The 69,765-nt window shown below is 40.3% G+C and overlaps 1 long non-coding RNA gene and 1 pseudogene across 2 annotated transcripts; one reads left to right on the top strand and one right to left on the bottom strand.

Moving 5' to 3' along the window:
• Nucleotides 1-13,274: 13,274 nt before the first annotated feature.
• LOC307115310 (small ribosomal subunit protein eS1-like) lies at nucleotides 13,275-15,909 on the bottom strand (annotated as a pseudogene). The gene has a single exon. The product of its transcript is annotated as a small ribosomal subunit protein eS1-like (transcript).
• Nucleotides 15,910-28,881: 12,972 nt separating this feature from the next.
• On the top strand, nucleotides 28,882-59,718 carry LOC307108761. The gene is made up of 3 exons (XR_013814340.1): nucleotides 28,882-29,105; nucleotides 33,819-33,890; nucleotides 59,137-59,718. It is a non-coding gene; the product is annotated as an uncharacterized lncRNA (long non-coding RNA).
• The last annotated feature ends 10,047 nt before the right edge of the window (nucleotides 59,719-69,765 follow it).

Here is a 69,765-nt window from a genome sequence, read left to right as displayed (position 1 = left end):
AAGAAAGAACACTTCCTGAGATCTTGAGAAAAGCAACCTATTTTTAGTTATTTTCTCATTCTAACATACTTTTATCTCAGAAAGGCTTTTATTCCATTATAATCACTGACATTGTTTTAAGGGAACTTTCCAATGACCTTGGCCTGAGTGTTTGTTCTCGGTCATAGAAAGGAGGAGAGACTGGCAAGCCCCTTAGTGGCAGGGATGCTCTAGAAGAGTTGGGGTGGAGAGAGAGCAAGGATGTGCGTTACTGTGTAGAGGGATAGCAAGTGGTAAGTAAAGTTGGCTTTTAAACAATATGATTTGATTAGAGAAATGGAAATTGGTGAAGATGGCCTTGGAAATACAATAAATGTGATTGGAAAGCCGGAAGTGGAGGTTGTCAGCACTTAATGACGCACTTCACTTTGTAATGTGCTGCTTTACATAAAGGTTATGAAATGGAATCGTTGATACTTTACATTAGGAGAAAATGAGGGATTTTCCTGGCCCAGGAGAACAGTACTAGAAACAAATCAAGAGTGGGTTTGATTTATTTGTTTGTTTGCTGAGCCCCTAGGACACTTCGTTACTCTAATGGAGGGGAGATGTTGGATTTGTCTTCTCATCATTGTGAAACGATTTTTTTCAAGAGAAAAAGTCTAAAACCGTATCTCCTAAATGTTGTCAACCCTGGTTTTGTGGTTGTCTTCTATGTGCCAATTTTTGGGAGAGCACAGGATGAGAAAAAGAAACTCTTTAATCAGAAGAACGCAGCATCTGCTGGAATGAAAAAGAGTTGCTCCACCGTCAGTGGAATCCTTAAGTGATCCTGGCTGGGCTGGCTTCTGGAGCGAAGAGCTTTGATGCTTTTGCTTTTGTAGAAAAGCTGGCGTCGCTTTCAAAGTCCCTGCTGCACGCTCTCAAGAACATTCTTACCGTGTGACGGTGGGAAGAGGAGGGGCACTGGGTTCATGATGTTGACCTGGAGGTCTGACTCACCAAGGAAGAGTATCTTCACCAAACTTTTATGTAAAAGAGTTACACATAGACATATATTTGGAATACTTTGAATCATCTATCTTTGGCCTAACACTTTAATTAGGAATAGGAACTTATGCAGTAAGACATTCTTGAAGTAACTGGAATTCAGATTTTGGCTAAGTGGTTAGAGCCAAGATGGCAAATACTGAGCATGTATACCACCATTTGCCTCACCAATGCATGTGACAGACATCTCTAATCCCATCAGTGCACAGACTCTGAGTCCAGATGTGACCTCATTATCTTTCTTAAACCAGCCCTTTAGAGTAGCTGCTACTGAATTGATCAGCATTACACTGGAGATAAAACCTGTTTGCCTACCACACCCTCTACCGCCCCTCCCGCCCCCCCGCAATGGATTATAGTGTGAATTGAAAAATGGTCTGAACATTTTTGAGTAGGCGACCATTCTGGGTCCTCTCTTCTAACCAGAGAACAGAGGAGAATGGTCTCCATTACCATCACCCCTAAGATTGATTTCACCTTCAAGGACATGCTTGAGGAAGAGGAGGGCAAGGTGGCATAAGATAAATGCCAAATGAGTGTTTTGTAGAATAAATAGTAATTTAAGAGAGAGGGAAAGTGAGGATCTTAAATCATCTGGGACTGAAATCTGAGAACTCTCTTGTTCATTTTTCTTTCAGTAGGTGACCAACTTATTGGATGTGCTCACATTGTTTATCTCTGTAGAAGGTGAAAAAAAAAAAAAACCTTCCTAGGGAAGTCTAGGAGATGAAAAATATGAGAAGGCAAAAATCTCAAAGTAATTGAGTCTGAGAAGGAGCAGGGCATGCCAATAATGGACAGCGGTTATTTCCACTATTCTTGGTGGCTGGCTAAGTTGGACTGACCCACTTTCTAGAAGAGTTAAGGTGGAGGCACAGTTAAAGAACCGAAATACTGGAGTTGGAGATGTGGGGAGGTGAGAGCTATGAGGGAATAAGTAAATGGATATTTTAGTGATTTTTTTTTTCTCTTGCACTGCAGTTAATCCTGGGATGTGGTGGGAATGACAGAGAAGGTTTGCTTTAATTATGAAGGGTCCAGAGTACATTTAAAAATAGGTATTCTTGACATAATGTGTATGAGAAATTTATACGGAAAGTATTTTGCTCAAGAAGTTTCCTAATATACATCATCTTTTGAAATGACCAATTAGAACCCTGCATTAGTTGGTAGATTTCTGTATTTTACTTTCTAATATTTATAATAAAGTTTGAGTTTTGTATTTTTTATTAATGTTTCTCACATTTTTAGTGTGATGCTCATCTATTAAGAAATTGATGTGGTTAAAAAGAAAAATGTTTAAGGGATTAAGATATTTATAGGTTTGAGTATTGTTTTATGTTAGGCCATATAAGGTATTCCACTCAGCGTTTAAAAGATATTCATTACATGTGACAAAGTGACTTTTTTTAAGAGGAAAAGGGCATATGAAATTATATGGAGTATAAATTCTGCCCTCTACCCCGAAACTCATTTCTTAAATGCTTGCTGGCTCAAGCTCTCAAAATGAAATAGATGGGGATTGTGTTTTTTCCTTCATGTTTTCTTGAAATCATTCCTTGCTTTTTTTTTGAGGATCCTTTTGATTAGACTAGAGATACCAGAGAATAAACAATTGGAAGCATGTCTTTCCCCACTGGGCCAAGTTACTCTAGAAATCCCAGGAAATGCTGCAAATGAGAATAGTTCCTAATTTGTGAAATAGAAAAACTGTGAGAGCTACCTCATTTGCATTACCCTAGAGCTATAGTATGACTAGTAATGAGAGAGGGTTCCTTTGTATATTGGTAACCAAATGTACGATCTTAGGAGGCTCCAAACAGAATGCTCAGAGAACATGAGGGATTTTATATAAAGTATATAAAAACAAACACATTTTTGTTGAAATAGAACCACCTACCAAAGCAAACTACTGTATTTGTAGAAATTGATGCTCCTTCAAATTCATGATTCAACCTTTATTTATTCATCCACCAAATATTTATTGTGATGACATTTTGTGCCCCCACAGTGATAAATCATGAGACTACAAGGTGCGTGAACACAGAAGCCATGGTCAAGAACAGATAGTTGCATTTTAAAATGAGTGCTGCTAATAAACATGGATTTTAAGATTTTTTTCCTTTATTAATTAAAATATTACAAATGTATCCTTACTCCCCATTGTCCCCCCATCCCCCCACTCATGCCCTCACCCCCTGGTGTCTGTGTCCATGGGTTAGGCTTATATGCATGCATACAAGTCCTTTGGTTGATCTCTCCCCCTTAGCCTTGCCCTCCCCTGCCTTCCCTCTGAGGTTTGAGCATCTGATCGATGCTTCTCTGTCTCTAGATCTATTTTTGTTCATCGGTTTTAAGATTATTTATTTATTTATTTATTTATTTATTTATTTATTTATTTATTTATTTATTTTAGCACAGAGAGGAGACAGTTCCTAATTCCACTGTAAGTGTAGGGAAAGCTTCACCGGAGAAGTTATGCTTGGGCCTGGAGGGTGAACAGGAGTTTGCCAGGAGGGTAGAAAGGTGAAGGCCTCCCAGGCAGAAGAGAATTCTGTGTGCGAGTATAAAACTGGAAAAGTCCTCAAGGTTCATCCATTCTACTTTTCCTACTATCCAAACCTACCTAGACAGAAGTATGTCATATATCTTTCTAAAAATAAAAATCTCTAGAAAGGAAGTCATTGAGTTCGACCCACGTTTTCTGGTGAGGAATTTAGCAGTGACATTTCAAGTCATGATAGTTAAACTGCCAAATAATATTTTGCAGTTAGCATTTCTCCTAATTCAACAACCTTTTTACCTTATGTAACTCCTCCAGCCTTGAGGACCCTCTCAGTTTTTGTGGATTCCTGGCAGCCCAGAGTTCTCATAGACATTAGCTGCACATACATCTGGAAGAGGAATAATCTTTGGGGGACCACATAGCCAATTTCAGGCCCTATTTAGGAACATAGCTGGAAACTCTGGACTCTGAGGGAAGTCTGAAATGCTCTTTCTAGTGGAGAGAGCTGGGGGAGAGAGGTGAAATGTCTGGGGGCTGTTATTTTTTTAATCTAAAGAATTTTTAATAGTCAACGACTTATTTCTCTGTTCCTCTCTCTCTGTTTTAAGGAGCCAGCTATAAATGAAAAAATATACACTGAGTGGCCAGATTATTATGAACTCTGAATGTATAATAATCTGGCCACTCAGTGTGTGTGTGTGTGTGTGTGTATATGTATGTGTGTGTGTGTGTGTGTATATATATATATATATATATATATATATACACACACACACACACACATACATATATATATATGTGTGTGTGTGTGTGTGTGTGTGTGTGTGTGTGTGTGTATATATATATATATATATATATATATATATATATATATATATTGGAGGCCCGGTGCATGACTTCATGCATGGGTGGGGTCAGGCCAGCCTGGCCAGGGGGAGGGGACATGGGTGGTTGGCTGGCCTGCCTGCTGGTTGAACTCCTGGTCGAGGGGACAATTTGCATATTAGCCTTTTATTATATAGGATATACACTGAGTGGCCAGATTATTATGCGTTCAGAGATCATAATAATCTGGCCACTCAGTGTATATATTGGAAGACCTAAAATGCTTGGCCCTTCACATAATGTTCTGTAATTGTGACAATCTTAATTTTGTGTGATTTGAAGATACAGTCTTACCCACCCTGGCTTCACCACTTAAGTGCGGGATTCGTTTGATGATGTGCCTTAGTTTTATTTTTTTATAAAATGGGAAACATAATATCTACTTTACCCTTCTTGTGAGAATTAGACATAATGTATGTAATTAAAATGCCTGTCACACAGTAGTTGCTAAGTAAAATGTAGCCAGTGTCAGTAATAAAAACACTCTTTGAAACCCCGGGTTTGCCATGTCTTTATTCACCCCACAACTACTTTTAAAAGATGCTAAGCAGTAAAATAAAAACAGTGCTTTTATTTTTAATATTTAAAATTTAAGGGTTTTTTTTGGATAAATTGTTGCAAAATCTCAAAACGTGTATATGTGAAAAAGGGAGTTATAGGTGAACATGTGTTGCCCTTCACATCTGATTAATGAACTGATAAACTTGTGTTTTCTGAAGTGGGCTGTTGACATTTCACATGGTGTAAACATGATCCACTTAGGTTAGAGAGTACTAGGCCTATTTTAAAAATATTTTTTATCTTTTTACAGCTTTTATTTGTCGTATATGTAATACATACAGTTTGCCAGTAGCAGTAATGCATAAAATATATAAATAAGTATATGTATGCTGGAGATATAAACACTTTTTCAAAACTTAAATGTCAAGACCATAGAGTTTGGAAATTGTTGATGTAAATGGCTACATCTATTATAACATGAATAATGCTCTCTTTGAGTATATTTACCTTATTGAAATTTCATCTTATTAAATGTTTGAACATGGGCTTGAGGTTTAGCAAGATTAAAAAAATAAAGAGCATGTTTAGATATGTATGGAACATCTTATTTTGATTCTTATTCTACATCTCTTTGCTAATAATTTCTATCCAGTGCAGTAGTTTTAAAATTTTCTTGGATTTGCTTTCTAGTTCCTAATATAAGGACTTAATACAAGTTGGAAAATAAAAGATAGCAGAACAGAACTCACCTGTCTCAGTAGGTTTCTGAAGTTTGTATTGTCAACCTTTTCATATTTTTGGTCAGGGACTTCTGAACCATGTCATGAAGAATCCATTATTTGCAGAATCCATTATTTGTGCCTACAGTGTTCTTGGCTACGATTATTAGTGTCCTGTCTTTTAAGAGCATGTCTCTGCAGAGGTTGATTTCTCTTGCACTGACAGGTAAATTGTATTCTGGGGGGGCGGGGGGAGTAAAATCAGAGATTTTTGTTCTGATACACTTTGTTTCCAGAAACTTTGGCAACAAAGGGATAAATACCAACTACAGCAAGTGTCTAGAAAGTGGCTTCTTCCTTTTCTTCTCCCCCTCCTTTTCCTCTTCACTGATGCTGATGCAACTTCTAAGAGCCAGATTTGACTGTTTTTTCTCTAGGCACAGGGTTAAGTGTGGTCCAAGGAGCTTCCTTTAGATAACCCACACATTGCACTCCGCATCTTCAGGACCAGCTGGCGCTCATCAAACTGTACAGCATAGTACACCCACGGAAACAATTATTTGCCCTAGTTAACTTTGCTACATGTTACTTTTAAAAAATTGTTTAAAGTATTACATATGTCTCCTTTTCCCCCCATCAACTCCCACCCCACAGGACAAGCCCCCACCGCCCCAGTGTTTGTGTCCATTGGGTATGCTAATATGCATGCATACAAGTTCTTTGGTTGATCTCTTACACCACCACCCCCCCTACCCCTCCCCTGCCTTACCTCTGAGGCTTGACAGTCTGTTCCACATTTGTCTCTGGATCTATTTTTGTTCATTAGTTTATGTTGATCATTATATCCCACATATGAGTGAGATCATGTGATATTTATCTTTCTCCGACTGGCTTATTTCGCTTAGCATAATGCTCTCCAGTTCCATCCATGCTGTTGCAAATGGTAAGAATTCCTTCTTTTTTACTGCAACGTAGTATTCCATTGTGTAGATGTACCACAGTTTTCTAATCCACTCATCTGCTGATGGGCACATAGGCTGTTTCCAAATCTTAGCTACTGTAAATTGTGCTGCTATGAACATAGGGGTGCATATGTCCTTTCTGATGGATGTTTCTGATTTCTTAGGATATATTCCTAGAAGTGGGATTACTGGGTCAAATGGCAGTTCCATTTTTAACTTTTTGAGGAAACTCCATACTGTCCTCCACAGTCTGCATTCCCACCAGCAGTGAAGGAGAGTTCCTTTTCCCCCAAATAATCACCAACACTTGTCATTTGGTGATTTGTTGATGATAGCCATTCTGACAGGTATGAGATGGTATCTCGTTGTTTTGATTTGCATCTCTCGGATGATTTGTGACTTTCAGCATGTTTTCATGTGTCTCTTGGCCTACTGTATGTCCTCTTTCAAAAAGTGTCTATATAGATCCTTTGCCAATTTTTGACTGGATTTTTTTATCTTCCTTTTGTTAAGTTGTATGAGTTCCCTGTAAATTTTGGAGATTAATACCTTATCAGAGATAACATTGGCAAATACGTTCTCCCACGCAGTGGGCTTTCTTGTTGTTTTGTTGATGGTTTCTTTTGCTGTGCAGAAGCTTTTTATTTTGATGTAGTCCCATTTGTTTATTTTCTCCTTAGTTTCCATTGCACTAGGAGCTGTATTGGTGAAGATATTGCTACGACATATGTCTGATATTACTACACATTACTTTTATTTAATATGAAATCTTCATTCACAGCCTGCATCCATTTTTATCATTTCCTTACTCTCCTTATGGAGAACTAATACATGTACCAACACCTGCATATTTATATCCCTCTATTAGACTTGTTTTGCTGTCATCTCAATGCCTGGTCTGGTTTATAGTGTGTGTTTTTGTTTTTAGGGTTGTTTTTGTTTTGCCTAGGGTAAGTTGAGAGTCCAGACGGGAAATTTTCAATGATTTCTGCTGGAGTTTTCTGGAGTTGCTAACAATGCCCTTGTTTGTCATCGAGTCAAGATGCAAACTGACTTTGACAAAGACTATTGGGAATTCAGCTTGTCTTCGTTTTTCATAAAGAAATTATTATCTTTCGATCTTTATTCCAAAAGTGTCTTATGACTGGGACAGCTTAGTTTTTCATAGCTCCTGAAGTAAAATCAAATTTGGCTTTTCTATGTATAACTGTAGAATTCTTCATTTTATGACAAAGCCATGAAATGGTCTTAATTCTTCCCTTTAAGGCTTGTAATATATCTAAGAGATGGACAAATGGGCAAAAAATTTTTTTTTAAATCAATTTTTATTTGGTTGCAAGTGTAAAAGGCAAAATCTGCCTGGCTCAAATCTGCATTCACTATACGTCTGTAGCTGCTAGTTCTAATAAAAACAGCTGAAGCAATGGAAAATTGAGGTGGAAGAGGGCTCTCTGATGTGTGATTGGATCTTTTGAAATTAAAGAAATTCTCAAGACATTTTATTTCTAAAGGCTTTTCAAAGTAGTGCTCCATTCATACGAATTTAGATACATAATCAGATTTTGTAACAACCCTCTGTGTGTGTCCTTGCTCCATTAAAAATCCGTACTAACAAGCCTCTTTATGTGGGCTGTCTAATGAATAACTCCCCATTCACAGCCTGCATTCAGCCTACATGGGAAGTCTGTGGCCCCTTTTCAAGGCCTGCCTTATATGAGCCATGCTTCATACTCATTCTTTCTGTGTTTTGCTTTGAAATCAGTCACCATATATATTTTTCCTCTGACCATTTACTAGATTGAAAGTGCTTAGGTTTATTTAGACTCTGTTATTGAGGACCTACTGTGTGCACACAATGCTTTGACTCCAAACCAAATGAGGTAGTAGCTGGCTCTTAAGGATGACAGTTAATGTTCAAGAAGCCTATGACTTCTCCTTAAGTTAAAGTAAAATCAAATTTGGCTTTTCTATGTATAACTGTTCTATTTTGTGTACATATACACGAAGGTATCATGGAGTTAGTTTTGCCATTAATGAGACAACTTGGTAATAGTTATGTGCTACCACTAAAGTACTATTCAAGAAACGTTGAAATTACTGTTCTAAAAAGAGATAAAGTATCTATAGATAAATAATATCACTTCATATTTGAAGAAATATGTGGGTAAAAGGCCTCAGGATGCTCAAGTCAGCCTATGTGTGAGAGTTTAGGGATAATTGCTCTAGATCTGTTCAAACCTTTAGGAAACTGATCGTGTCAGAAATGAAAGGAGCAGTGCAATCAATGTAGAAGCTGAGGGGAAAAACATCTAAGTTGGTCCAGTAACACCTCTGTTTTTTAAAATTACCACCTGGTTCAGTTTTAAAAATAGCGTTTCAATTTCAGACTTCCAACTTTATCCCAAAGGTCTCAGTACCATGGGATATATATATATATGTAGATGCACAGTGTGTGTTAACAGTACTTTTGTAACCTATCTCGGGATTTTTTTTTAATGACTTGTTATTTCTGTGAAGTCACACAAAAAACGTGACTGCCGAAATATGCAAGAATTAGAGCAAGGTGATGAATCTGGAGCACCTTATAAAAGCCTGACCTTATGCTTTAATTCATTTAACTCCCACACAGTCTTTTTCTCTCAAAAGTTTGATTGAGCTGTAGTTGGTTTTTGTTGATTGGGATAATTATGTCAGAACGATTTTAAAATCTCTTTGCACGCACTGTTTAGCTTGGGCACTTACTGTAATCACTTAGAGCGAGAGTCCTACCCAGAATTCTCAGGGGCGGGCGGTGGGAGAAAGCCTCCAGGGAAAGAACAAAGTGGACTTCGGGAAGCAGTCATCTGTTCTGCACGCAGTTCAGCTGTCCAGCCCTGCTCAGGCCGTCCCTGAGTGGCTGCACTACTGGAAGGAGCGGGTGAGCCTGAAAGCAAGCAGCGGAATATGCAGTGGGAAGAACACAGGCCTTGAGATTGGACGGAATCTGGATTTGAATTCTGGGCTGAGCACAGTGTCTGGTGCAATCGTTACTGATTTTTCTCCCAGATTAGTTACGATGAAGAAGCAGACATTATTCACCTTTGGCATATAATTAAGGATGTTTGCATCATTCATTTTTATTCCTTTTTCATTTTTGTATGGTTAATAATGCCTTGGCATGTCACTCAGTTTAAAAACAATTTCGGGCATTTTTCTTCTGCTACGAAGAATAAGTTATTTTCTTAAGATATATATGTAAATATATCTTGTTAATCTTTATCCCAGGATAATTTTTCCATTAATTTTTAGAGTGAGAGGAAGGAAGGGGGTGAGAGGAAGAGGGGAGAGATAAACATCAGTTTGAGTGAGAGACACACATTGATTGGTTGCCTCCTTCACAGGGACTGAGAATTGAACCCGAGACCCTTCAGTGCGTTGGCCAAGCTCTAACCACTGAGCATGCCAGCCAGGACAAGATATTTTTTATTCTTGGTATTGTTCAATGGCTGATGTCAAGTTTGAATCGAGTTTCCAAGAAGAGTGTCAAGCAGTTGTGTATTTGTTCCTAGCTGAATTCCAAAGTGAGTTTCCCCTCATATATATACCATGTTCATTTTAGTGGTGAAGACAATTCATAAAAGCAATGCATAATCAAACCTGCCTATCAAGGATAAAACAATCCCTAAGCCACTGATTTAAATATCTTTGAGAACAAACAAATAACAAAGAAAAAAATGGCCCATCCATGACTAAGTATCTGCATACTTTATAATATTGTAAAATTAATGGAATAATTTATGAACATTACAATATTTCTAAATTGCTTCCAAGCCTAGACCTATAGGTTAGTTGCAACAGGTAAGACCTATAGGTTAGTTGCAACATTTTCTGATGTGTAGTGATAATTAAATGCATAGCCTCTTGGAATCAGATGCTATAGTGTAGATAAACAAATTAAACTGAAAATTAGTTTAGAAGCTAAGAGTTGAGGTGGAAATGAGGCTGACCTTGGTTTCCGACAACATGACCGTAAAATTAGGTATAATAAAGCTTTAGTCTTGAGTCTCTTTTTGGTATTAAATCTGTTTCAGATTTGGCATCATTCTAGGGTAAGACCTTCCAACCTCTCCCAGTCCTAAGTCATTGAATGTTGTGTGAACATTGCTATGTTTCATAGTTATATCAATTTATGAATTCATTTTTAGAAGTATAAAAACAATTGCTAATTTAATACTGAGATCATGGTAAGTAACTTTCCTAAGTTACTTTTTATTACTCTATTGGGGTGGGGGGTCTGTTTTCTGTGTGACCCCCCTAATCTACTTAAAATGTGATGACACAGCAGTTTTGTGAGTTTGTATCCTGAAATTGCTTATTTAGAGAGCAGCAGATTCCTCTAAGAAATACTTACTTGCACATTTTTCTTTTTCCCTTAGTGGTACAAGTCAGGAGCTTTCTAGACCAAACAAGAATTATTCTGATAAATATAACCTCATTTACACATCTTTTGAAAAATGTCCTGATCTACTCTATCACAAGGGAACTTTTTCCTTTAACAAAAAAACTGAGAGAGCAAAATTAAGTATACAAAATTAGGTAATGAACATGCTGAGGACCCATAAGTACCGCTGTTTTCCAATTTGAGTTCCCTAAATGGGGGCAGTAAGCGTGGGAGCTGTGGCTGGCTGGAATGAATGAGAAAAAACAGCGGTGACCTTTGCATCAGGAGAAGGACATCGTTCTGCTCCTGGCTTTTCACAGTTTTATGTGTTTGTGTTTTCAATGTATGACCGAACCTGAAAGTTCATCTCTAATCTTGATCCACTGGGAAATGGCAGAAATCCTAACCAGCCAAACGATACAAATGTAAATTTCCTGTAGAGGAAAAAGGTCAGTAATGTTCTGCTCCCTGGAGACAGTCTCAGCACAGCAAACAATCTTCCTGATTAAAATTCCTGTGGAGAGCTGGTGCTTTGTCTGATTGGAAACTAAATAGGTCCCTAATCACCTACATACGATGACGTCACCGGGGCATTCCCAAACTGACCAACATTGTGTATACCCTCTCTTAAATGCCAGCTTCACTTTAAACTTGAAAACCAAAAACATAGGGCTGCATTTAAGAGCAGCTATTTATAGTTCTGTGATGTGAGGCCTCCAGTTTCCTATAATTCCCATTGTTCTCTAAAAATAAAGACCCATTTAACCCAGGAGGACTGACAAGGGATCTTGTGATGGATCTGAGTTATTGTTCAGTGTGTACGACTAGGGAGAGCACCACGCGGCGTGTGGACACTGCTGGAAACCTCTGGCTTGATAGGGGCCCGGGCTTTCGCCTGCTGCAGACACCTGCGTGTGCTGTTGAGGAAACAACCCTCTTGTGGTTGGTTTCTGCTTTTCCTGTGGAAAACATCACCCTTTTATAAGATGAGCACACGGCCAGCATATTTCGTTGGTAGCAAGTGACCAGCCTTCTGAGTTAGATCAGTCCATGGGGAGGATTCAGTTCCCCTCCTCCACCCTTAACGTTCTGGTTTTTTAATGGAGGGAGTTTGTATCTGTCTCCCCTACATCAACTAGGACCCTCCTCTGAAGTCTCAGGATAGCCTTTCTCCTGCGTGTAAAAGAACCCGAGAGGCACCATTTTAGCTAGAGGCCAGCAAAATGATGCTGCTTCCTTGTTAGTGTTTCTAATATTAGACTTGACAGTCCTTACTTATAGTTTCTTTATTTTCCTCCTCAGTTTGTAGCTGCATTGCAGTGCCTGTTGTGTTTTTTTTTTTTCTTTCTTGAAAGTAATAAAAAAATAAAAGTTAAAGAGAAGACATAAGTGCAGATGAGGTGCATTTCCAGTCCCACTTGGCAAGCACCTGAGGCAGCATGCCGGGAGCTTCCAGGGAGCCAGGGACTGTCGCTTTCAGAAGAACCCTGGGAACCCTTGTTTGAAGCTTCTCGTCTTGTCAGTGCTGAAGGGCTGAAGAGAATGCAGGGATTTCTCACAGTCAGTAAATCCTGACATTTTTGTCTCTAATCTCTTTTTCAGTGTGAACTCTGTCAGATGCTCTGAGAAGACGTCCAATTACTGTCTGAGTTGCTATCCAGGGTCTAAAACTGCTCAAGAAAAGAAAGGGCTTTCTGTTCAGGAATCTGATAGCATATGTGTGTTCTGAGCTTTTAGCTTTTCCTATGAAATTATAATAAATTGTGCATGAAGGTGAAATGCGGAGGATGATGCAACCTTATGAAATTGAATTTAGTGGACGGTTAATTCTGATGACTCTGAAATATTGCGTATTCTGAAGTAGGCACGTCAATGCCAGGAAAGTCCTTGATGGGTTTGGCACGGAACTGTGACATTTAGCTATTAGGCTGGATGAAGCATCGTGAAAAGAGCTGAAGGGGCGAGGGCTAAGTACTTGAGTGATGGTCTCGCTCCTAATGTGTTTGGAGTTCTCTGTGTGCTTAATTATAACTAAGAACTTTATAGATTTCCTAAGTAGTAAATATATGGTTTTTTTAAAAAAATGAATTTAGAAGACTGCATGGTTAGATAAGCAAGTTTGAGATATATTTTTAAAATGTCTAAGTTGCATATTTTCTGTTATCAGAATGCAGCCACATATTATGTGTGAAAATGAATTTAAAATCAGAAAATTTAAAATCTATGACAAAGGGGGAAAATATTGTCTGATACTTAGTGGGTTTTAAAAAGCAACATATTTCAGATATTTCTTTATTTTTAAAATGGACACATTTTAGGAAGCAATGAACAAATGAAGACAAATTCATGGATTGAAAATTTAGTAAAAGTTCCTTTGTGGACAAATAAAACAATAATAAAAACTGAGAAAAATAAAACACTTTAAACATTTTTGGTGAGTGCAAAATACAATTTCACACTATTAAGTACAGGCATACCTTGTATTATTGCACTTTACTTTTGAACTTCACAGATGTTACTTTTTAAATCACAAATAAGTTTTTTTATTTGTCACCATTAAATGTCTGAATTTTAAACAGATTCTTGGACTGGAGGCTCATATCCATCAGCTCGTTGAACTTTAGCACCTGTCTCATCCCCAGTAGCCTTTCCAGAACTGCTACCTTCTCCATGAAGCTCCATGAGTTTTCCCAATTCAAACTTGGGCTTCTCCAGCATTTTGACTTCTCTAACAAAGACATCGTGGAGCAGATAAATAGATTGGCAAGCCTTTCCTATGTCTTTTCCAATGCTGTCTGGAATCAATTTATTGACCACTTCTTTCAAGTCATTTGTCTGCACCTCTCGGGTCATGATTTCCATCATTTTCTTCCGGATTTGGCGAACCTGCTGATGCTGAGCATCAGAGGTCTTCCGAATCTGATTGATGTGCTTTTTAGTAAAACCAACACAGAAGAGACGAAGCAAATAACCATCAGTAGTCTTGACATCCACATGAGCTTCAATCGTGGTCTGCCACTTCTTAACCATAGAGCACATTTTGTCACGGGTAAGATCCACGCCATGGAAATTAGTCAGGCAGTTTTTGCCCTGAACATCCTCAGTAGTTAGCTTGAATTTTCTAAATGCAACTTCATCATTCTGCAGATCAGCTAGGCTCACTTCAAAAACATGACCCTTGAGACCATCAGACGCAATTATGGTTCCTTGAGTTCTCATAACCAGTGTTTTCCAATATTTCTGATATTGAACATAGCTGGTGCTTTCACATCATACCAATCTTTCTTCGAAAATGGATCAACCACTTTCTTCTTGGCTCCCTTTTCGCTGCCTTTTGTAAGGCGCTTGTTCTTGCCCACCGCCATGGTGCTGCGCAGAGAGCCAAAAAGGTCAGATGTTACTTTTTTAACAAATTAAAGGTTAAGACCCTCCACCAGCAAAAAGATTATTACTTGCTTTATTGCGATATTTGCGTTATTGCGGTGATCTGGAACTTTATCCACTATATCTCTAAGGCAGTGATGGTGAACCTATGACACGCGTGTCAGCACTGACACGCGTAGCCATTTCTGATGACACGTGGCCGCTGAGGCGGCCGCATGCCGAGGATGAAACATTTGCTGCTCCTGAGGATGAAACATTTGCGAAATAATGTTTTTTCCTCAAAGTGACACACTACCCGAGTTATGCTCAGTTTTTTGGCGAAGTTTGACACACCAAGCTCAAAAGGTTGCCCATCACTGCTCTAAGGTGTGACTGTATGGGTAAGATTGATGAACTCTGAGGAGGTGAGTAGGGCTTTTTCTCATCATCCATTTAGAATTAGTTATAGATGGTTGTGTCTTGAGTGATAATCTGAATGTTAACTCCAATTCCATAGTATCAACTTTCAAGGCCTTGATATTTTGAAATTATTTTACTTTAGTACTGAATGGATTTTTTTTTTTAGTGAGTGTTCACAACTTAGAGAGAGAGGAAAGAAAAAATCAAAGCTGCTTTTTCTGCTTGGTGGCCATAAGTGCTCTGCATCATGATGTGCTTTGCTGGCACTAGGGCGGGCTGTGTGTAGGTAACACACTGACCTTGTCATCAAGTCTACCCTCCGATGCTACTCAGGCTGCCTAGGGGTCCGTCACACAGGCCAGCAGGAATCTGCAAAGGTGGGTCATTTTCAAGAAAGCTCCAGGTGGGATTTTACTTATTTATTTAGATTTCATTTGGAGATGCATGCAGTTTAGATGTATTAAGCATCAATATAAATTGGCAAAACAGTAATGATCTAGACCTGTCTTTAGTGATTTGTAAGATATATACTATTTTTCTATCATGCTTTGTGATTTTCAAAAATTCATTCTGGAATCGTCTAGAAAAATACATCTCATCAATATCAAACATAAAAAATACCCAACAATATCAATTGAATATATTTGGCAAAATTTACTGTACATGTAGGGGAACTATAATTTTGAATGTTTAATAGCAAGTGAAAAAACCTTGGCCAAGGTCAGTATTTTAAAAGCATTGGCTCTTTTTGTCAGGGCCGCCTTTCCCTGCTACCCTATCTAAAATTGCAAAACTACATCCAATTCTCCCAATACACTTTCTTTGCTTTATTTTTTCTTAGCTTTTAGGACATTCTTACATATTAAGTATCTTATCCTGTTTATTTTCTATTTCTATCATAATGTAAACTCAACAAGGTCAGGAATTTTGTCTCTTTTGCACAGTGTTGTACCCCATTGTCTAGAACAGTGGTCGGCAAACTCATTAGTCAACAGAGCCAAATATCAACAGTACAACGATTGAAATTTCTTTTGAGAGCCAAATTTTTTAAACTTAAACTTCTTCTAACACCACTTCTTCAAAATAGACTCGCCCAGGCTGTGGTATTTTTGTGGAAGAGCCACACTCAAGGGGCCAAAGAGCCGCATGTGGCTCGCGAGCCGCAGTTTGCTGACCACGGGTCTAGAATAGTGCCTGGTGCATAGTTGGTACCAAATGTTTGTTGAATAAATAAGTAAATGAATTTTAAGAGACATCGTGTTCATTCATTCATCCATCAGATATTTATTAAGCAGACATGGTGTGACTCTGCCTCATATAAGTACCTATTTTGGTTTGAATATATCCATTTAGTTAACACTTTATTAAATGTGGAATTCCAACCCCTCTCCTGTCCAAGCAGTCTATAATTTCCAGTATCTGTGTTACTAGGGCCCAAACAATCTGGAAGAATTAATACACATTAAAGAGAGTTCTGTAGGTATAGCTTACCAGGGGTCCTCAAACTACGGCCCGCGGGCCACATGCGGCCCGCCGAGGACATTTATCCGGCCCGCCAGGTGTTTTTGCCGCCTCTGCCTGTCCTGCTTAGCAGCCGACTTAGCAGTGTGCATAGGAATTTGTTCATAGTTTTTTCTTTTAAACTATAGTCCGGCCCTCCAAAGGTCTGAGGGACAGTGAACTGGCCCCCTGTTTAAAAAGTTTGAGGACCCCTGGCTTAAATACTAAAAGTATCGTTTGAATCACTGTAAGTGAATCCTGTGCTTTTAGAAAATGGGAAAGAACCAAAGAGAAGAGAAATATTTAAATTCTACAGTTATGATATGCTTCCCAAATTAGACTATGCTTTCTGTCACTTGACATTTTGAGAAGCCGGTAGGGTACTGGGAACACATGCCTGGGCTTGAAAGCTGGCTCCATCACTTACTGTGTCCCCTGGGCATGTTCCTTAGCCATGTTGTATCTCAGTGTCTGCATCTTAAAGATGGGTTCAGGTGAGAATGAAAGGAGATAATACATGTAAAGTGCTTAGCACAGTGCCCTGCACAAAGTACGTGCTCACCGGTGTCAGTATTGTTGAGGACTTGACTGAGCTCAAAACAGTTTCTCTACTTAGCTTGGTTTTACATTTTGTTTGTATTTGGAAATAATGTCTACAATATTTTCCTCACATGAAAGCAAATGGCACACTGAATAGAAATATATTCAGTGCACTAGCACTCTTTTTCAGATGCTCTATTTTTTGTTTTGTTTTCAAGTAAGTACTGTGCTATTAACACTCACTGATATTTTTTGCTTTATTGAAGAAGGAGCAACAATGATGATGAAATGTTGTCTAATGAGCTCAGTGTTGCTTTCACTTTCTAGGGGAGCCAGTGGCTATGTGCACTGCGTTCCAGAAAAGATAACTAAAGGATAGAAGCTTGTGAATTTAAGAAGAATTTAGGGGGATATTGTACCCTGGGGACTTGTGTCTGGCCTGGTGCAACGAGGGGACAGCTAGTAGGAAAAGCAGCCAAAGGCTCTGAGGACTCACAATGGAATGTTGACTCCACTGCTTTCTGGTAACGGGATCTTGAACCAGTCCCCTAACTTTTTAAAAAAGCAGAAGAGTGAAGAGTGAGTGCTGTGTAGACAGAATTTGAAACCCACTGCTAATTCCTTAGTTGTACATTTTGGGCCAAATTGCTGAATCTCGAAGTCAATTTCCTCATCTATATATTGGCCATAAAGGGATCTCTATCACGGTGCTGGTAAGATAAAACATAGTTAAATCACTTTGCACCGTGCCTGGTACATGAAAAACGCATAGTACATGGTCATCACTATAATGATGGGCAGCACCAGCGTCTACCTTAAAGATTTAGGGACTTGCCTGGCTGGTGTCGCTCAGTGGTTGAGCATTGACCTATGAACCAGGAGGTCACATGCTCAGGTTGCAGGCTTGATCCCCAGTGCAGGGAGTGCAGGAGGCAGCTGATCAGTGATTTTCTCTCATCATTGATGTTTCTATCTCTTTCTCCCTCTCCCTTCCTCTCTGAGACCAATAAAAATATATTTAAAAAAAGATTTAGGGACTAAATAATAAATATAAAGCATCTACCACCAAGTGCATGTGTAAAAATGTTTCTACCTTCTTCCTTCTTGGCTTTCCAGGGACTGGGTACAATTCTCCTATTTCCCCAGAGAGTATTCTCCACCTTCGGCTCTCTTTTCTCCTCCCCGGCAGCCTCTCCTCACTCAATCTATGCGGGCGATGCTCACATGGTGCGTGTGCCCACACCTCTTGCTTCGTGCTCACAGAATGCAGGATTCAGAGGAAGGTGGCAAAACGGGCCACTTTGTGAATGCCACACATTTCATCTTTCTGAGCTTTTCCACCGAAAACATACCCACCTACATCCCTCTCTTCTTCCTGAACATAATTATGTCTACTCAGTACTTAAAATCACAGAATCCTAATGCTAAATACAGTTTAGTCCAGAGGCAGAAAACTGAGGGTCCCGGGCCAATCCAACCCAGGGGACTTTTTGTTTCACTGCCCAGAGTTAGCTTAGGTGGGATTATAAGATTTTTGAATTAGTTGTGAATATTTCAAAGAGTCAGACATTTCAAATTAAAACACAGTCACAGGCTCATATGTGTTTGTGGCTATTCTGGCAAAGTGGGACAATCTGGCAGCCTTCAGCTCAGACTCCCCCAGGTGACAGTGGTCTGGAGTGAAGTTGAGACCCGGTCCCTACCACTGGGTCCCTGTACTTACACCTGCATGGCTGCCGCCCATCAGTAGTCCAGTTCTTTCCATGTACAGACATGGCACCTGGATCCAACCAGTGCTTAGTGCTGTTTACTGATGGAAAAGTGAGTCAGCAAGTGAGTGAGGATGAGCATTCTAGTTTTTGGATTCTTGGACCCCTGCTCTTTTACTCTTCTTAGCTGAAATTCATGGAAGGTCATTATTCAGCTGAGGGCAAGTTTAAACATTTTAATGACAAATTTTTAAACATCTGGGCCCATTATCTTCCTGGGTTAGAGAATGAGCAGGTCAAGATGAATTCACAGGTTCAAGTTTGGCCTTCAGTCCCAAACTTGGTTTTATAGCCCCCAGCCGCACCCATCGCACCCATTCCCAATGTGTAAGGCCCTGGCCCTGCTTGTAGACAATGTTCAGTGAATATTAGGGGACTTCACTTGGTACCATTCATCCAGGGATGGCAAACTCTGATACCGTGCAGACAGGCTGCTAACTGTGTGTGACAGGCTGGGGTGACCTGGAGACCATCGACCTTGAAGAAAGAACACAGCTGGAGTTGGTAGTTGCCATGAGAGAATTCTGGAGCTGTCCCATCTTTAAAAAAAAAAAAAAATTAAATGTATTTTTATTAACTTCAGAGAGGAAGGGAAAGGGAGAGAGATATAGAAACATCAATGATCAGACAAAATCATTGATTGGCTGCCTCCTGCACGCCCCCCACTGGGTATCATGCCTGCAACCCAGGCATGTGCCCCAACTGGGGACCAAACCATGACCTCCTGGTTCATAAGTCGATGTTCAACCACTAAGCCACACCGGCCTGGCTTTTTATGCTGTTTTTCAGGGGAAGCCCAAATCAGAATTTTATATGAAACTAGAGGCCCAGAGCATGAATTCGGGATCGGGCTGAAACCTGCAGTCCAAAGCTGCCTGCAGCTCCTACCTACTGCTCCTGCTTATCCCAGCCCCACTGTGCCTGCCGAGGGCTCACGCCCAATCAGTCCCAATCAGAGAGGCTCGTACTGCTGCAGCAGTGCTTGCCAGCCATGAGCCCTGAGTCTGGCACCCTCCCAAGGGGAGTGGCCTGTGAGATCTGGCTGAAACTGGCTCTCCGACATCCCCTGAGGGGACCTGGATTGTGAGAGGGCGCAGGCCAAGCTGAGGGACTCCATCGGTGCACATTTGGGCCGGGAAGGGACCGTGGGAGGGCTCCAGGGTGTGTCCAGCCCATCTCGCTCAGTCCCCATCAGCCAGACCCCAGCAGCAAGCTAACCTACCAGTCAGAGCATCTGCCCCCTGGTGGTCAGTGCACATCATAGCAACTGGTCAACCAGTTGACTGTCTGCCCCCTAGTGGTCAGTGCACATCATAGCGAGTGGTTGAGCAGCCTTAGCATATCATTAGCATATTACGCTTTGATTGGTTGTTCGGTTGCTCTGCCATTCAGTCTATTTGCATATTAACCTTTTATTATATAGGACAGGCGTCCTCAAACTACGGCCCGCGGGCCACATGCGGGTGTTTTTGCCATTTTGTTTTTTTACTTCAAAATAAGATATGTGCAGTGTGCATAGGAATTTGTTCATAGTTTTTTTTAAACTATAGTCCGGCCCTCCAACGGTCTGAGGAACAGTGAACTGGCCCCCTGTTTAAAAAGTTTGAGGACCCCTGATATAGGATCTTCTGGCAATTCACATTTGTAAGTAAAACTGTTTTGTCTAAAAAGAACAAAGGCTCAACAGTTTGTGACCCCTGCCAAGGAGAAGTCCAGGTGAAAAAATGAACAGCTACTAACAACCCTTGCTTCAGGAGGGTAAAGAGAGATACACAGAAAGAGCACAAATGTTGGTTTTAGACAGACTTGGGTTTGAATCTCAGTTCTACCACTATTCCTGTGTGATGCTGCCCAAATGATTTCATCTCTGAGTTTCAAACCCCTCATTTGAAAAGGCCTTTAATGCTTTCCGGAGATTGATGTGAAGATCAAAGGGAGAATATCAGTACAACCCCTGGCACGGAACAGGGACCTAGATCTTCTCAGCTCCATTTTCCTTTGTTGATCTCATCTAGGTTTCGGCAGGATGGTGCAGTTGAATTTCAATCCATGTACTCCTTAGTTTATTATTTTTTTTCCCCATCTCAGAGTACCCTGAGTGTGGTGGGTTGAAGACTGCTTCTGCTATCTTGGCTCGCTCATGCTTGCTCCCTCAGATCCGGGGACTGAAAATGATTAGGAAGAAATAAGCTGTATTAAATGTTACCTGGTACAATGAAAAGACATTTCAAACAAGCTATTATTCATGGCATTAAACATGTATCAACAACTAAATACATTCAAATACAGTATTTCGAGATAACAATTCCCTGCCAGAAAATATGCTATATTCCCAAACAATATTTCAGTTAAAAGAATATACTGTATACCTATCAGAACAATCCAGAAATGCTGGCAAATTCAAATGTTCCACTTTATTTTTAGGTCTATTTTCCTACTTGTGGTGAAAAAAATCCTGGAAAATTGAAGACATTTCCTAGTGGATTGGGATGAACTTTGAGAGAATCCTACGTGCCTTTCCGAGTAATGAAAGCTTTTAGGCAGTGATGACAAAAGAAAGGCCCGGCTCCTCCCTGGAGGTTGGCAGCTGGGGGCGGGGCGTGAGATTAACTATCAACAGAATTATGGGATTTAGAGCCTCTACCTTTTGACTCTGTTATCATTCAATTAGGAATTCTTTGATTTGTAACTATTCTTTGGTTAAGGAAGGAAATAAGAAAAGTCACAAAGAAAAAGAATGGAATCAGGGGTCACCAAACCAACCATACCTCCTGCTGAAATGGTGCCTCAGGTGGGAAATCCCCTCACCATTCATTTCCCTGTTTTTATATTCTCTCTCTCTCTCTCTCTCTCTCTCTCTCTCTCTCTCTCTCTCTCTCTCCTTTCTCTCTCATCTGATCATATAGAATTGACTTTAGGCATATCTAACTTTAGGGGAAATGTTTCCATGGCAAAGATAAAAAAATTTTTTGATAAATCTTTTTATACATTTTTCCATAATTACTCTCATAGCTTAGAAATGATCTTCTAAGAGTTGTGTGATGTAGCCGTTGCTAGGGAAATTTGCTTTTTAGTGAGCAGCAGTTTTGCAAAGTGGATGCATTTCCTCTCTTACTGATGAGTGTGTAAATGGTACCTCTATTATGCTTCCATATTTTGGAAACAACTTGAATTATTTGCTTAGGACAGCAGACACCTGCTTTATAAAAATTGGAGCAGATAGGCTCCTAGAATGTCTTATATATATGCAACTTGTGCTGAATATTTCCAAAGTGCATTTGCTGTTTCTTGTTAGAAGACACTTTTCACTTGTTAATGGCAGAAATCATTGTTTAGAGTTAAAAAAAAAAATACTCTCCAGAAGGCTTAAGTGTGTTTGGTTGCACTGTGCCTTTCATTCTCCCCAGTCTCATGGTAAGAGTGGGGAACCTTCCTGTTTTGGGCTGGGAAGCAGACTGGAAGTCCTGCTTCATAATAGCAACCTGAATATTGTCATGCAAAGCTGAGTTGGGAGCAAGGCTGTTTCAGAGGCAATAACGTTTTCTTCCAGTTCACTGACCCACTAATTTCTATTCGCTTTAAACTGCTCTCGTATTTTTCAGAGGGAGAAAAAGCTATTTTCTACCACTTGCACTGTTCTCATCTTTGGCTTTGAACAAAAATCTTCCTGGATAACAAGGACTGGTCACCCTCTTGCTTTTAAAGGACAGCTGGTAATGGCTCCAAACACATGCAAATAGGGAGTATAGCTATTTCCATAAAAGATGGAGCCACAGGCCCTCTAATTAGATGGAGGAGAAAGATGGATTTAAAGAATTAGGAAAGGAAAAGGCCAGAGGAGGGAAAGCAGCTTGGGTAGCATAAAAGACTGACTGAGCAAAAAGACAATGTCCTCACATGGTTTGTTTGTTTTTTTAGTGTCTCCCTCCCTGAAAGTCCTTGGAAAGTTTCTAAATTTGATGGCTTCTTATGGTGCCACTGAAATGAAAGAATATTTTGCTGCTTATTAGTTTAAATTTGCAAGAAGGCCTCTCCTGATATGATTATACAAGATTGTGCATGACTTTTTTCTTTCTATTAAATCATTTACTCTTTTTTTTTTCCCCCCTTGGAAGTTTTGTTCCTCTTGACAATCTTCCTTAAAAGGATTTAAGCTGTATTAGCACTGGGTATTAAATGCATGGTTTTAAATCTCAGTTAATCCAACTTGAAGCTTTTTTTTAAAAAAGTAAAGAATATACTTTCTTAATGTAACAGTTTCAAGCTGAGTTGGCATTCTGGCTGTGGCATGTGTAAGGGAGAATAGAAAGGAAGGCAGTATTTCGAAAATATATCTTATGCAAGATTACCAAGGGGGTTCTAATGTACACGGAATGAGAGCCAACTTTTCCAATAAGTTACTGTGAATGTAATAGGGGCGTTCTCTGTGGGAGTGATGAGGTTATTGTCCCTTTTTTCCATTTCTGTATTGAGAATATGAATTACCTGCTTCTAGGGAATGGTGAGAAAAGATTTTTCCCGAGTTACATATCAGAATAAAGTTTCTATTTTCGATGGGCTTTGAAATACTTTTCTTTTTAAACTAAACTCCAAACTGTACTTGGATTTCATGAGATTTTTCCATTAATGTCCTCTTCTGTGAAGATTTGTCTCTTTTACCTAATTTCTTTCTTTCTTTATTATGTATTTAACTAGAGGCCCCGTCCCTAGGCCTGGCCTGTGATCAGGGCCATCTTCCCCAGCTGCCCGCAGCCGGGCCCGCCCCCTACCGCCACCCACCCCCGGTTCCCTGTTCGCCATCAGGCAATCAGAGCCTGCCGGTGGGGAAAGGGACCAGAGGTGGTCAGTGCCCCTCATAGTGAGTGGTCCAGCGGTCATTCTGGTTGTTCTGCCGTTAAGGTCAATTTGCATATTACCCTTTTATTATATAGGATAGAGGCCTGGTGCATGAGTGGGGGCCGGCTGGCCTGCCCTGAAGGGGGACCCAGATCGGGGTGGGGGTCCCCACTGGGGGCGGGGCTGGCCACAGGCAGTTTGCAGACTGGCCATGCCCCTGGCTTTGTCAGGAAAGACGTCCTGAAGACGTACAGTCTCTCTGGTCTAATTAGCATATTACCCTTTTATTAGTATAGATATTTTTTATATCAGTATGGATTTATATATACTTATTTTATACTCCAATACTGCTTTATTTCATTGCTCCAAATATTCCACCTTTGGCAATTTGGAGCTCTTTCAGGTAGATTTCTGTGTCCCTTTGACATAACCCTGTCCTTTTGTTGTTGTTCATTTTTTAGCACTTCCTTACATTCTGGTACTACAAGATGCTTCACCTTAGATTCAACTGATAGGCAGTTTCTTGTGGAAGTCCTAGCAAACGAATATACATTATATTTATTTTTTAAATCACTTTGAAATTAGCAGTCTTGTGTGGGAGAAAGGCATCAATAATAGAATGAAATGATGGTGATAAATAGTAGGGGAAAATGTATAGAGGGTGCAAAGACATCAAACAAGGGAATTGGATCCCATCTGAGTTAGTATGAGGGGAAGAAAGGAGTAGCAAGTAAGTTTTCATTGAGGAAGTAACATTTGAGCCGAGAGCTGAGAAACCAGAGGCCAGAGCACAGATGACAAGGGTGGAGAATCCAAGGTGAGGTAGGCAAGTGTATTACTAAAAAGAGATCTTCTCTTGTCAGTAACATATTGATTCACATATCAGTAATGATTCTCTTAAACAGTGGCTTTCAAATTGTGCTCCCAGAATCCTAGGTGTACACCATTGCCAGGGCCTGGCTCTGGGAAGCCGCACCCACCTCAACCTGAGCATTAATCTGAAAGACTCTACTTTAGCCCTGCCTGGGCAGTTCAGTGGTTAGAGCATCTTCCCAATAAGCCAAGGTTGTGGATTTGATCCCCAGTCAGGGCACATACAAGAAGCAATCAATGAATGCATGAATAAATGGAACAGCAAATCCAGATCTCTCTCTCTTTCTCTCAAAATCAATTTAAAAATTATTTTTTTAAAAAAGACTGCTTTTATTGTGAAGCTTCTCTTAAAATTTTACGTAAAAGGTTCTAACCAGAAATATTTTGAAAACTTCTCTTCTGCAACATGCTTTTTATGTTCTACAACAGGATACATACACGCTCATCCATTATATAGGTGTGTTTTACTTTATTTATCATTCCACCATAGCTGAATATTTAAGTTGGTTTTGATGTTTCACTAACACACAACTCTAATGAGCTTCTCTATTCAGGAATTTGTATGCATATATAACTTCTTTGTACAGTATAACTGGTTCTTTCCTCAGAATTATTTCCATGTGCAACTGACCTCCATTTCTAGGAGTGGATCAAAGTTGTATTAGTTACAATGCTGCACATATACCTCCCTGAAATTTAGTGGCATAAAGTAGAAATAATTCTTTATTATTGGGTCAGGGGTCCAGGAGTGGCTAGGCAGGGTCTTGCATGTGGTTGTTGTCAGTTGTTGGCTGAGGTTGGAATCATCTGAAGGCCTGGCCTACTCCATGGTGGCTCATGCACATGGCTGGTGATTTGTGCTTGTTATGTATAGGAAGGCTTTGTTCCTCTCCACCGGGATCTCTCTACAGGGCTGAGTATCCTCACACGTGGCAGCTGACTTCCCCAGTACAAAACACTTAGGAAGCCTGACTGAAGTTGCAATGCCTTTTACCACACAAAGGAAATCACATACTGTTATTTCCATCATTTTCTGTTGGTCATTGTGGTAAGCAGAATAATGATCCCTTAAAGATGACCTAAGAAAATGGAACTAGTGAAGATGTTATCTTTCATGGCAAAAGGAATGTTACTGCAGACATTATTAAATTAGGATTTTGAAATGAGTAGATTATTTGGATTATCCAGTTGGGTCCAATGTAATCACAAGGGTTCTTATGAGTAAAACAAAGAGGCAAGAGAATTAGAATCAGAGAAGGTGATGTTTCTACAGAAGCAGATATTGGAGTGATGTGATTGGTGAGGTGGCCTGAGCCAAGGAATGTAGGCAGCCTCTAGAATATGGAAAAGGTGAGGAAAGAAATCCTCCCTGAGAGCTTACTGCTGACACCTTGATATTAGCCTGGTGTGATCTATTTTGAGTTTCTGATCTCCAAACCTCTAAGATAATAGATATGTGTTGTTTTAAACCACTAGATCTGTAGTGATTTGTTACAGCAGCGAAACAATGCTAATACAGCCTCACATCCATGATTCATTGTGGGAGGGGACTACACAAAAGAGTGAATATCAGGTGGTTAGGATCATTTAGAGCCATTTCAGATGTCACAAAGGGTATGCCTACTTTTAAGGTTTTCAGGTCTATATTGTCAAATTGTCCCTTAGGAAGAGCCTATGAATCTCTGCAACCAGAAATTTAGATAAATACAGATTCCGTGAAATCAGAGAAGGTATTGCTGTCAGTTAGACAGACCTGAGCAGAGCAAGGACGATGGGCCAGGTACAGAAACTCACCAGGGCCAAAAGACCCAGATGCCTAGCAAGGGGCAAAACTGGGAAAACAAGAACCTCACCCCCAGGGTAACCTAGCATATCACTGATCATGTGGTTTGGACCCCTGGCTTTTCATGTTGCTAGTCATGCGGTTTAGACCCCCTGACCTTTTCCTCCCAAAGATAACATCTAGGCCTCAGTTGTATTTCAGCTTCAGGCCCAGAAAAGCAGCAAAACCAGGTAAGTGACGCCATGGCTGCTTCAGGACCAGCTGCATTGACTAATGACCCCCTGCCCTGGCACTGACCAATCAGTAGTGGCCAGAACCCTGAGAGAGCACACCTGGGAAGCTGATGAATATTCTATTGAGACCTCCCCAGAGACCGCCCCTAAGATTTCCACCAGAGAGAGAGAAATACGCTCAGGATGAAGGATCCAGCCACTTTCTCCCCTGTAGGAGCACACCCACGCCATTATTTTCCCGTTCTTTCTTCCCTCTAAGGGACCACACGAGACTTGCAACCAGGGGGCAGACTTGCAATCAGGGGGTGGCAGTTCATCCTAGGCTAACCCCCTTTTCTCTGACTTCCCAGTGAGCCAAAGCAGCCAGGCCTAGGCTCTCCTTCACTTCTTCCATGTACCTTCCTTGTTTCATGGTCGTAAGTATGTTTTTGCTGTGGCCAATAAATTCTTACTTTGCTACACTTTGTCTCTTGATTGAAACCTTTCCTTCAAGAAGAGAAGAACCGAGGTGTTGTCGTCTTGCCGGTAATAGTGTCTTTCAAATGACCAATCTTTCTAGCTCATGAATCTTCTTGTGGAGGAGAGTATAATGGGGGGAAATGGGTTATTTAATTGTCTAGGTATCTTGCCTCCTGACACAGTGGAAGAGTAGGTAGCAAATGGGAGATTTATAGCTGAAGTACTTATCTCTGCTGCTTGAGGCCATTTCCCCCCTACCAATTTATTCTGATCAATAAAAGTAAATTCCTAGTTGCAATTCTACAAATATATTTTCACCTAATAGCATTTGAGCATCATGTCAGACTTTAAAGCCATGAGATTCTTAAATATAGCTGAATTTTTTTTAAAAAGTATTATTCTGAGATTTGTCTCTCAAGCAAGTGAACATTTCCAACAAGAGGAGCTTAAAATAAAGACAGGTGTGTTTAAGAGGAGACAAGGTTATTTCCACAGAAGCTAAGCTGAGCAAAGTCTCTGCTGGGGAAAATTTAAAAATGCTTGCTTACCTCTGGGCTGGCGGCGTGGTTCAGTGGTTGAACGTTTACCTATCAACCAGGAGGTCATGTTCGATTCCAAGTCAGAGCACATGCCCGGTTGTGGGCTGGATCCCCAGTGTGAGGGATACAGTGTGAGGTGTACAGCCAATCAATGATTCCCTCTCATCATTGATGTTCTCTCTCTCTCTCTCTCTCTCTCTCTCTCTCTCTCTCTCTCTCTCTCTCTCTCCTCTCCTTCTCTGGAATAAAAAAATATGTAAATGAGGAAAGATTTATTTTTCCTACAGAGTATCTACTGCCTAACAGAGAAATGCTGAGCAGGGGTCTTTCTCATTTTGGAAATAAATTTTTTTTCTGGAAGTTATAAAATGCTTTAAAATTAATTAAACCAAAAATGGAAATATGCCAGTAAGCAGATGCTATTTCCAATAAGATCCCTCCTGTGCTTTCTTAGGCTTTCCCCAATAAACTCATACAATTCCTGTCAGAGGTGATTTAGAGACCATTTAGTTCCCTTTATTTTACAAATGAGGGATCTGAGGTCTAGAAGCTTGATCTGCCATGAGAACTCAGAATATGTGATGAGTACCAGACCAAGTGACAGACTGAAAAAGAATGTTTTTATTTATCATTCCAGCGGCTTTGGGGTTCTTTACTTTTTATATTTTATCTCTTCCCTTGAAATCTATACTGTGGGGGTATGGATGAAATAAAATTGGGTAGATAATTCATGAAGCTGATTAAAGGGTATGTGGAGATCTATTATATAATACTCTCTATTTCAGTATATGTTTGGAATGTTCTATAAAAAGTTTAAGACAGCAATCTTACAGACAAATATACTATTGGACAAATAAATATACAATATACTATCGGATAAGTGGGCAGATCTCAGAGTTTCCCTGCAGTTGTTGACTCAACAGTGTAAACAGGCAAGGGACATAATGTGGGAAGCCCAGAGTTCAATGTGAGGACCCTCTGTCAGCAAATGGCTGCTAGACTCTTATTATTCATAAAATTCGGTTGACCCTAGGAAGTCCATCTCGGCAAGTAAATTCCTTCCAGGGGTTCACATCAAATGAATCTTCCTTCTCGGGTTCCACAACTACTCAGCCAATTAAAAAGAGGCACCCTTCCCCCAGGTGGAGGCTGCCCCAGGCCAACTTGGTAAAGCTTGGTGGGCAGAGTGTAGTTTCAGTGCCTACTTTTCCCTGGGCCCAGGGCCTGTCTTTAATGACTCATCTGCAGCAGATGAATGAGAAATTACTCTGGTTTAGGTTGCTGATTTTTTTTTTTTTTTTGCCAAAATTACATCCTTTTAAACTTGAGAGTTGTGGTGGTTAATTTTATGTGTCAGCTCAACTGGATCATGGAGTGCCCAGTTATTTGGCTGAACATGATTTCAAGGGGTGTCTGTGACTGTTTCTGGGTGAGATTAGCATTTGAATCTGTAGGCTAAGTAAAGCAGATTGTCCTCCCGAATGTAGAAGAAAGAATTCTCTCTCTCTCTCTCTCTCTCTCCTCCCCCCCCCCCCCCCCGCCCTTTCCTTTCCCTCTCCTCTCTCTGAGTGACTGAACTAGGACATCAATGTTCTGTTGCTCTCAGACTGGACCTATGTCATCATGGATGCTCCCGGTAGAGCTTGCCAAGCAGAGCACCCGCTGCTTCTCAGGCCTTCACACTGGGAATGGAACTACACCAATAGGCTCTCCAGGGACTCCAGCTTGCAGATGGCATGTTGTGGGACTTCTCAGCCTTCCTAATCATGTGAGTACATTCCTTATAATAAATCATTCATATATATATATATATATATATATATATATATATATATATATATATATATATGTCTTGGTTCTGCCAGTCTTCCCATTCTCTTTGTTTCAGGCCACATGTCTACAATGTACCTTAGTGTGCCTAAGGCTCCTCTGGAAATTCCATGTAGTCATAGCCATCCTGGGAGGGATGTTTTCTAAGGGAGGGTCAAGGAGCAGAATTTTTTATTTAGTCACTTTAGAAATAGATCATATTCCAAAAACTATTAAGAGTTCCTACACATTTTAAATTAAGAGATTTGAAATTATTAAAGAAAGAATACAGATTTCATTAAAACTTTATTTATATATTTGATTTATTCATCCATTTATTGAGTGCCAGGTACTGAACTAAGTGCTGTGGAGAAAACAGAGAAGCTTAAGATATTGTCCACGCAATCAAGGCTCTTACAGCTTAATAACAAACATAGGCAAATACAAACATATTGTGATACAAGATACAGTGGCCTAATAAGCAAGTTCCAAGTGCTACAGCCGTTCAGATAAAGGAGAGATCTCTTCCTGTAGTAGGACCTAGGAAAGTTTGATGGAAATGACTTTTTAAAAAATATTTTTAATTTATTTTTTACAGAGAGGAAGGGAGAGGGATAGAGTTAGAAACATCGATCAGCTGCCTCCTGCACACTCCCTGCCCACAACCAAGGTACATGCCCTTGATCGGAATCAAACCTGGGACCCTAGAGTCCTCAGGCCGACGCTCAATCCATTGAGCCAAACCGGTCAGGGTGATGGAAATGACTTTTGAACTAAGATTGGAGAATGAAGAATGAATTGGATGACAATGCAATAGAGAGAAAATTGCAAAGCACAAACAGTATTGGGGGTGGGTTAGTGGTCTGATTTAACTGAAGCACAGCTTATAATGATGAAAATGATAATGAGAAAAATTGTTTACTGAGTACCTACTATGTGCATGCATTGTTTCTAATCTACAAACCCTACAAGATAGGCATCATTATTCCCTTTACAGATGAAAAGATCTTCATCTTCGAGAAGTTAGGTAACTTGCCCACAGTTACTTAGCTGTTAAGTGGTCTGTGCTGGGAGTCCAATGGAGTTCTAGCCGACTCATAAGCCAGTGTTCTTTCTACTGTCCTACTACTATCCTGAACTTGTGTATGTGGAGGAGAAAATGGGGAATATTTCAATTATGCAGTGGATTGTGTAGGGTAAGAGAGAGGAAGCACAGGCACAAAAAGCATATGCTTGGATTGAAAATGACTTGTTAGATGGTGTTTCTCTGGCAAAGGAATGCTCATAGCTAAGTGACACTATAAAAAAATAATGATGATGACAATAAGTAGGTGTCATTTATTGAATGTCAAAAATAGGCCAAAAATTATATAATCTCTGATGCTTACAACTATATGAAGCATATGTGGTTTGTTACCTGATGTAGTGGAAAGAGCTGAGTGTACAGCCAGACAGAACTGGGTTCAAGTGCTGCCTCTTCCCCTTTCGAGTTATTGAGCTCTAGGCAGGTTCTTTACTATTTATGAGCCTCAACATCATCTACTATAAAATGGGCTATATACATATATCATCGAGTTCTTGTGCATGTTAGGGAAAAATTTTAAACAACTTAGAATGCATTTTATAACAAAAGCAGAAGACTTGGGTAATAGAAATAAAATTCTAATAGAGAGGCAAGGGTATCTCTGAGCATGTCTAAATGACAAACATAATAGTATGATGAAAATATGAATAATCATAGTATCAAAATTGAACCTACTGTAATAAAGGTTTTTCTTTCCTTTACAAAAAGAATTATGTGCCAGGACAGGCAACTGAGGATATGAGTGTGAATTTAAATAGTCTAAGAGGGTTCATAGCAGTATAAATAATAGGAAAATATACCTAAAATTATTGATTGTAGAACCTCTTGAAAAATACAGCTCATTCTTATTTATATTAATATACGCTTTTGCATTCATTGTATTAATGCAGTACTGTCTGGATTTTTAATGACAGTTTTTAATTTCTTTTTTCTTAAAAAATTCAGTACACCAAAAGTAGGTCATGCTGTGCATAGATTTCTTTTCCTAGCGTGATGTGTGCTTACATAGTAGATTGAGAATTGAATCCTCTGAATGAAAAATGGATGATTCTGACATTTATTTTGAACACCAGAAATATCATAAACATATTTATTGAAAGTCTTGCTGTGGTTGTTTTGAATGTAATATTCTTGCAACAAAACAAAACAAAACCCACTTGTCTAGAAAGCTTTGTTTTTAATAGACTCTTCTAATTGAGACTCTTGTGTGGAAACCTCCCAGAGGGAAATCCTGTAAACGGTGGAAGCAGGGAGGGGTGTACAGCATGCCAGATAATTTCACCTTATTGAAGCCCTACCCCCTAACGCTTTCATTGATCGCTTATCCTATCCTGGGACACTGGACCTCGATGAACTTATAAAAAAACAAAGAAACAAACAAACAAAAAAATAACACCAAACAACAAAAACATTTGGAACAACTTTTAAGCATATACAATTGGCAGAGTTTTTAGAATGTATTTATGTTCATCTCATAAAGCTTCAAATAACTACTACGTACTCCTGGAACATATTGTGAAGAACTCTGCTGAACTATCAAGTTACCAGATTTGTAAAGCAGGGGGGCGGGGAAAGACCAAAATTGCAGAAGTATTTTTTTCAAAGGAGTTAATTTCAGGACACTAGGCATAGTGTTGAAACATAAGTACATCCTACAAAGCATTTCTTCAGTCTTTCCCTGGAGTAACCTATGACAAGGTATAGTTTCAAATGTTGAATAAATGCTTGCAATAAACTGATTAGTCTATCCTTGCCCTGTAATCTAAAGCTGGCTAATTTGATTCAACATAGACACATATAAATGGTACAATATCATTTATTGCTCTTGTATTCATTGTTCTTATATTAGTATTCAGGTATTTCCAAGTCTTTAAAAATATCTATACATCTTAACCATAGAATTTATCCTATTTGATGAATTTGCCCCCTGTTAGTAGTCATAAATTAAGATGCACTAAATGTGCAAAAATGGTTGCAGTAACACTATTTACAACAGTAAAGATATTGGAAAAATCCTAAGTATCTAATAATAGGAGAGTGCTTATATACTTTAGATTCATAAGTTGAAATATTATGCAGCCATAAAAAATGGGGGTTTTTAATGATAGTTAACAATTTCAGAAAATTCTTAGAGTTTGATGTACAGATTATAATTAAAACTAGAGGCCTGATGCACGAATTCATGCACAGGTGGGTACCCTAGATCTGGCCAGCGATCAGGGCTGATGGGGCCAGGCTGATCGGGGCCTGCAGGCCGGGGGAGGGACGGGGGTGGGACTGCTGGGGGTTGGCCAGCCCGGGGGAGGGACCCCAGGAGGTTGGCCGCTGACCCTGAGGAGGGAGCCAGACCTCGGCTCCCCTGGGAAAGAGCCACGTCTCCTGCCATTCACCCCCGGTTCCCCGTTCCACCCAGGCCCCAAAGGCCCCGGTGGGTTTGGGAGAGGAGGTGATGGTCGCTGGGCCAAGCGTGGAAGAAATGGATGCTGGACGCCGATTCCGTGGTTGGCACCCTGCCACTGTGCAGTTCCCCGCTTGCCCCCCTCCTCCTTCTCTCATCACCGCACCACCACTGTGATGGGTGGGCGGCCCCTGGGGAAGGGAGAGGATGGGATCAAGACAAACCCTTGTGTTGAGGGCTGACTTTCAAAAGATCATAGCAAGGGAGCTGCTCAGCTACATTCAAAACCCTGACCCAGAAGCAGGTTGTCTACAAGTAGTTTAGCACCAGGGGCCGATGGGGGCTGATCGGCCAGGGGAGGGACCACGGGCGGTTGGCCAGCTGTGAAAGGTTGGCTGCGGGAGCACACTGACCATCAGGGGCCAAATCCTGCATTGAGTCTCTGCCCCCTGGTGTTCAGTGTGTGCCATAGCGACTGGTCAATTGGTCGTTCCAGTCATTCTGGTCATTCAGTAGTAATGTTCGCTTGGGCTTTTATATATATAGAAGATTATATATACAGTATCTGCCCAAATTGTAAAACATGTCAAAATATGTTTGCATCAAAATTATTGGAAGAAATACATCAAACTACTATTATAACTGCCTACTTGGGGGCATTGGGATTTTGAGTAATTTGGTTTTTTCCTCATTCACTCACTCACTGATTCATTCATTCATTCATATAGCAAGTCTTTATTGAAAAACCAAACATGTGATAGGCACTATACAGAGCTATACATTCAATAATGAGCAAAAATAAAATAGCTTCTGTCATCATTGTGGAGAAGACATGTTGATTAAAAAAACACACATACAAATAAATGTAAAATTACAACTGTGATAAGTCATAAGAAGAAAGGCAACTATAAGAGCATGTAATAGGGAACCCAGGATAATTTGTGTTTTAGTTCATTAAAGAACTGACAAGTACTCTAAAACTTAAGGTGTAGGCAGGAGATTTGAGCAGGTGCATGGGGGAGGAAGATTGGAAGAGCATTCCTTTGCAAAGCACCAGCTCTACAAAGTCCCTGTAGTAGGATGAAGCATGGAATCGTTAAGTGAAGGGGGCTCGAGTACTGTGGTGGGGGAAGAGGGGTTAGGAAGCATAATATAAAATTTATGTTTTTAAAATTTCACCTCTTCTGCAGTGCAAAGAAAGAGAGTGAAAGAAGGAGAAGCAGAATCAGAGAGCCAGCTGAGGGATTGTCGCCGTAGTACAGGTAAGTTAGGATGACATATCGGAATGCGGAGGTGAAGGTGGAGTCAGAGAGTCCATTGGATGGAATCAAGATATATTTAGGAAGTAACAATAAAATGGACTTAATGAGCTATATATGGGGATGAAGGATTAGGGAAAACTGAAGAGGACTCCTAGGTTTCTAGCTTAAGCAACTGGTTGAAAGGTAGCGCCAGTCATTGAGTTAAGCACTTGGGAAGAGAGTTAGACTTGAGGGGAGATTATGTGTTTGGCTTAAGGCATGTTAATATAAGATGGCTTTGAGACATTCAAGTGGAGTAAATAGTAGGCAGTGGATTTATGGGTCTTAAACTTAGAAAAGTCTCAGTTCATTCACTCTTTTATCGCTAGTGGCTGGAATACTGTAGGCATTTAATAAATATTTACAGAATGAAGGAATGGGCTGGAGAAGGTAAATTTGTGAGCAATTGGCTTATGGTTGATAACTGGATTCCTATTGGGTAAAATTCTTAAGAGAAGAGTATAGAATAAGAAGAAAAGATGACTTTGAAAACCTCATAGAAAATCCTCCATTTAATGACTTTGAAGCAGGAGAAAGAACACAGAGAAGTAGTGAGGTTGCAAGAAAATTAGATGAGATGCTATTCTGAAAATCAGGAGGAAGAGATTAACCATGTAAATACTGCTAATAAAGCATATATAATAAGGATTTAAATATTGAAAATCATTGCTGAATTAGTAAGAACTATTTTGGTAAAGAGTAAATGGATGGTAAGGGGAAAAGGGTATAAGAATGTTATTTAAGTGGTGATGGTGGGGATCATAGAAGGTTATTTTCTTGTTTGTTTGGTTGGTTGGTTATTTATTTATTGCCAAGAATTTGACTTTGGCCCTAGCTGGTTTGGCTCAGTGGATAGAGCATCAGCCTGTGGACTGAAGGGCCCAGGTTTGATTCCAGTCAAGGGCACACGCCTGGGTTGTGGGCTAGATCCCCAGTGGTGGGTGTGCAAAAGGCAGCCGATCAATGATTCTCTCTCATCATTGATGTTTCTATCTCTCTCTCTAGCCTTCTCCTTTCCTCTCTAAAACCAATTTTAAAAAATATAAAAATATCCTATATAATAAAAGGCTAATATGCAAATTGTCCCCTTGACTGGGAGTTTGACCAGGGGTTCAACCAGGGGAAGGGGCCAGCTGGCCAACCACCCATGGTCCCTCCCCCTGGCCAGCCCCGCCCCCAAGTGTTCCTCTCACCCTGATCAGGGGCAGGGCTATCCAGCCAACCTCCCGTATCCCCTCCCCATGGCTGGCCCAGCCCCAATTGGGGCAGCTGGCCAGACCCCACCCATGCACGAATTCATGCACCAGGCCTCTAGAATATATATGTGTGTGTGTGTGTGTGTGTGTGTGTGTGTGTGTGTGTGTGTATGTATTAGGATATATATGTGTGTGTGTGTGTGTATATGCACACACACACATACACACACACACACATATATATATCCTAATATATAAAGAGCCAGAATCTGTACTGTCCAAAATGACCAAACGGATGACTGAACGCCAGTCTGTGCATGCAGCAGGCTCGGGTGGGCGGGGACTGGCGAGTGGGCTGAACTGCTGACCTCTTGGTCCCTCCTGGTTCATGGGCACCGCGGCAACCCAGCACTGACTGCCACCGCCAAGGCAGGTGCGATGCAATTGGTCTGGGGCCCCGCCATCTCCCCAAGATCGCCCCGCAGAGGGAGGCCCAGGCTACCTGGCCAGCGGCAGTGGGCAGGGCCTCCCTCTGTGGGGTGATCAATCGCGGGGCTCCTGGACTGTGAGAGGGCGCAGGCTGGGCTGAAGGACCCCCCCCCCCCCCCAGAGTGCATGAATTTCGTGCACTGGGCCTCATATATATATAGTGACTTTGGTTTAATCCCATTGGAAAAGATGGATTCAGATTGTGTGTGTGTGTGGGGGGGGGGGCCTGGTTTGAAAATACAAGAAAGATAAGAATTTATCTATACTAATAAAAGGGTAATATGCAAATTTCTCAGGATGCCCTCACAATAATGACCGAACAGCAGGCTGCATGGGGCGACCAGGCTGGCAGGGGTGGCAGTGAGGGGTGATCAGGCCAGCAGAGGGGGGCAATGAGGGGCGACCAGGCCAGCAGGGGGTGCAGTTAGGGGCAACTAGGCCGGCAGAGGGGGGCAGTTGGGGGAGACCAGGCCAGCAAGCAGGGGCAGTTAGGGGTGGGGAGATCAGGCTGGCAGGGGGGCAGTCAGGGGTGATAAGGCAGGCAGGCAGGTGAGCAGTTAGGAGCCAGGGGTCCCGGATTGTGAGAGGGATGTCCGACTGCCGGTCTAGGTCCGATCCCCAGGATCGGGCCTAAACCGGCTGTCGGACATCCCCCAAGGGGTCCCGGATTGGAGAGGTTGCAGTCTGAGCCTCTAGTTTATTACCATATTTTCTGGCGAATAAGACGATTTTTTAATCCAGGAAAATCTTCTCAAAAGTCGGGGGTCTTATATGCCGGAAAATACGGTATTTACAATTTGAAATTAAAGTGAGTTATTGCCAAATGATGGGTGGGTTACCGTATTTTCCAGCGTATAAGACCCCCAACTTTTGAGAAGATCTTCCTGGGTTAAAAGGTTGTCTTATACGCCGGAAAATACGGTATATAAATTTTCTGTGAAGGTCAGAGGAGATGAAATTCAATGCTATATGATTCCACTTGTTGGCCCCACTTCGCACATTTTCTCTTGTTCTATGACACCCTGTTTTACTAGTCAGTATTTCATGTGTGATCAGATTTTTACCTATAAGACTATAAGCTTATTATTGCCTGACCACACACTCAAAGAATAATTGTTGCATTAAAAGGAAATATGACACTTTCCAAGTGATATATGCTGCCTATTTAAGACTTTTAAAGGGAAGGACAAATAAAATAAATTTTAAAGCTAGAAGTGCTTGATGTTTACATAATTTTTCTTATTAAGTAACAATAAACTATCTAGCTGAGTATAAAGACATTAAATGCCCATCAATGCTGCTGTTATTTGGTGTTATTAAAACTACTATATTGCTATTCAATTTGCTATTATGCACAAAGCAAATTGATGTATACTGAAAATGTGTGTGTTAGCTACTTTCACACTCACAAGCAAATTCACATTGTGATAGAGTTAACCTGTTTCCAACAAATAATATAGTATACTTTAAAATAGTCAACAAATTTAACTCATCAATAGCTTATGTGCTTTTCAAAGGTGTCAAATATTTTTATTATGAGGAAATCTTTATACTGACAAAAAATTGAAGATCCCCACACTTATATTATGGTGATATGGGTTAGTAGCTATTGAATGAGAAGATACTTGGAAAGATATCAGATACCATAGAAATCTAATAGAAAAATTGAAGAATTTATAAAAACATAAATTTGATAGTATGTTCATTTGAAGGGTATATTTGTAGGTGGATACTAATTAGTTAGAATTTGGGAAAAGTAGCTGTTGAACTCCAATGTCAAGGGTGAATAGCTAACTCATAGCTTTCTAATGATAATTTTTAAATGAATTAATAGGGAAAATTACACTTTGGGAGATTTGAAATTAATAGCAAACAATGGCTTATTGGTTTCGAGGGAGAATTGTGTTATAGGTCCTTGTTGTTTCATTGAAAAAGGTTTAGAGCACAGCCTGTGTGGCTCAATGGTTGAGCATTGAACCATGAATCAGGAGGTCACCGTTCAATTCCCAGTAAGGGCACATGCCCAAGTGTCAGGCTCGATCCCCAGTAGGGGAAGTGCAGGAGACAGCCGATCAATGATTCTCTCTTATCATTGATGTTTCTCTCTCTCTCTCTCTCTCTCTCTCTCTCTCTCTCTCTCTCAAATCAATAAAAATATATGTAAAAGAAAAGACAAAAGGTTTCGTGTTGGGCATAGGATGATGAACAGACTGGGTGTGTGCAGGTATGTTGAGATAAGGTTGAAGTGATATGAGTCACATGAGGAAAAAGAAAATAAGACTATAAACTCCTGACTCCATTTTCCTTTTCATTTCCTTGACCAAGCCAGAGTTACTTCACTTTCATCCCCAAGCTGATTTGGTTTTTACAAGGTGATTCTTTATTTTGCACCATGATCCTATGCACTCTTGTATGTGCTATTTTCCAATTAATACAGAAAAATAAAGAACTGTGCTCTAGAAATGAGAAGAGTTAGAAAATTCAGAAGGTGATGTATATCACCTGTGCTTTTTTGAATGTTGAAGTATGGAGGGAAGGAAAACTGTATAATGGTATGATACGAATTTGTCCTTTTGTTGGTAATCCAGAACAGTTTCAGGCATGGCTATGTAGAATTCTGATTTATAATTCAGTTTGCAGGCTATGTAACTTACTAGTCTGAAAGAGAAAGATGCAAATTGACCGTATTTTCACGATGCCCACCAGCCAATCAGGAGTGAGTATGCAAATTAACCCAACAAAGATGGCAGGTTAATTTGCATACACAGGCGCCAAGCAACCGGGGGCAGGACACTTGCCCCAACCGCTCCGGGTCTCTGGGCAATGTGGGAAGGCAGAAAGGCGGCTCTGGGCGGAGCAAAGGTGGTGCCGGTAGCCAGGGGAAGGAAGGCCCATTTTTGCACGAATCTTCATACATTGGGCCTCTAGTTTAAAATAGGGGATCTGGAGTAAAAATGTTTCAGTTCAGATCTAGTCTGCCTCTTAATAACTGTGTGACCTTAAACATATTACTTGACCTCTAATATGTCTCAATTTTACAACATGGAGTTGTTTGAAGACTCAGTGACATAATCCATATAAAGCACTTGGGATAGTCGTTTCTGGGACTTAGAAAAGGCTCAACTAACATTAGTCATTGCTTTTATTATTCTTTCTCCTTAGTGAGAAATTACTAAAATAGCAATGTCAGTTTTTTTTATTTGCATAAAACTGCTCTTTGGCCCACTAGCATTAATTTTTTTATACATTTAACCAGTGGCTGTTCATATACATTAAATCATTACTGTGAGTGGATAAAAATCTGATTTCAGACATTGACCTAGTCCATGAGTAAGTCTGTTCATTTAAAGCTGCTAAACTTTCCCTACCCAATTTTTAGCTAGAATCATCAGAATCAGAACATATTCTTAGAAAAAGCACAGCTCCCTTCCACTATTTCTAAACCCTGAACTCCCAGCCACTATGCATTTTGACTCCTAATGATATCCAAAGACAGGGAAAAAGTTAGCTACTTTCCCCATGCCTTTTAGAGTGAAGTCATTATACCACAAGCAACAACAATTACTCAGAAATGAGCGACAACATTACAGAAATGATAACATTTTGTTTTTTTAAAAATTGTGGTGAATCAGAGTCAATATTCTTGGTCAAGCTTGAGATAATTTCCGAAGTATTACGCTATAGAGAAAGCAAATATTGATTGAAACCAAGAACAGAGCTTCAGGAAATTCTGCAGTGATTAGTTTTCATACTTTTTATTTAAACAATGGAGTAAGTATCATTAAAGTTAATTAGAAGTCAATACATTCTATGCAATACATCCCACTTGATTATGCACCCAACAATGAAATGTCTAATTACATAAGTGCAAACTGTCCTCCATTAACATTAATGCCCAGTCAACCTATCTACTAGTATTTACATTTTATACAATGTGTCATATAGTAATGATTGTATTAACCATTCATTAATTATACTGATTGTATTAGTCATGAATTAATTATTAATCATTCTCAAACAATGGAATGTTAAAATTCTTGAACAGTTTGAAAAGCCTTTATGTACAACTCGCAGTCATTCACTATGAATTTGGGCAATGAATCTATTGTAGATGGGTTTACTGAAGTCCATAAATTTTAGATGTCTTTCTTTATGCCAAGTAGAGTTTATCAGTGGCCAGAGATGACAACAGTTTTCTGTGCAGTTATAGCATTACAGAGTCATACACCCAGTTCACATTCAATTCGCTTTTATGTCAAACCCTTCCAGAGGATATTGAGCTTAGCGAACTTTTGGTGTGGATGATCTAGAAGTTGGCAGAGGAATGTGGTATAGACATCATAGTTTGGGTTAACAAGCCCTTTGCAGTGGCTCTTATTGATCACTTTCATTTGCCAAATTGCTTGTTGGAGCAATCCTTGTACTGAGGCAAGGATGGAGAGATAAAGATACATTTATCTCATGTAAAAAAACTCAATTAAACAGTACAAATTGGGGGGCAGAGAGCACAGAAGTAATTAAAATCCTCAGGTGATCCTGAAGTTTCAGCTTATTCCTCTTCCAAATCTCTTGCAGAGCTACAAAGATAAAGTGAAAGGGATTGACTTATATATCACCATGACCTTTCTGTCTACACAATGACGAAGAAGGTAATGAACAGTGAAACTGAGAAAGAGTAGGCAGCAGAGGGAACAAAAAAACAAGGCTCAAGTACACAAGGCTTAGTGTAATCAAGACTTGACTGCTTTTGAATAATCTCTTTCCAAATTAGAGGAGGGTGATATGTCCAATTTTTATTTCTGAAAAACTAAACACACCCCTCATGCCCTAAAATGCACATAATCCACACCCTTCTAAAGCGACCCGATTACCTTACGCAGAATTTTTTCCATTAGTGAAGGAGCTTTCATTGCTTTGGGGCAAGGAGGCAGACATGACGAGAGAATGTGGTCTGGTACCGGGTTATAAAATGCAGCTGTGCCTTTGTTTTTTAAGACACACCGAGCAAAGAACACGATAGCAGACCCTCTTGCCTAAAGTGACAGAATCACGAGACTCCAGACAAACACACTGGGGAAGATAGAACAAATGGTTACTATCACAGGTACTAGACATTTCCCTTCAAAAGTCAATGTTAAAATCTGGGTTAGTGTAAAGCAGAGGTAGAGACTCTGAAACAATGAGAAGAATAAAGAACAGAGATGATTTTGCTGAGGGTTCTTGTTTTTCATATTCCCTCTAACTCATTTATGAGGATTGCATTTTTGTAATGTGCCTATTGTGAAACTGTGTGTGGGGGTGCGTTGTGTGTGGGTGGTGTTTGTTATCGATATGCGTGTGGGTGAGTAGTGGCTGACGATGTGTGGGGGTGTGGCAGTTGGTGGTGTATGTGCTAGTTGTTGTGGTGTGTGAGCAGGGTGGTTCTTGTGTATATGTGGGAGGGGCTGTTGTTGTTGGGTGTGTGTGTTTGGTGGGACGTGTGCATTTAGCTTCTGTCCAGGAAGGGTGCTGAATTAATATTTGGTCGTTTGAACACATGAATCTTTTGCATCCTTAGTTTAAGGGGGAGCACAGATCAATGTTGAGATGCTATTTGCTTCAAAGTCTATTGCTAACCAGTTCCTGTGCCTGGAGATTCTAATGCGAGTCCCAAGTCCTGAGCCTCCTCCAAAAGCAGCCCCCCTTGAACTCTTATTGTTGGGGACACTCTAGTTGAAAATCTTTTCAATCTGCTCTAGCAAGAGAGAGTGAATGAATGAGGTGGAGTGAGCAGAAGAGAAAATGAGAGGGAGAGAGAGAGAAGTTAGAGAGATCTCTGCTTTTGAGCTCTGTGCAGCCCTGGCATCCCTCTCGCATCTTGGCTTTTGTCCTGGGGGACTGTCCTTGGCCATGGGAGTAAGAAGGGTCACAGGGCTCACAGACTATCTCTGGAGGCATTTCCTGATTATTTGCAACTTCTGTAAATTAACCAAGGACCAAGGAAACATAGTGCTGGGGCATCACAAACCAGCAAAGAACAACCTTTGAACCAACCCCATCGTGGACGAAATTAATCTTTTCAACTCTTCACCAAGAAGTCCTGCAACAACTCAAACCCCTGATTCGTACTAAACCACAGTATCCCCCTTAGGACTCATAATCAGCTTCCTTCCTTTGATAACACATTTTTAAATAAGCAAGTGGAAAGGGGGAGGATATCCCCATGTTTTGTAATCTGGTTTGTTCACAAGGTGACTCCACTTCAATAATTACAATGGCCAGAGAAAAATTATTGCTTCTTTGATTCTGCAACTCTGTTTTGTCCTCGGAGGTATAGCCATTAATAAAAAAAAATCAATGTCATTGGCTTTAGAGGAAACGTGAGTGGTGGGCGTGCTGCTGCCCGGGCTCAGGGGCTGTCTGAGCCACGCCTCTGCCCCTGTCATGGAGGCATCGTGACTTCAGCGCCTGGCTCTGAGCAGACCATCGCAGCGGCTCAAATGCTTGCAGAAGTCAGGGAGATGTTGTAAATGGGGGGAGCAATTATGTGTATGACAGTAGGCAGTCTTGGGACTGTGTGACACTGGCCCTTAGAAAGGAGGCAGCTGCTACAGGTCCCAGCCAATTGCTGCCACGAGGGAAGGCAGCCCTGCACTGTGGGAACTGCTCTTATGGTTTCTCTCCATGTCCAGGTTCAGAAACAGATGAAGTGAGCTCACGTTCAGTTACACTTGTGAATGGGTCACCTGGAGAAAAGTATTAGGGGATCCTCCAGTATTAAAATCTCTCACAGGGGAGCATATTAATTTGCTATGGCTGCCATAATAGAATGTTTCAGATTGGGTGGCTTAACAGAAATTTAGTTTCTCACAATTCAGGAGGCTGAAAGTTCAAGAACAAGGTGCTGATAGGTTTGACGGCCATCATCTCGCCGTGTCCCCACATGATCTTTTCTCTGTGCTTAGTATCCCTGATGCTCAAACTTCCCTTTGCGTGTCCAAATTTCTTCTTACCGTAAGAACATCAGTCATCGCGGATCAGGGCCCACTCTAATGGTCTCGTTTTAGCTGAATCGCCTCTTTAAAGGCCCTGTCTTCAAATACGGTCACACTCGGAGGTACTGGGGTTAGGACTTCAATATATGAATTGGGGGAGGGGGGACAATGCAACCCAGGACGAGGCGGCACAGACTGGGTTCTGCCTCCCATTCTCCTCATTCAGGCCAGTAGACAAGTGCGTATTATAAACAAGGAAGGAACAACTCCAGCATTACAGATGCAGTGATTTAATTAATGGTTTAAGCTTGTCCCTAGACAAGAATCCCCAAAGAAACTTGTGATTAAATATAGATTATAAAGGCTTGCTAAAGAGAGTATGGAAATACTTGACTCCTGCAACAGAATCAACTGTTTTTATCATTATGTTATTCCTTGCTAAAGATGGCATTGTCCTTAAATAGTTAGTAATTGATACCTCAGTGCCTTCCAGCATTTGTTACCAAGCACAGCTCCTAGTCTCTAAGACAAAGCATCTGTGGTGAGAAATGCTGGTTTATGCTCTCTGTCTGTGTGTTGCAACAGTCTTGAAGTCGATAAGTGCTTAGCCTTTCATAGAGCAGCTCCCACGCTGATGATGAGAACAACCACACAGACTGCTTTTTCCAGTAAGTAAAGATGAGTTTATCTCCTGTGGGGGGGGGGGGGGGAAAGCATAGTACAGATTGAACATCCTAAGGATATGCTTGCAACTCTTCACTTAAGAAAAACTGCACATGCTTTTTGTTGGATGGGATGAAAACCAACAATATTGATCTGTTAATTTAAGCATTTGGCACAGAATGTTCTTGCTTCACATTTCTATAACTTCACTTGGTTACTGATGAATCAAGATGCTGCAATCCTATGGGTAGAACATCAAAATATAGTACTATATCTGGCATCACAGGAAATAGAACCTTCTGGAAAAGTCATAGACACCTGGGAGTGAATACTTGGCCTAAGCTATCCTCATCAATTTCTCCACGTAAGAATTTGAAATTAGGTCTCAGAAGCTTTAGTGCATCCCTATTGAATGCGAGGGGCGAGAATAACAGGGCTTTGGTGGGAGGGGGGGTTTCATATTTGGCCCTGTGCATCCCCCGGCAGAGAAAGCCTGTCTGCAGAGGAAAAGAAGAAAGGAGGCAAACAGAGAAGTGGAAATGGGAGCATCTTACCTTCCAGGGCAATTGTGAGAGTAACCACAGTTCCTAACTCCCAATCCCGTGTTTCCCTCCCTGGCACGGCACAGGTGTATTTTCTACCCTTTGGGTTCAGTAAAGTATCCATGTCTCTTTCTAGTAAACACCACTGTTTACTTATAAGAGGTTGAAACATTCTGTTTCTTACTGTCAAAATAGATTCCAGACCAAGAAAAGTAATCAAATAATTGTGAAAATTATCATCATCCAATTCTGAATAATCGTTTCAAATCGTTCAGTTTCTTTCCTTCTAGGACATTCCCTTTGTAGTCCATTGTAAGATTTTCTGTCAGTGTGTATTCTCTACAAGTTTTGAAGAAGCAAATATTGTCATTTTTCCTTCATGGTTATATAACTTTTTTTTGTTATATAACTTTTGATCATATTTTCCATAGTTTGAAAGTTTTATTTCTGAAATTTGGGAGCAAGTGTGCTAATATTCATGTTATACTATTTAACACACAGCTGGTCCATAGTAGAGCCTCAGTAAGTAGGCTCTTTTTACTTCTTTTCTAAGTCCTTCAAGTGGCAGTTGAAGCTTTGTGGTGTTAGGTAAAACACTCTGCCCTGGTTCTAGGTGGCTATTGACCCTGTGCTGCGAAATGATTATGTTAGAATTGGTGCAATGAATCTATTAACTGCCTGACTTCGGATACTGTCAATACATTTCAAATTTCCTGTCTCTTTCTTACTCACCTGCTGTGGAAGATTGCCAGATGGTCCAGTCCAGAGAGTTTAGGGCTAGATGAAGATGCATTTTTGGGGGGTAAGAGGTGGGATGATGTGATCTTTACTGACTGGTACATTTTGGATCTGTAGTGCTTCTCTAAAATCACTCAGTGTCTAGTTTGTTGGTTAATCAGGGCCAGGCCTAAAGTCGACTGGCTATTGCTGGCAGGTGTCAAGCCCAGGGGATTTTTAGCACCAGAAATGTAGTCTGTGGCACGAGTCCTTTGGAAGAAAACACCCTTCAATTACTGTGATTTTACCGTCTTGCTGTCAGCCCCAGAAGCTGCTGCCAGGTAATTAGTGGTGCATCCTTCAGGCAGCCCCGCGTAGCTGCTGCATGTGCTTAAGGCACGAAGTTGCTGTGTGTGCTTTAGGCACGAACCTAGCCTTCTTAAGTCAGATCTTTCGAAGGCCTTTATTTGTCCTTTTCACAAAAGGAACATGTAACCTCGTTCTATATCATTAAAAGTGGTGTGCTTATAACAATGTGAACACATTTAACACGGCTCAGCTTAAAAATGGTTAAGGTGAGCTTTTTCTTATGTGTGTGTGTGTGTGGGGGGGGGGGATAAATGGCGACGGAAGGAGACGACTTGCATGGTGAACACACAATACAATATACAGAGGATGTATTGTAAAATTATACACCTGAAACCTATCGAAATTTTATTAACCAATGTCTCCCCTGGTGAATTTAATAAAAAAGATAAAGAGAAAAAACATAGCAAAAAGTAATAAAACATTTTTAAAATTGGTTAAGAAGGTTAATTTTATGTTATATGAATTTTACCACAATTAAAAATAAAATAATTAAATGTGGCTCATGATCTTATTCTTACCCGTGGTTTGATGAGGCCGTAGGTAAGTGCCTATGTAGGTAGGCTAAAGTGGTCTCGTTGGTTTTAAATTTATATTAAATGTTTCCTTGAATTAACACTATCCTGCCATTCACCTTGAATATTAAATATTCTCAAACATGTTGCCAATACCGCTGCCTTTCTCCTGTCTGCTTCCTTCCATGAACACTATTGAGCATTTATGTAACTGGAAGCAGAGGGGTGAGAAGCGGGATTTGCTCTGTGCCCTGCAGACTGATTGGGATGTCTGACAAGCAAATACTGCGACAAACATTGTAAGACAGATGTGTGTATGTCATGTTTACTAGGGGAGGATGGGTGTGAATAAGTTTCTTTTCTGGGTGGGGGCCCAGTGCAAGCAGGAAAATGAAGGAACTCTTATCACTGGCACCTTATTTTCTCTGTGACCTACAATAGGAAGTCCTCATGTAAAGTGAGAAGGAGACCAATGGGGTCTGGGACTTATGAAGATGTTTGGAATAACTATTCTGGAATTATGAGCAGGAGCAGAATAGAGATATAGGAAGAAATGCCAGGCCATCAGAAGGCAAGGTTGGGAAGTTTTTTCCTCTCCAGGTGCTCTTAGCTACTTAGATGTGAGAGACATCTCTCTAGTTATTTCCATTCTGAACTGCTCACCAGCTCTGAGCTGCCTTCTGGGTTTAAACCTCAGCATAGACAGAATGTACCTGAGGCTGACACATTTCCTTTGTAAAGGACTAAACATTTTCTACCTGCATGACTTCCAACAAATAAAAACAAAACAACGAGTTCAAGCATGTTTTTCCCAGAAACCAAACTTAAATATAGTCCTTTTTAAACGTTGGTATCATAATTCGGTTGATCAACATGACCACAAAAACTGGACATGACCTAGCATTTATATTATATCGTATAGCTTTTCTCCTTGGACAGTAACATATACTGCTTCTGCAAGCCTGAATGTTCTTTTACAGCAAGACAGAAGTTGCCTAGTCTAACCCTACGCCCTCCCTATTCAGGTGAGAGGCAAGATGTCACAGCTTTAAACAAAGATCTCAGTATTCCCCTTTTAGTGTTCCACTGACGAACTGTCTTCCCAGTGTTCTTCTTTCTGGAAAAGTCGCTCCCAGTCCTGATCTGTACTTGCGATGAGTACTTTCTCAAGTGCAGATGCACGGTAGGAATCAGCTTGATGGCCAGTTCAGCCTCTGCTGTGTGGCTTCCTCTGTGAGTCTGAGATGCTTCATTTCGACACCTTGCTTCTCATGTGGTTTTCGACTCAACCTCAAATTTCAGCTGCAAATCCTTCTCGGCACTCCCCAGAAGTGAGGGACTTCCTGGCTTCTTTGCTGACCATCTTCCCTGCTGCTCCTCACTGGCATCCATTGGTACCACTGCTGTGTCCTGCCTAAGTCACTGCACGCAAGTGGCCGGACGCCTCAGCTAGCCCTCACTTGGTTTCCCACAGAGCAAAATTAGTAAATATTTCAAAAGCAGTTTGCGAAGTGTTGAGTCACTTCTGAATCGGAACCCAGCATCATTTCTTGCTTATTTCATCTCGATTTTGAGGCTTGAGGGCCATTCTTTACATTTTGGTCCGTCCTTCTGTGAGTTCCACTTCCCTGCCTTCTGCTTGCTAGGAGGTGCTCCTCAGGGTCCCGGTCAACACGTGTTTATCAAGGATCCACTCGAGCTTGCCATTTGATAAAGAGGTTGATAAATCACAGCACCTGTCAGCAAAGGCACTTGCAGTTTGGGGAGAGACAAGCTAATAGCTAACAGGTAGTAGCAATTCTCAAAATGCAGTGTACATTTAATCTGCAAGTGGATAAAATGCAGATTCCTGAGCTCATTCTCAACGAGATGTTTTCTACAGAGCTGCCCAAGAATCTGCAATTTTAATAAGCGTGTAGGGATGGGTGGGCTGGGGATTAGTGGAGGTGAGTTTGATGCAGATGGTGTGAGAACCACTCTTGGAAAAACACTGCAAGACAATATATAAGGGTTACAGCAAAGGTGTCTACCCCGTGTGCTCTGGGAGCCACGGAGGGGCTGATTGATTCAGCAGAGGGAGGAGGAATAGGGTGGGGCGGCCCTTGAAAGGAGTTTTAGTGGATGACTACACCATCTCCTCTCACATGATCTGTGAGTATGAAGTCATATAAATCTCTTTGAGGTTGTCTCTAAAACCTCTCCTAAAGTATTTTCTACTTGATCTATAGTGCACACCCTTTTCTCTTATATTTGTTTTTTATCTTTTTTTACAAAATAAATTATACTATCTGCAACTTCATGGGTTTTATGCATCCCTTCCCATTTCTAGACATGCTGTAATTTAAGTAGTAGTTTCCTCTAAAACTAAGTTTCCTATTCTCAGCTCCTTATTTTGGAGTTTCAGTGACTTCATATGCTTTTTATGATTAGCAAATTAGCTCTTTTTCCTCAACCCTGAACTGAAAATATAACCCTTACCTCACCCAGATGTTGACTGTATTGTTTGCTTCTGTCGGTTTGAAAGGAAGACGTGGGGTTTTGTTTCACGAAACTGGACTGCGAAGGAAATGTTCAACCAAGAACAAAACATTTTTCTTCCTAGAAATCTGTTAGCTTTAATGGGAATATTTTACTCTTGCGGATATTGTTAGAGCAACTGATAAGTGTGTATGGAAGGTTATCACAGGGTAACTTAGCACCTCTACGTTTGTGTCTTTGAATTTACACTTTGATGTAGAGAAAGTGCAAAATATATCACATGCAAATCTTTATGCAATTAGTCTCCTTAAGTTATCACTGAGAAACGAGAAACAATATCAAGCTGTAAAATAGTTTCCTTTTTTTATAGTAAAGTATAATTTTCTCATATTGAAATGTTGAAATATATAGACAAGAGTTGTTGTGTAATGTTGGCAGGGAGAAGAGATGTGAAAAGGTTGTGTCATCCTGCCCTGGCCAGTTTGGCTCATTGGATAGAGCATTGGCCCTGGGACTAAAGGGTCTCGGGTTTGATTCTGATCAAGGGCATGTATGTTGGTTTCAGACTCAGATCCCTGGCCCTGGTTAGGGCGTGTGGAAAGCAACCAATCAATGTGTCTATCTCACATCGATGTTTCTTTCTATCTGAAAATCAATGGGAAAATATCTTCAAGTGAGGATTAACAACAACAAAAAGTTGTGTCATACATTTTATGAAAGAAGATGCTATAGACTGAACTGTGTTCCCTCCCAACTTCATATGTTGAAGCCCCAACCCCCAATGTGACTGTTTTTAGAGAAAGGGCTTTTAGGAGGCAATTAAGGTTAACGAGGTCACAGGGTGGGGCCCTAATCTGATATGATTGGTGGCCTTATAAGAAGAGGAAGGGAAATAGGTTTTCTTCAATGTATGTGCACCAAGGAGAGACCATATGAGCTCACAGTGACAAGGCTACTATCTGCAAGCCTAGAAGTGAGTCCTCACTAGAACCCGACCATGCCAATACCGTGATCTCAGACTTCCAACTTCCAGAACAGGTGTTTTGGTTCTATGGTATTTGTATGGCACCATGAGAGTCTGGGAATATGGGTTCTATTTCTGATTCCACCACCCTTAGCTCTTGTGGCTCTAGAAGTTTTATGAGGCCTCACTTTCCTTTCTGCAGAATGAGGTTGAAAGACTGACTTCTAAGCTCTTTTCCAATCTTTGAAATCTTTGATTCTAATTACATGAAATGAGCTGCTTTGCTATATATAAGGTCGAGCCTGAGGTAGCCTTCAAGGCCTTTTTTGGCTAACCCTTTCATCCAGTGGAAGAGGAAACTAAGGCCCCAGTAGAATAAGTGATGGGACTTTTCCAACGTCACACATGTACTCCTGGCTGTGCCTGAAGTGCAGTGTCTTCTTTGTTTCTCTGTTACACTGCTGAGTGGTTGTCAACTATTAAAAAGGAATGTTTTCTGTCATGTACATATTTTATTAGGGAAATATTAATAAGTTAGAAAATACTGAGCTTTTCAGAATGTTTTTTAAGTGTATTGTGGCTTATGATGAAAATTTTCTGTAAATCTTTTCTTTTAAAGTTACCTATTCTTGCATTTCTCTCTACATATTAATAAATAATGCCAATTTGCATATAGTTTTATTTTTTAAAATATGTTCTTTCATAATACCACATGCATATGGTAAATAATCAAATAATACAGATGAGTTTATGGTGAAAAGTAACGTTTTCTCACCCATACTTCTCCATTCCCAATTATTCTCCCTAAAGACAACATCTTTTAGCTGCTACTTAAAACGTTTTTTGAAGATTGCCTTGATAACTTTAGATAATGTGCCTATTCCTGTACTCTTCCATAAATCAATAAACCACGCCTATAGAATTCCTATTATGAAAGATGAGGTAATAACTCACTTCCATTACTCTCCCATTCCCGTCTCCTATGCTAAAGTTTGATATTAATACTATTTTTAGTTTTTCTAAGCCTTTGTAATTTTTAAATAGTATTATAAGCTCATTTGGGGGAGAGGGGTCAGACTTTTATGATTCCTTGCTTTGTAAAACTAGTACATTTAAGTAGTAGGACCCCTATTTTATTCCTCACTTTTCCTTTCCTATTTCCACCTCCTCCGTCTATCAGCTGCACATTGGCTTTCACATGGTCAAGTTAATATTTACATTTCATTCTGAAACTATAAATGTCTTTTATGCTTGTATAGGCTTTGACTATAAATATCAAAAACCAAAAAGACAATGTTTAATAGTTTGTTTTTAAACAATGATTTTGGACCACAGATATTCTGTACAAATGGGTTTTCTGCAAAAATGGAAATTTGCCACTGGATCAATTTTGGATTAAAAATTACATTAGTTGAATTATGATGCAAGATAAATATGCCATTATTCTCTACTTTGGTTCTAAAAAGTGACGCATATATAAAATGTCAGATATGGTGTCATGTCATTTAAATAAGTTTTTAAAAGTTTGTTTTAATTTTTATACAATTTAATGCTGTATCTAATTAGACCTTTCAAAAGGTCTTGATTAGACACTGCATTAAATTGTGTTGCTTTAGAAGTCATGATAGTGACTCTTTACAACTGTTTTACTCACTGAATTCAGTAAAAATTCTACCTTTAATATGCTTCTGCCATGTGATGCTTAAAAATAATTCATGTAACTAAGTTAGAACATCACTCTAAATAATCTTTAGAATCACACCAAGAAAGCTTCATTAGTGTTAAAAGTGTTGGTTGTTGGTTTGGGATAAAGTTAATGTCTTATCCTTAATAATCTCCCTTGTACTGATTTCTACTCTGTCCAGTGAGCTTGTAGGAGGTTCTAGTGGGTCAAGTGTGTCAATATTTTTAATCATATTAACAACTCAGATACATTGTCTTTTTTGTATGGTCATATTTCCAGTATGGATGTTAGGGAGTTATTTGTATAGCAGGGACTGCAAGTCTCTATGTCTTCTAGATGAAAATATGTTCTTGAGCTTTCTTGCCTACTTAGCATTTCATATCTTGCAGCCATAAATCCTGGAGCTAAGCTTAGCTCACATAGCTCTGTATATTTTCACTTCCCCAAGGGTAGTTATATCATTTCTGAGGTAGGAGGATCAATACGGAATAGGGTTCTCTAAGTAAGGGCAAACCAGCACCAAATATAGCACTGACACAGCAGTTGGTGGCTTCCTGTTTGTGATGTTCATCAAAGCTATAAAGCTGACTAATACCAGGATTTTAGCTCTGCAGAAGACTATATGGTCAGAACATATCTGAGACAGTCTTTGTACTTGCCCTGGTGTTTGAAGGTTTCTATTCTTACAATAGATTACAACGGAAATTCCCTTTTAAGGCCTTTAACTCCTGATTAAATCACATTTATAATTATGACAAAATTTATTGTGAACTAATGTCAGTACCTTTTCATAGTTTCTACTAGATTAGGACTCCTGGAGGGCATTTTTATGCTTTATCTTCTTTGTATCTCTTAGAGTGTACTGAAGGATGCTTCTCAGACATGAGAGAGTTGGCAAGGGCTTGCTTTCTGCTTGACACTGTGCTAATCAATTTGGATGCATTATTTTCTTTAATTCTCAGATAAACCCCATGAGGAGGGCAACCTTACTCACCTTTCAGGGGTGAGTAATTTAAGAAAAGGAGAGAGATTAAGGCATATAGCTGGCTAAATGATAGAGCCAGAATTGGTCTGTGTGACTGAACTCTTCCAGAATATATTTTTTAAAAATATTTTTTTTATTGATTTCACAGAGGAAAGAAGAGGGAGGGAGAGGTAGAAATATCCGTGATGAGAGAGAATCATGGATCAGCTGCCTCCTACAAGTCCCCCACTGGGGATCGAGCCCACAACCCAGGCATGTGCCCTTGACCAGAATCGAACCTGGGACCTTTCAGTTCGCAGACCGATGCTCTATCCACTGAGCAAAACCGGCTAGGGCTCTTCCAGAATATCTTAGAGTTGGAATCATATCATATGTAGCCTTTTCAGATTGACTTCTTTCACTTAGTAATATGCATTTAAGTTTCCATGTCTTTTTAAGACTTGACTAGAGGCCCAGTGCACAAATTCGTGCACCGGTGAGGTCCGGCTGGCCCGGCCCCAATCGGAGTGGATCGGGGCCCGGCCTGATGGGAGGAGGAGATGGCAGGAGGTTGGCTGGCCAGCTGGGGGGAGGGGCCATGGGCAATTGGCCAGCAGGCCCTGCCCCCGATTAGGGTGGGGGGGCTGATCGAGGGCCAGTGGCTTGGGGGAGGGGTCAAGGGTGGTTGGCCAGCCGGCCCTGCCCCTGATTGGAGTGGTGGGGCAATCAGGGGCGGAGCTGGTTGGGGGGAAGGGCCGCAGTCTGATCAGGGTGGTAAGGGCCCATTGGGGGTAGGGCCAGCTGGGGGGAGGGGCTGCAGGAGGTTGGCCAGCCAACCCTGCCCCCTATTGGGGTGGGGGGGAATAATAAGAGGTACGGCCAGCCAGGGGGAGGGGCTGTGGGCTGATTGGGGTGGTGGGGGCCAATCGGGAGTGGGGCCGGCTTTGGGGAGGGGCTGTAGGAGGTTCACTGGCTGCAGTGGATGTCATAGCAACCAGTTGTCAGGTCGTTATGGCGTTCTGGTTGCTGGCTTTATATATATATAAATATATATATATATATATAGACTAGAGGCCCGATTCACGAAATTCATGCACGGGGGGTGGGGGGGTGGGGGGGGCGGGCTCCCTTCAGCCCCACCTGCACTCTCTCCAATTCAGGACCCTTCGGGGAATGTCTGACCAGGATTGGGCCTAAACCGGCAGTCGGACATCCCTCTCACAATCCAGGACCACTGGCTCTTAACTGCTCACCTGCCTGCCTGCCTGCCTGATCGCCCCTAACTGCCCCCCCTGATCACCCCTAACTGCCTCTGCCTACCAGCCTGATTGCCCCTTACTGCCTCCCTGCCGGCCAGGTCACCCACAACTGCTTCCCCCCTGGCCCCCACCGGCCTGGTTGCCCCACGCAGCATGCTGTTCAGTCATCCATCTGGTTGTTTAGGTCGTGATGGCCCCTGGCTTTTTATATGTTAGGATAGTTCATTTCATTTGAATAATATTCCGTTGTCTTGATGTATCAGTTTATTTATTCATTTTTCTACTGAAGGACATCTTGGTTGTGGCCAGGTTTTGACAGTTATGAATAAAGTTTCTATAAACATTCATGTATAGGTTTTTTGTGTATATACGTTTTCAACACCTTTGGGGGAAACTAAGGAGTGCAATTGCCAGATCAAATAGTAAGAGTATCTTTAGAAAGAAACCACCTAATTGTCTTCCAAAGTGGCTAGAACATTTTGTATTCCCACCAGCAATGAATGACAGTTCTGTTGCTTCACATCCTGGCCAGCATTTGGTATTATCACTGTTCCAGATTTGGGCCATTTTAATAGTTATGCAGTGGCATATCATTATTTTAATTTGTAGTTCTCTAATGATATATGTTGTTGAACATCTTTTCTTATGCTTATCTTTTTGAGTGAGGTGTCTGTTCAGGTCTTTGGCACATTTTAAAATATGATTGTTTTCTTTTGGTTGACTTGTAAGAGTTCTTTGCATATTTTAGATAATAGACCTTTATTAAATGTCTTTAGTCAATATTTTCTTCTAGTCTGTGGTTTGTCTTTACTTCCTTGTGACATTCTCTTTTGCAGAGTAGATGTTTTTAATTTTAATAAAGTCTAATTTATCAGTTATTTTTTAAATGTATTTTTATTGATTTTTACAAGGAAGGAAGAGGAATAGAGAGCTAGAAACATCGATGAGAGAGAAACATCGATGAGAGAGAAACATCGATCAGCTGCCTCCTACACACCCCCGACTGGGGATGTGCCTGCAACCGAGGTACATGCCCTTGACCAGAATTGAACCTGGGACCCTTCAGTCCGCAGGCCAACGCTCTATCCACTGAGCCAAACCAGTTAGGGCTATCAGTTATTTCTTTCATTAGTCATGCCTTTGGTGTTGTATCTAAAAAGATATTGTTATACCCAAGGTCATTTAGGTCTTCTTCTATGTTACCATCTAGGGATTTTATAGTTTTGTGGTTTATATTTAGATCTGTGATAAATTTTGAGTTAAATTTTGTGAAGGGTGTAAGGTCGGTGTCTAGATTCATTTTTTTGCAGGTGGATGTCTAGTTGTTCCAGCGCCATTTGGGGAAAAGACTCTCTTTGCTCCCGTGTATTGCTTTTGCTTCATTGTTGAGAAGTAGTTTATATTTGTGTGTATGTATTTCAGGGCTCTCTATTCTGAGGAGAACCAAGACATGCTAGCTGATGGCCAGCACCCACTCTCAGATTTGAGTATGGCCATTGTGGATCTTCTAGCCTGGCCACCCCTCTGGCTCAGTGAAAGCACATGAATAAGTCCAGGCAAAACCAGATAGGACTGCCCAGCCATGCACTGAATGATAAGAAATACTAAATCATTGTCATTTTAAGAGATTAAATTTTGGGTGGTTATATGGCATACACACACACACACACACACACACACACACACACACACACACACAAAATTCGTGTATGTGTTGGGGGGGGTCCCTCAGCCCAGCCTGCACCCTCTCCAATCCGGTACCCCTCGGTGGATGTCCGACTGCCTTTAACAATCCAGGACTGCTGGCTCCAAACCTCTCGCCTCCCTGCCTTCCTGATCACCCTTAACCCCTCTGCCTGCCTGATCATCCCTAACCACCTCTGCCTGCCTGATCGCCCCTAACCACCTCTGCCTCGTCCTGCACCCGGGACCCAGGATTCCCTCCTCTGGCCGGTTGCAGGCACCTGGGGCCTGGGCTTTCCTCCCCCTGGCTGGCCACAGGCTCCCAGGACCCGAGCCAGGTTTGCCCAGGCCAGCCACAGCCGCAGGGGACCGTGGGCAGGTGGCTTTGCCTGGGCCGCAGTCACAGGCATTTGGGACTGCGGTGCGGGCAGCTTGTCCCTCTCCTGGGCCGCAGCCGCAGGCGCTGGCGTCCGGGACTGCAGGGTGTGCGGCTTGTCCCTCTCCTGGGCCGCAGGCTCAGCCATTGGCACCCGGGACCACTGGGCAGGCGGCTTGTCCCTCTCCCGGCCCACAGGCTGGCTGGTCCCCATTCCTCTCTCATGAGCTCATTTGTGCCTGGCTGGTCCCCATTCCTCTCTCCCCAGTGCTGAGTGTCTGAGCTGTTAGGGCGTGACTGCATGAGGGCATGAGAACCATTTGCATATTAGCTCTTTATTATATAGAATATATATACTGTATATAATATATATTAATTCTTGGTTTCTGGGAAAAGAATACCACCAGTTTAGTAACTGTCAGGATTTGTTTGTGTGGATGGTGCAATTTTGTACTTTGGTCTGATTCTAAATGATTCTGTGGATCATAGCAGTTACTAACATGTACTGAAAGGGCTTGAGGGAATGGGGCTCTGTTTCTGAGTAAGGACCGGGTTGTGCTGATGGTGTTCTGAAAGGATTAAGAAAGTGGCAATGATAAGAAAGGGAAAGAGAAGGCCAAGAAAATAGATTCCTTATCTTTATGGTGATGTCCGAAGAGCCAGAGATACCACATTTCCTTATAATAGTAAATCTTACATCCTGCCTTTATAACTGGTAGCAGCAGAAATTTGAGTTTTGTTATGAAATGGAAAAAGAGAGATGAGTTTTACAAATCACTGATTAAAAGAAATCCTTTCTCTATAGTATTAGGTAAAGTAGTTCTTTGACCAAGTGATACACTTATATCTAGATTATGCAAATTGGTAACTCATGGGCTGGGTCTATCTACCTTGGGGTGTATTTTGTTTAGCCTACACTATGTATGAACATATTGTGTTACAACAAATGAGTCGGCTTTTAAAAATCTAAGAGCTTTAACACAAAAATCTTCAGCATCCCTTGAAATTTGGGTGATCTCACCACAGGTCTGGAGTGAGAGACAGCACACCCCTTAGATTCTGTATTCTCCAGCCAGCATCTATACTCGTTTCCTCACCGGTCTGGTTGCTGTAAGCATGTGCCAGCCTTTACAGACTCATTTTGAAGATTAAATCCTGGTAATATAGACTTAATTGACTAGCAAATCAACCAAAAGTGGCTTGATTTCCCATGGGTACAATATGATCTGAAAAGTGATCTGCATATGAAAGGTCCATTCCTGTCATTTCCACTACCAAAAACAGCCCCAATTCAGACGTAGGAGTCATGGCTTTAGAGAAAATGCCTTTAGGGAAAGAGGTGCTCCCAGCCTGATGAGAGGAAGAGAGGAAAGCCCATGGCTACTGGGATTGAAAGAGGACCCGTGCTTCACTTTTGATATCCCCTGGTGTTGGGGGGTGAGGGTGGGGAGAAGCTGTCTGGGCAGAGAGAACCATCGATAGCTTCCCCACAGAGGCAGCGAAGACCTACACACCTGCTGAAAGGCTATCATATACCTCACAAGCAACCTGTCTGAATGGTGATTGAGGACAGGGTACTCTACTCTCCACGTTCTTCTCCATGCCTTGGCTTGGCAGAAGGTCCTAGAACTCTGACAGACCCTATTAAAGAGGGAACCCAAAGACAGCTAGTATTAAGTTGTTCACAATCTCAGAGAAATGGTGCTTTGAGTCAGAAATAATATAGAATTATTTACACACCTAGAATTGTGGACTGAGATTCATGATAAGTATATTGTCAAAGAATACACTTATTTTAGCGAGGTAAATATATATTCCAACAAGTACAGTTAGTTTGTGTTTTCAAAGTATTGTTTTATTTTTGCCCTCTACCACTGTTTATCAACGACATCCGGTGATTCTGCGCTTAATTATTGCAGTGTATATTAGAGTTGTGATCCTGAGAGTTAGTTAGCTTCATGTGTTTGGACATTTGCTGCCAGCTCAGTGTCTTTAAGAGCATCCTTATGTTTCTCCTTCCCACCAACCAGAAATGTTTCCAGTGCTGTGCACAGGTAATGGCTCTTTACGATAAATTACCACCAGTCAGTCATCTTCTGGCAGGTTTTCTGCAAGAGTCAGCAAGCAAGCAGGACCTTCAAGGACTGCTCTCCAAACCAGAGGGTTTTGTACTTTGTATGGACAGAATTCCCCCTGGAAAGTGCTCCCTATGGCTCTAGGTTTTTATTTCAGGGCATTGAGGTACATTATTGCTCATTCTTAAACCTTAGTTGAGAGCTCCAATGGAAATATAATCAATGTGACAACTGTATTCATTTATTTATTGAGAAAACATATGTTGAATAGCAACTATGTATGCAGACTACCCTGAGACTGCCATGCTGGAGAGGCCATGCAGAGGCAATCTGGTCAACATCCCTCTTGCAGCCACTTTTGTCATGGATTCAGATATGTGAGTGAATCCATTTGGGATCTCTCCTCTGCCAACTGAACACCACCTAGTGACTTTGGTCAATCCCATGTGAAAAGTGATGGCTGTAAAAATATTTTCTAAATTTGGACTCTTGCAAATGAAACCTAACCAAATATACGAGTGCCTCAGTAATTTCAGCATAAAGAACTTGCTATACTCAACATGAAAATGCTCAGATCAACAAACTAGATCGCACCTGGTTGTCATAGTTGACATGGCATAATTTTGTGTCTGAATCCAAGGCCAAAGATGATCGCTTATGCTATCACTTAATATCATGAAAAAGGAAACAAACGTGGCAGATAGAAAATGCATGGCACCTGTGAATACAGAACAGTGACCGAATACCTTTAATGGAGACCAGTATGTTTAGAAATCTTCACATTTAACGGGACAATATTTACTTTTATGTCTTTTAATTAATTAAAAGTGAATGACCCAGATGAATATCAGAATAATACAGTTTTGTTTTAGAGTGTACATTTTTATTTCTGGAATAACATTATCAGAACAAGAGCTGAAATAACCATTTTTTCAATCATCTTGTACATCTACACAATGGTGGTGCATAAATTTGGAATGTAGCAATGGTGGTTGACAACTGTTACAGTTCTGATTCCTCTGATTACAGCCACACATATTTGCATTGATGCTTCACATGGGCAGCAAGAGAACACTGAAGGGTCTGTTTGTTGCATGCATTGCTTCCTTTGTGTAACGTGGTGAGAAATGATGGGCGGAAGGAATGTTTTCCCACGAATATTGTGGAAGGGAAAAAGAAGTAGAAATAGAAATGTGTGAAAAATGTGTGGGTGTGGTCAGCAAATAAAGGAGTAAATAAAAATTTAAAAGTGATAATTTCAGATACTTTTACATCTATGAAAGAAATAAACAAGAAATAAACAAGATGGTATGTTTGGGTGGGCCCTCAGAGGATGTGCATCTGGGTAGGTCAGAACTGGGACTCAGGAATTTATATTGCTGCTGTCCCTATTGAGGGGGCGACTTCCCCCTCTCCTAGGTACGTGCGTGGACATCTAGTACTAATCCCTGTAGGTTAGTGTTCAGATTCCATGGCTACATTAGGAACACACATTCCACAAGTAACATTATTGTGCTGCTTGCTGACTCACTAATTTATCATTTTTTAAAAATAATGAATCCTGAAAGATCAAATCAGGATAATGTGACAATTTAAGTATGTAGAAAATAATAGTTAATATTTACAAGCATAATTAAGTCCAGCAGTGGTATAAACACTCTATGTATTCATTAACTCAATTTTTTTACAATGGTTCTCAAAACTGGTGCTAACAATGTGTTCATGTTAGCGACGACACCAGTTAGGCTAAGAGACGGAAATAAATTCCCTCTTGTCACACATCCAGGAAATGGAAGAGCTGGAATACCAATCCCACAGTCAGACTACTTTCCATTACACTAGACTGTCTTCATAGAACAGCCATTTTCTGTTGTCAAAACATCGAAGTATCAGGTGAGAACTTTTTTGTAGATGATGCGAATCTTTTGAGGATGGTACTCTACTTTTTTTCAGGGCCACGGATAGTCCTTAACTTAACCTTGGGGAGTCAAAAGAAAATAAAGATTTTCTTTACAGTATAGAAACACTGTACTGAGGAAAGTGTGTTATATCCAAGCAATATTCTGTGTAAATAGCTAATAAATCAGAAAAAAAGGAAAAATGTTAACAATAATTTAGCAGCAAATGGGGCATTTGACCTGCAGCTCCCAGATGAATTCCCAAACGCCATGCATAATTTATTTTAGGAAGATGAAATGATAGGGGTTATGTAATGCTTGATGAGAAATTGCTGTCATAATCTGGGAAATTGCTTCTACTTAGCAGGGTCACCAGCAGAGGAAGGAGTGGTTCCAGGATATCATTTTCCACCTTGAGAATCTTGGCCGAAGCAGTTGTGTAAGTGCTTTCTGTCCAGCTGCACCAGCTAGTGTAGCTGAAGTAAGCTTCTTTTCCAGAGACCTCAAAAGCCCTTTGATTATCTGGCATCCAAATGGCCCCTGTGCTATTTTCTGAGCAGTTGTGCTCCAATCGCAGCTCCTCATCTTCGAGCTGCAGTTACATTTCCTAGATTTGCACAGATGCAAGGCTCTCCCAGAACTAGGATAGCTGTCAAGTTGTAGGGCAGCTCAGTTGCTCCTTGGAATTTATGCCCTAAGGGACAAACACTCCATAGAACGTTTTGAAAGCTGACAGCTTGGTGTTGGCAGCTGAATTTTGACATGTCAGGCTATTATCAAAACTTTCAAACAGCTGAAACTGTAGGTATGTAACAGTTAAGCCTTCTGTGAGGCATGTTTATCTGGCAGGAAGAATGCTATCAATTGCCTTATTAGTCTATTATCCTTTGCCTTTCAGTTGCTTTTTGTTAATCAACTAAAACTAATGCATTGTTGAAATATTTAAAATGACAAGGCAAATAAAGAGTCATGGTTGAGATTTTAGCCTCAAGACCAGGCTCAACTTAAGGATACTGAGTTGGAAAAATTTACCACTGAGTTACTGAAAAATGTAAAAAGGAATACAAGAATTCACATATTTTATATAGTTCTGTAAAAGCTCATACTTAGTCCTTTCCCTGTGGACTTAGAAGGAGATAATGAAAAATCATATTTCGTCTGAAGCTAGAGCTAACACACCTGAATATATTGGTGTCTGAAAACATATTTTATCAAAATAAGGAGCTCAAAGGTGAGGGTTTTTTAAAAAGCACACACACACACACACACACACACACACACACACACACAGTGTGGTCCTCTTAATTTTCATTCCATTAAATGCTGAAAAATCAATGTCTGATAGATGATTTTAAAAGGGCAGAGTTAGAAAAGCTATTTGGAGAAGAGTATGTCAGGAAAAGAAGAATTGGGATTTTTTTAATAGCAAAAAGAAAGAATAATGATCCTGTAACAGTTTTTTTTTATATACAAACTATATATTTTTGTTATTGAAGATAAAATGAAATTACATTGCGAATGCTAAAAGAATATGGCTCTTTGATTTCTATTAAAAAATGGTTAAAAACACAATCTCTCTCACTTGGAAAATAACACCTCACTCCCAGTATTAACTATCAAGTCCACTTAGAGACTTAAAAACTTGGCGCCAGCCTCAGTAGAGCCCTAACCAAACAATGCAGCAAAGAATCCTATCTTATGCTAAAATACTGGATAAGGACAAATTGAAATGTGTCATTAAGGTAATTAACTCAACCAAATCCCCCTGGTTGCCACAATTGAATGTGAAATTATAGAACTCTTCAATGTCCTCTAACTGTCATGACTGAGAACTGAATTTGAGAAAACAGCTTTGAGATGAATCACAGTCATATTCTCCATGTGTGTACACCACACCAAACAGGCAGTCCATTCAGTAAATTTAAGTTCTTCAAAAACAATTCTCAGTGAAAAAAAAAAAAAAAAAGAAAAGAAAAGAAATGTGTTTAGCTGGACTTTTCTCATGAGTTAAGTTTTACAGACACAGATTTTGAATTAATCAGTGCCCCAGTCTGATTTGTAGGTTAAGCAGTATAATAGCTTTGTAATGACACTAATAATAAATAACAGCAACAGCGGCATTTAACACTTAAAGAATGTATATAATGTGATAGGCATGGCTTTAAGCCACACACACACACACACACACACACACACACACACACACACATGCACATACCTATACTTCACATATGCAAATGTATATATATATATACAAAGGTATAATATTTAATCATCAAAGCATCCTTGACATTAGTGGATACTATTATCTACTGATAGATACCATTTGTCGGAGAAGGAAACAGAGTTGCAAAGAGGTTGCATTATTTATCCAGGGTCACAAAGTGGTAAGCGTGATATTTAAATGTGGGCCATCTGCGTGTAAAGCCTGTGCTACTTATTTGTCACTGTATTACAGTACCCTTTGGTTGAGTCACCAGAGCATGTACATGTTGAGATATATTCATATAAAGTTTATCTGCAGCACAAGAATTTTAAACTTCTGTATTAGTTCCTTCAAAATGTGGTCAATAGAGTGAAGAGGAATAACCACAATAGAAGTGATATTTTCAAGCTTCCATATAAAAATGTCTGGAGGCAGAGCTTATAATGGAAAAATATTGATTGTGAGTTTAAAAGGTGATGAACTTCAGGACCGATAAAAGCCAAATTTATATCCCCGAAGTTTCCCTCTCATATTTGCAAATTCCCCTTTCCACACTTGAAAAGCTCGTTTTCAGAAGTGATGACAGAAGTATCTCAGAGTCAGCCCTAATAACAGCTGTTCGCTCAGATTAGTGCAAGCAAGAATTTCTGTTTCTGCTGCACATCTGTGACAGTGGTGTTTTTTTAATCTGTGGATAGTGGGCTATAGAACAGTATACAGGATTTTTCCTCTATTTAAAATATTTTTCTGTTTTGTTTTTTATTATTTTGCTTCATTTCCTGAAAGTTTTTTCTGTTAATGAATTATAACCAGTTTATTTCAAGCAGATACCAGCACTGATACTAGCCACCTTTACACCTCAAGAGCTTCCACAAAGTCTGGCTTCTGGCCAGTTCTGGCTCCATCCTGCTCTGGCTTTAAAAGTCGCAAATGCCATTCCAGATGGCACTAGAGATTTCTACCACATCTAAGTCTCACCAATTGGGACTATAACTGTAGACTTTTATTTTTTCCAAGGCCTAAAATGAAGTGAAAGCCTATGAAACTTTCTGGGTTTCTCAATAATTATATCAACTTCCAGTTTGCTAGTAGTCTGACAACAATTTCCATTTTTAGAATGATAAAAAATAGAAAAGTAGATATTGACCAAGATGTTTTTGTTGGGTCAAAAATATTTATGTTGGTTAGGACTCTTCTTTCTGGACTTTATGACACTTTACATCAGCATTTTTCTTTTTTTTTTAAATAGATCTTTATTGTTCAGATTATTACAATTGTTCCTCTTTTATCCCCCCATAGCTTCTCTCCACCCGGTTCCCACCCCACCCTCTGCCCTTACCCCCGCCCGCCCCCCCCCCACCACTCATCAGCATTTTTCATAGTGTGGTCCATTGACCACCAGTTTTAGAATCACTTGGCTTGTCTGGCAAAAAAAATCAGATTAACTGTCTCTACTCTAGACTTACTGAATTAAGATCTTTGGGGAAGACAGTTGGGTGAATATGTAGTTAAAAACACCCTAGAAAGAATATTTTTTCTGCCCTAAAGTTGTGTGTGTGTGTGTGTGTGTGTGTGTGTGTGTGTGTGATAAATCATAAATCACTTTAACATTTACAATGTCATCCGACTCAGCAACCTTGTTAAAGAACAGGTAACATCTCCTTTTCATAGATAGGGAAGCTGAGATCTAGAGAACTTTGGATTCTTATCCAAGGCTACAAAGACAATAAGAGGCCGAATTTAGTCCTGTCTTCAGGGTTCCTAGTTCTCTGTATATGACTTCCCACCCATTCTTCTTTCACGTGAGAGGATGTTAGCTGCAGGTATGTAGGGCTGCAGGTGCATCTTGCTACTCTCCAATACTTTATTCTACAGGGAATAGAGATACTTCAAAGACTTTCAAGTAGTAGTAGCATTTTTTAATCAAATCTGTGTTCTAGCAGACGGCCTAGAGAATGATTTGGAGAGAGGGGAAACCTAAGCTGGAAGGTGAATTGGGAGACGTGTTCCTTCTACCATATCAGCACTATAGCCTGGGTTACTCATGCCAAAAATCTCAAACTGGAAATGAAATATTTTTTTACAAAGGCACAATTGTTAAGTCCAGAAAATGGTTCTTTATGGTGCTTATTGAATTGCAACATTAATCACATGGCTTCTCTAATAAGTTGTGAACTCTGTAAAATAGAACCATGTTTCATTCATTCATTTTCCTACCCCCAGAATCTAGTTTAGTGTTGGCCGCATGGTTTTATTAAATATTTTGTTGTTTGTTTAATAAACTTGAGTGAATGATAGTAAAAAGTTGTTTTACATTGGCAATGTATATTATTGTTTACTTATATATCTCATATTTTATACTTTTCATATATACCAACATATAGCTTTAAGTATACTGGCATACCTCATTCTATTGTATTTTGCTTTATTGTGCTTCATAGATGTTGTGTTTTTTACAATTTGAAGGCAAGACCTTCCATCAGCAAAACGATTACAACTTGCTTTATTGAGATGTTTGCTTTATTGTGGTGGTCTGGAACCAAACCCGCAATATCTCTGAGGTATGCCCATACTTACCTGATTATTACAGCCACCTTATTATAATAACCCCTGTTTTAGATGAGAAGCACAGAATAGCTAAGTAATTCATTCAAGGTCAGTCACTTGTCCAAGCTCGAATCCTAGTGGAATTAGGATTTGAATTACGTAGCCAGGTTCTTGCTATGTTACATTATATACATAAATTCATAAAGTGTGTCAATTGCTGATCATTTTTTATATTATCTCATATTGGTATAAATTGGAATTTAATAGTGTACCATTTGCTATGGTAACACACACTAAAATATCAGTGGCTTGCCCCAATAAAAGTTTATTTCCTACTCAAAGTTTTATGTGGCTTAGATGACTTTCCTGTGTGGCTCTTATCCAAAAGATGACTCAGCGACCTGGGCTGTTATCATCTTGTAACTATGCCAGCTGGGACAGGTGTCCTCCAGGGTTGGATAGTCAGAGAAAGAAAAATGAAGGTGTCATATCAGCTCTTAATTGCCTACTCCATTAGGTCACATGTCACGTCCACACATATTTCATTGAGCAGCACTATTCACACAGCCCAACATAACTGAAAGGAAGGCTGGGAAATGTAGAGGAGCACGTGGACTTTAGGTGAGCACTAATCGTTTATGCCACATTAAAAAATAGGATAATAATAAACATGTAAAAATGCAACATTGGGAGCAATGCATCTGTTTCCAGGCCCTGGCTGTAATGGCTGGGTTAGTTCACTGACCCTGGATGTCATATACCTGCTTTGAATCAGTTTCATCATGTGTAAAATGGGCATAATGCGTGAAACCCAGCTCACAGGGTTGTGTGAGTTAAATGAAATGGTAGAGGTAATAACCGTAACAGTGGTGGAGGCACAGTAAGTGCTCAGTATATTAGAGCCACTGTACTAGTTAGGCTTCTCCAGAGAAACAGGATCTACCTGTCTATCTATCTATCTATCTATCTATCTATCTATCTATCTATCTATCATCTATCTACTTACCAATCTACCAATATATCTATTGAGAGAGGACAGAGAAAGAGGTGTTTAATATAGGGAATTGGTTCATGCAGTTATGGAGGCAGGTCAGGCCAAATCTGCAGTTGAAGTCTGAAGGCTGGAAGCTGCTGGAGAACCAGGATGATCTGATGTTCTAATTGGAAGGCCTTCAGGCAGGGGAACTCCTTTTACTCAAGGGAGGGTCAGCCTTGTGTTCTATTCAGGCCTTCAGCTTATTGGAAAAGGCCCATCCACAGTGGGAGGGCAATCTGCTTAATTCAGATTACTGGTTTAAATGTTAATATCATCCAAAAACACCCTCACAGAAATACCCAGAATAATGTTTGACCTTATATCTGAGCACCCCATAACCCAGTCAAGATGATACATAAAATGAATCATTGCAGCCATTATTGTTATTATTAGATATAGTCTATAGTTAGAGTTTTCTTGTTCCTTATTGAAGTTTATTTTTTTCTCAGCTAACCATTTTTAAAGACTCATTAAAAGTTCCTTTTAGGTTAGCAAAAGAGACTCAACCAAGTTGGACACCTGTGAGTGAAGGCAAGATTTTGGTGCCCAGAGTGAACAGATCAAGTCGCTAGTTCTCTTATTAGACCATCATTTTGAAAATCTAACAGCCACCATGAAAGATGTGCAGACAGGTATTTTAAAAAGATGCCACATGGAGGACTGAAAGCAAAATTGTGTCTTCGGTCTCCTGGTTTTTTTTCTTCCTCATTCATTACAATGCCTATGGTAATCATTTTGATGTTATTTTTTATTTGTACACTATAGTGTTTAATTTTAAGTAGACTTTCACAATCATATTAAAGCTAATCACTTCTATACTCCTCAATCTCACACTTATCAAACTCTTTATTGATAGCTTCCAAGCAATCAGCCATGACAGGGGGGAAGAAAATCTACCAAAGCTATTGGGATTATGTAAAAAACAACAATCAGCTGACTAACTCAACTTCTCCCTTGTTTGTTGGTTGTCATCATGGAGATAGAGATGAAGAGATATTCCAAAGCCAAGCTCATTTCTGCAATATGCTGGAGATACACAGAAAGCCTGGAAAGATGCTGTGTTCTTAGTGCCTGGAAGTCTAGCAGCCGCAGGCTTTGTCAAAATGGTGGAGGAAATAAAGTCCAGACACACACAATACTTTCCAGGAAAATGCTTTCTAATTTTTGGAAAATTCAAGTAGAAAACTTCCTTTGAGAGAAATCATGCCAGCTCTGTACATTCAAGCCAGTCAAACAATTGGACTGAACAACCAGTCAATTGGTAATTATTATGAATTGGTGGACACAATGTCTGGCCAGCATCACTAAGCCCAGACAAACAGTATAGATAATAAGGGAGGATTCATTCCACCATAGTCTTATTTCTGAGAGTGCCTCTCACAATATATAGAATAATTTTTTCTATAGGTTGCTCAATCAATGTGGGTCTATCAGGAAGGGACCCCAAAATGCGCATCTAATAGTTTAAGAAAAGCTTATACAATAAACTAGGCCAGAAGATTCTTAGTTTTATTTGAAAATATTGGAAGATAGAATAAAAATGTCTGGTGCCATTTTGTTTAAAAAGGCATTTAAAGTGCAAATGTTTTCCTATCATACAAAAATAAATAAAACAGCTTTGACCTAACAGTTATATACATTGAAACACATTTAATGACACATTTTGAGTGCTAAGCAAAACAGATTTTTGAAGTCTTGTCAAAGTTACCGTGTCACATCCTATTGCTTTTAATTGTAAGCAAGCTACTTCATTTTGTGTTTCATGATAACGACCTTGCAGAGAAATAAAGCAGAGCCAGGGATGCTCAGGCACCTGCCAGTACTTGGTTTACACATTTACCCATACTGTGCCAATGATGCCTCTGTGCAGGGTAGCACACACTCCAAGCGCAGGATTATAAAAGTGTGAATTGTAAGAAAATCATACACTGTCTTTTTATTTTGTGTTTGCTATAAGTTATCACAAAAATGAACCGTTACAAGTCTAAATGGAAAGGGTTATTAGCGTATGCAAATGTATTAATAAATCCCTTAAGTTGATTTAGTCAGATGTAGCAGGAGAGAAAATATGCCACTACAAACTATTTACACTCTTTGCTATGTTGATAACCCTATGATATATTTCTGTATAACATTGTATGTAGATTCATAGATGTAGATTAGAAAATGTCTCACGTGAAAGAATAGAATAAAAATGTTACAAAGCAAAAGGAAAACCCTTTCCTCTACTCACAACACTTCTGACACCAAATGTGCAGGTTTTTCACACCAAGCATTCTCCAATTCTCTGCAGACACTAACTGAATACCCTATAATCTATTATTTAACTTATTCTGACACTGACTGCCCAGAGTTGGTGCAGACCCCACAGGTGGAGGGCTCAGTCCCAAGTGGCTGTCCCACTTCAGACACCAGTTGCAAGTCCTGGGTTGTCACCTGTACTTTTGACCCTCTGGCTGTAGTTTGCTCACCCTATATTGAACCACTCCTCAGTTTCAGTAATTTGCTCTTACGGCTCATAGAACTAAAGGAAACACTTAACATTTACTGGTTTGTTGTAAAGGATACAACAGAGAGTACAGATGAACAGCCAGATGAAGAGATACATAGGGTGAAGTCCAGAAGGGTCTCAGTTCAGGAGTTTTGTCTCTTGGAGTTAGAGGGTGTGCCAGGGTCCTGTGGGAACAGGCCTGGAAACTCCACACTCCATGGTTTAGTGTTGTTATGGAGGCTTCATCGTGTACGCACAATTGATTAAGTCACCAGCCGTTGGTGATCAAGTCCATTTCCAGCCCCTCTCCCCTCTGCAGAGGGCTGGAGCTGGGCCTGAAAGTTCCAACCCTGTAAGCATGTCTTGGTTTTCTGGTGACTCACCCCCATCCTGAAGCTGCCCAGGGCCTGCAGCCACCAGTCATCTCATGACCAAACAAAAAATACTCTTGTCACTACAGAGATTCCAAGGATCTTAGAAGCTCTTGTGTTAGGAAGCTGGGATGCAGAACAAATATGATGACTAAAGGTGCTCCTTTCACCCCTATCCTTCAGGAAATTACAAAGATTTTAGGAGCTCTATGCCAGGAACTCAGGACAGAGATTGAACATGTATTTCTTATTATGTTACACAAACTGAGTTAATGTACTTAATTATAATGTAGGTGAGAGGAGTGGGGTAGAAAGTACTGTGCTGGCAACATTTAACAACCAGCTTGCTGAAAAAAAGGGTATGCAAATTTATACATACATAAGTTTATTATCATTTTCTTCTGATATAAAGAAATTACAATATGAGTAACAAAATATACAACTCTTAATTACAAATTCCATATATTTAGAATTCCTTCATTAATTTCTTCCAAACATTTGTATCCTTCATCAACTATAATGAGGTATAATTATAACATGAATGTCATGTTATGACATGAATTAGTGAAGCAACAAAGATGTATTTTGGAATTTTACTGATTTCTCAATGACGTGAGCTACCTTTTCATAGACTCAGTTAATAGATTTCAAATACTGGAAGAACATTTTGAGTTTTCACAAGGTAACAGCTGCAGATATGTCACAATCTTGATTTTAATCAAAACTATTAACATATTCTCTATCACTTTTCTAAGTCTCAACAATCAACAAAAAATAAATTAAGCCCTATTTTGTAACAATCTACAGATCTGCATGATATGAACACTTTCACCATGGCAGATTTCAGGCCTCCATGGAATGTGGAGTCTGGAAGAGATGTTCAGTAGCTCACCATTATAATAGACACTAGAGACCCAGTGCACATATTTGTGCACAGGTGGGGTCCCTTGCATTGGCCGGCAATCAGGGCCAATCGGGGCCATCTTGCCCAGTCCCGATCAGGGCCAGCCGGCTGGGGTGAGGGACCGCGAGAGGTTGGCCGGCTGTGGGAGGTTGGCTGTGGGAGCACACTGACCACCAAGAGGCAGCTCCTGTGTTAAGCGTCTGCCCCCTGGTGGTCAGTGCACATCATAGCAACTGGTCAACTGGTTGTTTGGTCATAACGGTTGCTTAGGCTTTTATATATATAGATAAATAATCTTGAGAGCTTAAATGGTAATAAGATGTAATAAAATCATAAGAAAGTGATAATTTTATACATTTTTACTACCTTTCTTTTTAATATTATTTAATTAAAGTTTAAATAATTTAATTTTTAATAATGGTTGTATTTAACAACTGGCATGCAAAATTTCTGAAAATTCAATTGGCTTTCAGGCACTGATATAAGCCAGCTCTAGCCTATCCCTGGGGGTGTGGATATAAACTTATATATAACTATAGATCAAACTTTCACCATCTCTGATTTGACCATAATTGCATTTTTATTTTTTTTTTGAGTTTTGAATGCATTTAAATCTCCAACTGCCCTTTCTGGATGTTGTAAATGAGATTATAAACTTCATCATTATTCTAATATGTGAAGCTCCAAAGCTCTTGGCACTATAGTAGCTCTATAGTAAACTTATATCCTAGACACTCAGCAAATCCTTACTGGATATAATAAAAATGCATAGACATCTTAAATGAATTATACCTTAAACCTAGCCAATAACAATTTAATTATCTTAGCAGTGGTTCAATGTAAATCAGCTAGAAGCAATGCATATAGAGTAGCAATGGGGTGCGTAGGAAGGGGATAAGAGTATGGTGCTCTTATGGATGCAAGCATCAGCTTCAGTCTTATTAAGTGATAATCATAATATAAAGGTACACTCTCAGAGACTTGGGATTCGGTGGCCCAATTGTGGCTACTGAATCCTGGTTCGTTCGTTCATTCATTCATTCATTCATTCATTCAACAATATTTGATTGAGCAGATACCATGGTCTAGAATGTTCTAGGGACCAGGGATATAGCAGCAAAAACCTCAAGCCTGTGTCCTCATAGAGTTTGCATTCTATTAAGGAGAGACAATTAACAGACAAGCAAGTACATATATAGTATGTCAGGTAGTAACAAGTACTGTGGAGAAAGAGAAAGCAGGAAAGGGGGTTAGGATGGGCCAGGTTGGTGGGGGGAGCTTGCTATTTTGTATACTCTTAGGGCCATTCCCAGAGGCTTTAAGTGGTTGTTGGTGTGTTGCTTTTTAATAGTTTTCACCAGTTTCACTGGGGAGTGGATCAGCAGAGCTCCTCACTCTGCCATGCCAGAAGTCAATCTCCCCTAAATGCTAGATTTGA

Source organism: Cnephaeus nilssonii (assembly GCF_951640355.1).
Source record: "Cnephaeus nilssonii genome assembly, chromosome: 2".
Classification (NCBI taxonomy): domain Eukaryota; kingdom Metazoa; phylum Chordata; class Mammalia; order Chiroptera; family Vespertilionidae; genus Cnephaeus; species Cnephaeus nilssonii.
The sequence above is the reverse complement of the archived record's forward strand: the minus strand, read 5'-3'. Positions and strand labels throughout refer to the sequence as shown.